The sequence below is a fragment of the Panthera onca genome, chromosome D3, assembly GCF_046562875.1.
Source record: "Panthera onca isolate mPanOnc1 chromosome D3, mPanOnc1 haplotype 2, whole genome shotgun sequence".
In the NCBI taxonomy this organism is placed as follows: domain Eukaryota; kingdom Metazoa; phylum Chordata; class Mammalia; order Carnivora; family Felidae; genus Panthera; species Panthera onca.
In genome coordinates, this window is record NC_138350.1 from 11,534,052 (window position 1) to 11,605,673 (window position 71,622).

Consider the following 71,622-nt stretch of genomic DNA (forward strand, 5'->3'; position numbering starts at 1 on the left):
GCACCCGCAAGCTCCAGTCCTTTCTGCAAAAGGAGGATTTGTTAATAGTTCCTAGTATTTTCGGCTCCTTCGTTGATTTCCTTCCTTTCCAGTATTTTTAGCTCCTGAGATAAAACCTCATTTATAATAAAGTCAAAATCCCTGGAAAACATTTCGTCAATGAAACATCCAGCCTTGCTGTGCATTATTTTATTGAATGAATGGGGTTGTTTCCTTGAAACCTGGAGACCCGGTCCTGATTATTTAAAGGCAGGCACAAAGGCAGAATTGGGTGGGTTTGTTTTGTTTTGTTTTTGATGTTTTAAGACATAAAGATTTTATTTAAGATGTTTGCTCTTTGTGGTAAAATAAATAGCCTTTCCAAAGGCACAAGTTTGCTAGGACCAAATCATTCACTTAAGGAACCGGGATATGTCAGCACCCGATTCAGTTCTGCCAGATCCTAATTAAATGTATGTCTGAGCCTCTCTTTTTATCAATGCATATTATTCATGGTCCCTGGTCTAACATGTTGAAATTTTGAGGCATGATCAAATAACATTTCTAATTGAAACTAGTCAAATAAGAAGTTCTCTTTCTTTTCTCTTTGGAAAGTGGAACTTCTTTAGAGGGTTCTTTCATTATCCCCCCACCCCCACCCCCAGAAATTTGGGAAGGTTTTTGCAATCATCGTACATTTGAAATACCAGCTGCTAACTTCAACACAATTTTCTGCCCTGTTTGAAAAGGATTTTTTGTTTGGATTCCGTGGGGTTAGGATTGAGAGAGAGCGCGCACGCACAGAAGATAGAGAAAAAGACAGAAAAGCACACAAACAGTTTTGCTTTGAAGTTGCTACATAATTACTGTTAAGATCTATCAAAATGTGCTGGGAGACGGTGCTCCTCAAATCTGACGAGTGAACAGGCACAGAGCCTCTAAGAAGACTTTTTAAAAGAACGCATCAAATTAAGAACACGAAGAGACGCAACCAAGGTAGATTGAAAGATGTTGTGGTTTCTGTTGTTGTGTGTTTATTTGTAGAGAAGCATTGGAAAGGAGGAGGAAAGCAGGAAGGTGAAGGAAGGGAAAATGAAAAAGAAGCAAGCAAACAGAGGGTGGGAAGGAAGGAAGGAAGGAAGGAAGGAAGGAAGGAAGGGAGGGAGGAAAGGGAAAGAGGAAGGAGAGAAAAAGAGAGAAAAACATTTACTGAGCTGTTTGATCTTTGTGTGTTTTCCTATTCAAAGCTATGTCCTTGGTGCAGAAATTAAACATTACGTATAAAACACAGAAACAAGGGGGAAAATAGTTTTCCTTTTTCATTTCCTTTGTTGGAATACTGGCTTGGTACATGTGAAGAGAAAACGGTTGCTGAGTTGGAGAATTTTTCTTTTTCAGCAGTGATCAAACCAGCAACCTCTTTCAGCAAAAGTTCTTAATGTCACAGTGCCCCCTGGAGTATTGCCTGCAAGGGACCCTAACTCCCAGCTTTAACTACCTTCCCCCGCTCTTTACTTGTTTTTCTTACAATTGGGGAGGGAAGGGGGGCAGAAGGGGCTTGGAAAATTTTTAAACAATATCAGAACCTTTTGAAGAGCTGCCTCTGACTGGGGGAAAGGAGGATTTCGAGAGATAACTTCCGATTTATTTCGGATAGTTAGGAGAAGGGGGCAGGAGGGAATAAAACCCTTCTCTGGTTTTTTTTTTTTTTTTTTTTTTCTTCCCCCTTACCCCCTTAATCCTATTTTAGTTGAGGTCTGACCTTGGAAATTTCCAAAAGACTTTAATCTCCTGTACTCCAAATTGCTAAAGGGAGCTGAAAGAGAGAGTGTAATGCATGTGGGTAAAGGTGGTTTAAAATTGTTTATTTATGAATGGGTTAGACTTTCCTGATACTAAGAATGTTAACTAGTTCATTAGGCTCTCTTCATAAATTTAAATCGTTTTTTTTTTTTTCCTTTTCTTTCCTTTTTTTTTTTTTTTCCTTCAGAAAAATACAATCATTAAAACTCAGCTGAGAAAAATGATCTTAAACTATGCCTTCTGCCTCTGGGCAGGTCTGACCCACGCAAACGTTCATATTCTCAGATAGCTAGGAAATGCTGTGTGGTATTTTCTAGAACTACACTGCTCTTCTCCAACCCTCCCCCCCACCCTCCACCCCCTCGAGAGAAAACAAATTACCTTCATGTCAAAAAAAGGGGAGGAGGGCAGAAAACAAGAGAAAAGAGTCATTTCCATAAATATTTTCAAGATATAAAAGAAATCCAAGCTCCATGCAGATCTCAAATTTGGGGAGGTACGAACTCATTGAAATCATTAGGTATTTCATTTTTCAGATGAAAGGCTCCCATTTTGCATTACTGGGTAGAGATCTGATGTAATTTGAAGTGTCACTTTGGAGGGGTCTGGGTGATTAAGTCTTTTTCATTTCTTTCATTAAAGGGCCGATTTTCCTGATGTGGGTTATAACTTCGTTCCAATCTGAAATTTCACCCACCCCTTGCTCCCCCTCGAGAAAGGTCTATATGTATGACTGATTTTGAAAGAATAACCAATCCAGTTGTATACTTATTTTTTTGTAACTGCTTTTGATTTTATTGACCTACGAAATGCAAAACCACTTTACTATCATTCTCAAAGGTCCATTTTAAATCACAAGATACGTCAAGGTATAATTACTCACGTTTAAAACATTCTGTAATTATAGGAAGAAAGAATAGAAAAATGGCTTTAGAAAAAAAAGGATTATTGGAAGCAATTGACTTTCAAGAAATGTCTGTCTTTTATAAAGTTCATAATTTCCCAGTAAATTCTTTTAAGTTAACAAACATTTTCAACATGAAGAGCTTTATACAGCATCCCCCCCCCCCCCCCACCATCTGCCACCAGACGGACACACACAGGAAAGAAACCTAAAGTCTTTTAAAATATGCGTTTTGGTTTTTTTTAGGGACCTCAGAAACAGAAATATTTCTCAGGAAATGTCAAACACGAACGTCTACATAATATCTACATGAAATAATAAATCAAAATCAGCTTTTTTTATCTGACAAAACACAATAAACTAGTTTGAGACATTATTTTTGTGCATGTTTTTTAGCTCTGAAAATACCCAATAATAGATAATGCCCTATTGGGAAAGATAACGGGTGTTTTCTTGTACCTTGGTGGGAAAAATATTTTTTTGCCCTTTGTAAAGGAAATTAGATATATATTTGGGGGGGGAAAAGAATATAATGTTTCACTGTGATACGATCCAACAAAAACCCAGGAAATTCAAAGTCCGACCGATGCCCTGCTAAAAATTCACACCATTGTGCCCCTTTACTGACAACAGATTTAAGAGCCCAGAATGTCTGGGGGAACCTCTAATTTCCTGACTTCCAGCCTCTCATGTCTAAACACCAAACTTATTTAAACACCAGCGGGCCTTACAAGGGTTGCCATTTTTTCCCCTTCTTTTGTGTCTCCGTGTATATTTTTTATCTTTGCTGGGACTGGTTTCGCCTCACCTGAAACGCATGTACTACATTTTAACCCTGGTGAGCGACAGCTTTTGGGGGAAACTAAATTCCTTTTTCAGTGAGGAGGCAACTTAACGAGAGAGGAAAAGAATCACAGAATCATGGTTTCTCCAAGCTGAGAGACACCACCAAGGACATAGAGCAAATAAAAAGGAAAGGAGAGATGGAACGCAAAGGTGGAGAACTGGGGGTGGGGGCGTGGGGGGTCTCCCGTATTTGTCAATGCGCCCAGAAAAACCTTCACCAACAGGGAATCACACCTACATGAAAGGTGCAGTTACAGAATCAGATTCTAGAGGCCAACACGCCGTCGGGAGCTCTTTCCAAATATCTAAGCTCCCCAGATCCTCACCATTTGTGGATTCCAGATCATTAATTTACTACTGGATTGTTAATTACAGCGTAGTAATAGAAAGCCGGGCTTGTAGATTTTATGGACGCTGCTTCTGTACAAGTGACGGTTGCTACTTTCAGGGACTAAAAGTTTAAACTTTAACTGCATTTTTAAGTAGTTGGGACCGGGGCGAAGAAGGTTGCTCGTCGATGGTTTGAGCTGGTAAGTAGTTAGTTATTAAAATGGGCTTTGAAGCTCTCTCTTGGCGTATGTCTGCATTTTTTAAGGGTCCCAGCAAAAAAACAAAACAAAACAAAACACTTTTTTCTTTAATGCATCTAATTCAGATTTCATTGAATTTTCTGTACACACTGATGTTAGGATATTTTGGTGAATTTAATTCCCCCAACCCCTCCGTACGAAAGAAAAGAAACTCTTTCTTGAAGAGATTTAAAAGGGAAGAAAAATCCTTTTTAAAAGGCTTAAGGGAGAGGGGGGCTTAAGGGAGAGGGGGTGAAGGAAATAAGTGGTAAGAAGGCTTTATTTTCTAAAGCTCAAATTCCAAAGAAGAAGGACTGTCTACGTAAGAACTGAAACTAATTTACCTGAATTCCTTTGTCACTGTCTGGCTCTTAACTATTAAATGATTCTTTTCACTAGCCAATAAAGGCAAATCAAAAGCATGTTTGAAATGGATGGGGTGGTGCCAGGCAGTCCCCCCAAACGGAAAGCCCACTTGCCACACTGTGGCTGTTTGGGTGCCCCCAGGAGGACTTCCAAGAGGGTGCTGGGATTTGGGCCACCCTAACCCCGATGGGGAGAACAGGGGACGCACTGGCTGTTACCCGTGGACGGAACTGCCTCTTCGGGATTACCCAGGAAGGAAAGAGAAAGTTCCTGCCTCTGAGCCAGGTCGACAAACCGGGAGACGTTTAGTCTCTGCTTCCCTGTCAAACACTGGTTTAGGATCTCTACCAACACGAGGGCTCGCTCAGACTTCGTGCCCCTTAATCTCTCTACCTTTGTGAAACAACGGGAATACTCACTGCCTTCCCTCCTGGAAACTGTCAAAGACAAGGATCTTAAAAGCAAGTCGCCATATAAAAACCCCATGATTTAAACACAACAGGAGGACAGCCCCTTCCATTCCTGACATCTCGTTGGTCTGGATGACAAAGAATATAGAAGACAACTGCGGAAAAAGTGCCCGATAATTACGAATAAGCAAAAAGTACCTAAGTCACTGGAGGCATTCAACAGTGAATATTTAATCTTGATAGAGGCAGGAGACTTTCAAGCTCGCTCTTTCCATCTTTCAACTGGAATTGTAGGAAATCAAGTACAGGAAGAAATGAAGATAACACTTCTCAAAATTCGCCATCCCTGGATTTCCCACGCGCGGGGGAGGTTTTGAGGCCCTGCTCCCAGACGATGACATACGCCCGAGTGAAAAATGGGTGAATTGAAGCTTCTTGCTGTTCTCCCGTCCGAATTGGATTGGTTACCCAATTTGACCGAGTGCTTAGAAATTAGTCAATAAGGCAACTAATTAATAATTTGACAAGGAGGGAAAAAGTCAATGTCTCAGCTGCACCCAGAAGTTAAGTCAGCATCACGAGGCACCTCGAAACACAATCCCAGCGATACCTCGTTGCATTGAAAATCTGCGGGCTGAGTTAAAACAAGAATTCTGGGTTCAGTTCACTCTGTATTAGTCTGTTTCTTCCCAGCTGGATGGTATCTTGGAGAAAAACAATGGGCAGGGGGCAAAAAGGCCGCGAGATGTGGTTAATTTGATATGAGATCTAGTAACAATGCATTCTATAAGATACATATTTATAAACTACGTCGCACTGTAATAATATAACCGTTGTAATCATGGCACAGTAAGTGTTTCCTTTGTCCTAGGGACTCTGTTAAGTAAGTACCTTGAACACATTATCTTATTCAGTGCTTAGAGTCCCATAGTGAGGTAGGCACCTATGATGTCCATTTTGCAGGTAAGGAAACTGAGGCCCACAGAGCTCAGCCACAGTAGTAAAGAAAATAGCAAGATTTTGAACCCAGACTCATGATTCCAAACCCTGCTTTCTAGTTCCTTGCCTCTGTGAGCATGGGGAAAACTAGCCAGGGGATTTGTTGCCAATTTTCTTCCTGCCTGGGGAAAACCTGAATTGCTTTTAAGACTGACCCTAGGGGCACCTGGGCAGCTCCGTGGGTTAAGCGTCTGACTTCGGCTCAGGTCGTGATCTCACAGGTCGTGGGTTTGAGCCCCACGTCGGGCTCTGTGCTGACAGCTTGGAGCCCGGAGGCTGTTTCAGATTCTGTGTCTCCCTCTCTCTCTCTGCCCCTCCCCTGCTCATGCTCTGTCTCTCAAAAATAAATAAATGTTCAAAAAATTTAAGGAAAAAAAAGACTGACCGTAATTTGCTGCGTGGCAGTGGACAAGGTGTTTCTCTCTGGGCCTCAGTTTCCCCTGGACTAAGTCAGGGAAACCCTCCAACAATGACTCCATAAAATAACTTTATCATCCAATGCTCCTGACTCGACCAACAAACATGTTCTTAAGAAATCATCAGATGTTCGGTCTGGACCCAGAGATGCCAAAACTTAAAAAGGCACTAGGATTTTTTTTTTTTTTTAATGTTTATTTTTGAGAAAGAGACAGAGACAGCACGAGCAGGGGAAGGGCAGAGACAGAGAGAGAGGCACACAGATTTCAAAGCAGGCCGTAGGCTCTGAGCCATCAGCAGAGAGCCCGACGCGGGGCTCGAACTCACGAACCACGAGATCATGATCTGAGCCCAAGTCGGGCGCTTAACCGACTGAGCCACCCGGGCGCCCCAAGACACTAGGATTTTTTAAATCTGGATGCACCTTGAGAGATCATTTAGAGAAGTTTCATGAAGCCTGGATTTGACTCAGGCTTCACCACTCACTGGGCAACCGGGGCTTCACCTCTCTGAGCCTCAGTTTCCGCGCCTGTGAAACTGGAATAACTAGCAAAGGCAGGCATCCGCGATGTTGCGGGTCTGGCTGCAGATGGCCGTGATAAAGCAAATATGGCGATAAAGCGCGTCAAACGTCCTGTTTTGCTTTTCCGGTACATACGAAAGTTAGGGTTCCACTACCCTGTGGCCTAATAACTGTGCAATGAATAGCATGACGCCTCAAAAAATGTACATATCTTAACTGGAAAAAAAAAAAACAACCACTTTATCGCTAAGACATGCTAACCATCACCCGAGCTTTTGCCAAATCACCATCCCTGATCACAGCTCACCAGGGCAAAAGCGAGAATAACGCAGAAGGGCGAGCTCCTGCGAGAATTACCCACATGTGACGCGGAGACGCGAAGCGAGCGGTGGGAGCAGACTTGCTCGAGGCAGGGTGGCCACAAACCCTGTCCTTTGCAGAAAACACTGTAGCTGCCAAGGGCAACAAGAAAATGAGCCACGCGTTACCCTATTACTAACACGGGCGTAAGTACGAGCCTCGCAGGGTTGCTGGGAGGGCTCCGCGAGGCAATGCTTTACCCAGAGAGCCTGGACCGGAGAGGGGGCTCCGTGAGTGTCACCGAGGACAAGGATGTGGGACCGCGGCGGCGGGGTTGATGGGGACGGTGGTGGCGATGACCGGGGCGGGGATGCGTCTAACAGCGAAGGGCGTGAGGGGGATGGTGTCAACGGGACCCCATTTACAGCTGAGGAAACTGAGGCCCCAAAGTCAGGTGCTGATAACGGGCCTCGCCGACACCAGGAATTCAGGTCCCCAGTGCTGGCCCATCGCCTCTCCTACGCCCTGTGCTGAAGATAAGCGGAGTAGGATTCTGCTGAAGGGAGCTGGGAGCTGTAGGTCACATCGGCCTCCCCTCCCCCCCTGGCTCATTTTACAATGGCAGGGAACTGTCCTCACCAGACCTCGATCCCTGCCTTTTAGGGGTGATGCCCCTTCCTGATGCTTCACGGAGAGAAAAGGGAAGGAGGTGAGTTCCAGAAAGCTGCTTTTTAAAACCACCTGCCGCCAGAGCCCAAAGCTATAACCACCAAGAAGCACAGACGATGCAGTTTCCCCTGAGGTACCCTGGCAGGCATTGCTAACAGATCCTGGAGCTCTCCGCGGGGCCCAAATTGGCCTCCCAAGGCTCCCCCCACCACCCCCCCCCCCACACACACACAGCTCTAGCTAGGCAGGCATGAGCAATCGATCAGAGGGACCCGGTGACGAAAATGATTTTCCACCTGACACGGAGCAGGACCGGCAATGGATTCATAAGGTCCTGCACCTGCTGAAAAAAGCCATCAAGCCCCGAGGCCAGAGAGGGGTTACCCTGCAACACCCAGGTGGCATCTCGATTGAGGCCGCCTTGTCTCGTCTCAGTCCCAACACCGTGGCTGGCACTTCAGTCGTCCGTCCGCCCCTCCATCCACCCGTTCGCTCGTGTATTCACTCGCTTTCTCGTTCATTCTCCCGTCCATTCGCTTCCCCCGCGCCTCCCTCCCCTCCTCACTCATCCGTCCGCTCCTTCCCTCTACCCTTCGTTTTTTAATTCAACCAGGATTTACTTCTTGCGCGTTCCATGCCCCAGGAAGAGTCCTGGACGCTGGAGGCCTAAAAATGAACAAGACCTGACCTGAAATGAGCTGACCATCTCACACAAAAAGCTCAATTTAACAACGCCACGATCAATTATTCCTTCTCTGTTGTGGTCACTGCCACAAAGGAGAATACTAGATGCTTCGAGTGACACAGGTGAGCCTAGCAGGGGAACAGGTGGGGGTAGGGATCGGTCCCCCTCCCAAACATGAGTCAGCGTGTGACCCTCAGCTGCTAAAAACCCATCAGTGGCCGTCCCCTGCCCTCACAATGAGTGCCAAGCCCCTCACGGTGCTCGGGCCCTGCCCGCCTCTGCACTTGGCCCCAGCCAGCCCTTCCCACTGAGGACACCCAACCCAGACTAAATGTACAGTTTCGAGAATGAGAAATAGTAGCCTGTGCATCCCATACATGCAGAAATGAAGCGTGTTTTGTTTCCTGCCGCATCCCAAGTGCCCGGGGTCCTTGGCACAATGCCAAGCACACGAGATGAACTTGAGAAATGTTATAAATGGGCCAAGGAGCGCTTCTTTGACCCCGCCCTTGGCACAGGGCCTACCACAGCGCACTGAATGTTTCAGTGTTGGAAGAGGGGAAGGAGGGAAGGAGGGAAGGAGGGAAGGAAGGAAGGAAGGAAGGAAGGAAGGAAAACATCTTATGAGTAGTGGGGAAAGGTCGTGCCATAAATCCAAGGCTTTCAAAGCTCTAATTCCCATACAAAAAAAAGATACGGTCATACTAAATCATTTCAAGAACGAATTATTTTTTAAAACAGAGAGAGAGAGAGAGAGAGAGATTCATACTCACCAGCCTGGGAACTCAGGGCCCGGTGGTGAGAAGAAGGAGGCCTCTGACTCCAAGCAAGATGGGTGGGGCCCATCTGGATACTTCCAGCCAAAAAGCATTTTTGTGGCCTTGTAATTTCTGAAAGCTCGTGGCCGGGCTAACTGGCTCCAGACACAACCTCCTAAAAGGTCTCCTCTTTGCAGCTCCTCAGCTCAGCCTCATGTCACTAACCCAAGCTCGGCCACCTGTGGGGCCTCAGTTTCCCCATCTGTGAAATGCAGTGATCGGGTTAGACCGTCTCCAACCCAACACGAACACCGTGAGTCTGTCTGAAGCTCTCTTCTTGGAATCCCTTCCTGACCATCCATCTCAACTCCCAAAACATGAATAATAATTATTATGACAGCAGTCATCGCCATTTATTGAACTCCTGTGATTCCAACCGCACCACTGCCACAAAGGGTGGATTTCTGATCCTCGTTTTACACACAAGGACACTGGAGTTCAGAGAGGGTGTGGAACCTGCCCAAAGCAACACAGCCAGGAAGAGCCGGAATTTGAGCTTAGACCTGTCGAAACCCAAACCCTCCCTCCCCCACCCCTGTCCACAGATCCGCAGTCCTGGCAGGGCTGGTGTTTACGGAACACAAACACAGATTCCTGGTCGGCCAGCAAGGCGGGCAGACGAGAGGCAAGGAGACGTGTGACGCGGTAACAGCGCTATTTTCGCCGCAGCCTGCCTTGTTCCTTTTCTTCCTGGTGAAGGTGTCTCTCACACACACACGAAGTGTCGACGGAGGCTCTGACCCCTCCGCGCAGTCCTGATGGAACCAGGGATCGCAGGATCCTCGCAAGGGCAGTAGTCACGTGCGGCCTAGGTCACATGACCTGAGCCCGCGCTGTCCCGGAACAGCATTCCATTCCCCGCCCCCCCCACCCCCCCACCCCCCCACCCCCCCGGCCACGGTGATGGGTGATTGGCTCAAGTAGTAAACATGTGACCCAAGACAGCCAATCGGAGGGTTCCCCGGCTCGGAAGTCAAGAGAAAGAGGCTTTCCCTTTCCTCCAGAGCTGTTAGGTGGAGGTGATAGATGCCTCGAGTCTCCTGTGACCTTGACCCGCCACCGCCGGCGAAAGAGAAGGTGAGACGCGAGGTGGGGAGGGGAGGCCTCACCCCACGGATGGGCTGCGGAGACCGGCCCCACGCCTGTCCTTCCCTGAGCCCCTAAGGGCCTGAGTTGCGATTCTGCCCCTTGCAAACAATAGAATCCTAAGAATTCCTGGACCGGCTTTGCATAGTTGTGACCCTATTCCAACACACGCACACACACACACACACACACACTCACACACCATCTCCTGCTTAGAATTTTGAACCATATCTGGGAAAAGGGCCTTAGGGAGGAAAAGGAGGAGAGGTATTGAGAAAAAAAGAGACCCCCCCCCCCCCCCGCCCCCAAATTGCCAGTTCCTTCCCACCCAGTCCTAGCTCGGTCTTTGACCTGTATCCTCGCTCGTGCATCGACGTCGTCTGGGTTGAGTTCCCCTAGATCGTGGCTCCTTTACCAAACAGCTATCGCCATTTCTGCTTCAGCTCACTTAATCCTCCTAATGGCCACACAAAATAGCCAAGCTATGTCCATTTCACAGGGGAGAATTGACGGCATGGGGCAGTTCGATCGCCACCCAGTAAGTGCCAGAGCCTGGAGATTTGAACCCCATTTGGGTAACTTTAAAATATCTTTTTCTTTCTTTAACTACACCACGCTGTGTGCCCCCATCGATGACACGTAGGTTTGGGTGGGTGTGGGTACTTTCAGCGGTGTTTTCTCCCCTCTTCCTCCCCTGGTTGGTCCAGGGGGTTGCCGGAGGCTAGAAGTTCTGGAATGAGCCCCAGGCACTTCCTGTTCCGTGGGGAAGGTTTCCTTTCTGCAGCTCAGAGCTTGTAGGTAGCTGGATCCTAAGGGGAGCTCTTCCCAGGCCAGATGCCAGCCGCATCCAGCAGGCTCCCTTCACCTCCCCAAATCGGTACCCCTGTGGGCAGAGGGCGGGTAGGTCAGTCAAAGGTGAAGACAGGAAAATAAATGAGGGTGTCCGGTGCCTAGAGAATAAAGCAGGACAGAGACCTTTGAAAGCAGAGAGGATAAGGAAATTGACATACTATTCTTGACACTTATCACTGCTTTGAACCCCAATCCAGAAGCATTTCCACACCTATGCTCAGTGTTGCTTCGCATCCTAGAGGACAGAGACAGAGGTTCTGACCCTGACTGCCCGGTGGGTTCCAGGTTTTTCACTGAGTCAAGAAAGAGAGCAAAACAGAGATCGGGCCTCTGTCAGTCCTCACTATGTTTCTCATAGCAACCTGTACTCAAGCTATTCATTCAGTGGTCATGTATTCAGTACCTACTATGTGCCAGCCATTGTTCTAGGCCCTTGGGACACAGCGGTGAACAAGACAGCTTTCGCCAAACCGTCTTTCTGAACCGGAGATCTGCTCCTGGCATGCTCCCTAAACCCTAAACCCTTCAGTGGCTCCCCATTGTCTGTAGCTCTAGTCCCAGATCCTCACTCTGGGGTACAGAGCATTTCATCATCTGGCTTCTTTGGGTCTGTTTCTTTCACCCGCTTCTTTCTAATCCGTGCTGCGGCCGAACCCAAGACCACAACGCCCCCAGGCCCGAGGCAGCTACGTCTGCTGCCCTTTAACTTGGAGCGGGCCTCACCCCAGTGCCCTCCGCCCATGCGCTGGCTGCCTCACTCATCTTTCACCTTCAGCACAGAGGTTACCTCTTGGCGAAGCTTCCCTGATCCCCCTGCCCCGACAGCGTTAAACACCTGCATATGATATTCTGCTGGTCCTTCTATCTCTTTCTCTCTTCTCTGGTAACGGAGAATCCTTCCTCCTTTGGACAATGCATTCGGTGGAGTTCAGGTAAGGCGCTTCTGGGCCCCTGTTCCAGCCACAGGTGACAAGCCCGAACCGTCACACAGCTGAGTGTCACTGAGACTCTACTGATCTCTAAGTGCCACGGGAGAAGGACGGGCCTGTTCGCTTCACTCTTCTGACTTCAGCGCCTAACATAAACACATGCCATAGCGACGAAGAGACCTGAAACTTGCTTTCAGAGTTGATCAAGCTAAACACAGCGGTGGGGTCTCCCACCGAACACTCTAGGTTCAGCCCTCAGAGGACCAACGCGCACTGACGGTGAAGATTCGAAAAGGACAAAATACTGAATATGTGAAAATTTGGTTACCATTGTGCTGACAGCGATCCCAACCGAGAATCTTAGTATTTCACTCTTCGCAGCTACGTGAGTCGAATTGGCTTCTGGATCACCGGTGAGTGAGCCAGGGTGGGTTTACCGCTAACCACCAGCCGCTGTGTCGAAGTAACTTGCAGCGAAAGTGTTATCAACTGCTCCTATCATGGCCAACTCTGGTGGCGGGTTGAGGGGACCCTGCTCCCAATCGCCGTTCAGAGACCGAGACTCCTTGATCTTGGCCGTGCCACCGTCTCCCACACTTGGCCCCCCGAGGTCTCCGTGAAAGGTGGAGGGAAAGACTAGAACAGGGTCAGCCAACTCGAGCCTGTGGGCCAAATCCAGCCCACCACCTCTTTTTGTAAATAAAGTTTTATTGGAACACAGCCCTGCTCATGCCTTTACAGACCGACTCTGTCTTCTTCCGTGTCACACTGGCCGGACTGAGTCGTTGTGCCAGAGCTTGCGTAGTCCAAAAAGCCCAAAATATTTGCAGTCTCCGAAGGAAAAGTTTGCTGACCCTCGAACGAGGAGACCTCACGTGGGTTTTATGGCCCAGTCCGGAAAGGAGCATGGTCTCTTTTGTCCACACCCCATTGGCCAGAACTCAGTGGCACGGCCCCCGTTGCAAAGAAGGCTGGGAAATGTAGCTTCCTTGCGTGTTGAGGCGGATGACGCAAACTTGGGTGGTCGGGGGGTCCTGTCTCTGCCACCGCCCGTTCTTGTATTCAGCACCTAGGATGTGCGAGGTGCTTTTTGAGGCCCTGGGAGGGTGGGGGGGATAAAAGATGAATGAGACAGGTGTGCATTAGGAGCAGCTCACTCTGACCGAGAGAGGCTCACAGGGAAGTCGTTTACCTCTAGACGGGAGTAACGACAGCAGTCACTTGCTAAGTTTCCCGCGTGCCGTCTCACTTAACCGACACAGCAACGCTAAGACGTCAGATCCGTCCTTCCCGTTTTTCAAACGAGGAAGTCGAATGTCAACGGGTGTCCCTTTCCCAAAGTCACACGGTGGGTAATTGGCGCAGTCAGGATGCCACTGTGGGGTCAAAGCTTGAACCCGGCACCAAAGCCCTTTGCGGAACAGCTCCTTCAGTTACGGCTGTGAAGGGGATTACTAGCAAGTCACCTACAGAGGATGCCCTGGGAAGGGCCCCTGTGTCAGTCAGGATCCCAGCAGGGAACAGGTGGCACCCTCAAAAGAATTCACCTAAGGAGAGTTGGAGGAGGGGACTCTCCGCAGAGGTGTGGGCGGGGTTAAGAGAACCCGCAAGCTTGGGTGGTGGGCCCACGGACCAGCCATAGGGGACGGCTGCCATCGTTTGCAGGCCCAATAGGGCAAGGCTTGGGATGGCGCTACGGGAGCCTGGTGAATAAATGCTGGACCCGTGGCAGTGGGGCCACCTGACAGGAAGCCATTGCAAGAATCATGGTAAGGCGGAGTGAGGAGGGGGAACCGATGCCTTGGCCTGTCTCCTCACCCTCCAGTCTCCTTGCTGGCACCTCCGAGGGGCCAGGCCCAACAGAAAGTGGGAACCGAGCAGGGCAGAGAAGGGCGGAGAATGGGCGGCGGGAGGAGAACAAATAAGGAACAATCAGCATACTTGAGAAGGTCTCAAGGAAGGCCGAGAGAACTGATCCGTGCCTTTGGATGTTTACGCACGAGCACAAAAACCACTCGCGGACTGGCGAGACGATCTTCACCAATGTCACCGACCCACAAGACGTTCTCCTTTGTGTTACGGGTGAGACACCTGTTGAGGTGGAAGGCAGGGGCAGGTGACCGCTTGCCACATCTCCCCTGCCTGCCTTCTTTCACCCACTGGCTTTTACAGTCAGCTGGAAAGACAGGGATATGAGTAGGTTCGGGGAATGGTCTGTCTCCTGCTTGGGGGGTGGGGGCGTGTAACTCACCCTGAGAAACTGGCAAGCATCCAACTTCAGCCTCAGACCAGGCAACCCTTCGCAGGGCCATTCTCCCTGGATTTTGGATTCAGGTCCTGCCGGTTGCCTCCCATCTCCAAGGGTCTGTGCAACCGGAAGGAATTTTAGGTCATGGCTCTTTTAGTCCACACTCCTAAGGTCCCTCTTCCTTTCCAGAAGAGTTGCAAACGGGCAGCTACTGACCATGCAAAAGAGGATCCGGCCATGCTGGCCTCTGACCAAGCGGGCTTGCAATGGGGACTGAATAGTCAATAAAAGGCCCACTTTTCAGCGTCCACTCAGCAAGCCAGGAATTTCCCATGATACCTTAAGGACCATCCTTTTGCCACATCCTGTACCCTTCCGAACCTACGGATTGAAGCTGCTATAATAAAAGACAGAGAGATACCTGCCAATTGTTTCCATCTTGTGGGCTTTCAAATGCTTATCTTTACCATATTCTTCTCACGGGATTTGATTTAATGGGGGTGCTTTACTTACCTAGAAACTCTGAAGCATTGGTGGTGTTTCCCCGGGTGAACGTGGTTGTTCCTGAAGGGGATGACCGAAAAGAAGGCTATTTTTAGCACGGAAAACTGGATCTCTTCCTCTCTGTCAAACCCAATTAGCTTCTTTCACCGACCAAAGTGTAGCACTGAATGTACCAGAACACGATTGCTCGGTGCCCGTCTGTGATCTAAAGTCCCGTTGGTAGAGCAATACTGCCTGATGGGTGAGACCATGAACTTCAGAATCAGAAAAACCAGCTGGGTGACCTTGGGGAAATCACCTGAATGCTTGAGTTGGTTTTCTGATAGATAAAATGGAGACCCGTGGTTGACCTAGTTGATGTCTTAATTGTTCTAGCTATCCCGGAATGTTCTCCTGAAAAGCAGGGCCTAAGTTATGAACTTGCGGGCGTACATTTTTTTGGAACGTAATCCCAAGGAGTAGGAGTGAGCAGATGAGGAAGGGGAAAAAAAAAAAGCCTTAAAGTTTTTTTTTTTTTTCAATGTTCCTTTATTTTTGAGAGACAGAGCATGAGAGAGGAAAGAGCAGAGAGAGAGGGAGACACAGAGTCCAAAGCAGGCTCCAGGCTCCGAGCTGTGAACAGAGCCCAGCGCGGGGCTCGAACCCGTGAACCATGAGATCATGACCTGAGCTGAAGTGGGACGCTTCACCGACTGAGCCACCCAGGTGCCCCAAAAGCCTTTTTAAGGAGTGTATTATCAAGGTCTCTGCCATAGGCACCAGGGTCTTGATTTTACAGGGACCTCCTGAGAACGGTACAGAATGTGTCCCAGAACTAGTCCCCCAGGGGACAGGAGGCTGGGGTATTTGTTCAGTGGCTCTCATCATCTGTTGGTTAAATCCCTGCACTTCTCAACAGAGCCTGGGTGCCACCCAGCAGGCTCTCGGGACGTCAGAGGAGGCCCTGGGACGAACGTACCGGGAGTGGCTCCTTGAGACTGCCCATGCGAGCTGTGTCTGTGCTCACAGGGAACTGTCCACCGGGTCCCCCGGGGCTGAGGCGGAGATCAAGGAGACAAGCCTGGCTCCTGGTTGATAATAAGCACTAAAGTAACAGCTGCAAGTGGGGGTGTCAAGTAGCCGGGTGAACCCACAAGTAGTGCCTGGTCAACTCAACACGGCAGAAGTGTCTCCCCTCGGGCGCTAGCCCTGACCGGTTGGGAGCGGCCGCCTCGAGCCCTGTTGCCGCAAGGATTCTGAGACCCCTCTGAGCTCAGCGGGAAAGAGTGCGGTGATGGATTGTTGATGTCTGCCGGGAGGACGGCGCGGGACGCAGGGGCACGGACGCGTATTCGTAGCACGACTACTAAGCTTCTAGGTCCAATATTGAAAAACCACGGCTTCTGTCTTCACGGCTTCCCGTTCCACACCTAGAAATCAAGTGTCCGCACCTGTAAGAACGAGGACGATGCTGTGCTTGACCTTCTCGCCTGGCGGGAAGGCCTCGAGGTCATAAATCTGAAAGTGTGTCGGAAAGATATAGGATCTGCATAAATGAGATCATTTCCCAGCCCACTGCGTGCTCCCCATGAAGTGAGGGTGGGGGGGGGGGCCCTGGGAATAAGGCAGTTCTCTAAGCCCACAAACCTGGTTCCTTTCTTAAGTGCCCTGAAAGAGATCAAGTGACAGCTTGGAGACCCTTATTCGGCTACGATCCTTGTAGCCAAAAAGTTGCTTTGTTCTGCCTTTTCTTGTCGTAAAACAGCACCCTGAATTTCCTTTGCGCACTCTTCGCACACTTGGGCTATCTGGTTTGTCTCCATCCGATTGCAGGGATGGGATTTTGAATTGGTCTAAACCAGGAGTCAGCAAACCGAAGCCGGTCGGTCCCCCGCTTTTGTAAATAAAGTTTTATTGACACAGCTGTGCCATTCATTTACATACGGCTTATGACTTTTTTCATGCTATGACAGCAGAGGTGATAGTTGCAATGGAGACTATATGGCTTACAGCCTAAAATATTTACTATCTGGCTCTCTAAGAAAAATTTTGCCAGTCATTAGTCTAAGCTAATCACGCTGTGCATGCCCTGGGCACTAGGATCGGCTCACAGATAAAATTTGACCCCAGTCAGGTCAATGAAGCTCAAAGCTCTGTGAAGCCGAGAGGATGTGAGGTCTGGAGCCCCTGCAGCCATTTTGCAGCTATGAGGAAAGACTCATCTTTCCGACCTAGGCGCGCATTTAGAGGCTTCAGGAAGGTTGTGTGATTGAAGCAAGTCCGAAAGGCTAGTGGAATTTGGACCGACGGAGAAGGAAAGGGTGTTTCGGGCGGAGGCAACACAGCACAAGGTCAGGGATTGGAGTGAGCAGAGAACACTTCTGAGGCTACAAGGAGAGCTTTCCCAGGAAGGAAACTCTCTTCTACACCAGCAGGATATGATGCCACATTCCAACCGCTATGGAGATTCTTCTTTCATTGATCAAAGCTTTAAAGATATTCTCTGAAACGTAGCTGATAGAAATGGAAATGGTGCTTACAGATAAATATTAACAGCAACACCGGGAAGACGACATCAGCCAACCACAGCCTGGCATTCGTGGTTTTTTCTTGGAAGGCGAACTGCATCCCCCGGCTGGGGGAGAACTGGGCACACGCTGAGCACCAGACATCGTGCTGAACGCGTATTTCATCTCAGTTAACTTCCTAGAAGTCCCTTGTTCTTATACCCATTTTACAGAGGTAGTAACCGAGGCTTAGACAAGTTCAATGACTTGTCTGGTACATGGCAAGGATTTCAGTGGAGCTCACTGTCCCTGCTTCTCTACGATGTCCTTTCCTTTCCCACGCTGGCACCCTTGTCTGTGGTTTGGCCTTTCCTTGGCATGTGAAGCTGTGGAAATCCCCGCCATTCTCGGTCGTTTCTCCCGCCTCTGCTCCCCTCTCTGTGACTCTGTGGCTCCTGTTATCCAAGGGGGGCTGGGTGATGATCTGGCCACATCCTGGGCCTTACGTGGGAATTCCCATGCCTGGACGTTTCTCTGATAAGCCCCAGGTGGGAGAGGGGCCGGGGCATTCCAGAATTCTCAGGGCTTCTGAAGGCACCCCAGGGCCCATTCAGGCCCCATCCCCAGAAAAAAGTCCAGATTCCTCACCGCGGCCAACAGTGGTCTTGCTCCTGGCCACCTCTCTGGTCCCATCCACCCTGCACTGTCCTTTGTCCTTGGACTCCAGCTACATTATTGCCCTTCCTTCCTTTTCTCTAACATTGCATGCTCCTGTCTACCCCAGGATCTTTGCACGAGCCATTCCTTCTGCCTAGAAAGTCCTCCCCTCATTTAACTCCTATGCATCTTCCAGACACATCTAACCTCCCTTCCTCAGGGAACCCTCCACTGACCACCCCCTTCCCAGAGTAGATGAAGGGCCCCCTTTTATACACTTCAATGGTCCCTGTGCCTGTACTTCTTGGAACTTATCGCAATTGTATTTAAATAATTGCTTGGGGGGCTCCTGGGGGGGCTCAGTTTTAAGCACCCGACTCTCGATTTCAGCTCAGGTCATGATCTCACCATCCGTGAGTTTGAGCCCCACATTGGACTCTGAGCTGCCTGTGCAGAACCTGCTTGGGATTCTCTCTCTCTCCCTCTCTCTGCCCCTCCCCTGCTCTCTCTCTCTCTCTCTCTAAATGAATAAACTTAAAAAAATAAAAATAAATAATAAATAATTGCTTAGGTCCTTACTTTAATACCAGCCTTTTCCCCTAGAATATAATCTCCATGCGGCCAGGTTGTGTACCCCCAAATCCTTAGAACCCCATATTCAATAAATAGTTCAATTCCTCACTAAATGAGGAAATAAGGAGTCTGTGGCAGGCCCCCCAGGCAGGCTGCTGGAGAATTTTTTCTAGGGAAGGAAGACACTTTTTGGATTTGCTTCGGTAAATATTTATCGGCCCTGATCATCACGCAGCAGTGACTGAGGGTAAGAGACCTGTTGTCAGAGGCCCACAGTGAGGGAGAGAGATATGTCAACCCGTTGATGGTGGCTGTTTCTAATGCCCAGGCTGGTGCTTTATGCCAAGCCCGGCACCCAATGCTCCACACGAGGCACCTCTCTACAAAGTGTGTTCTGTTTAAGGAGGAGAGTGATGCTCAGAGGAGTCAAGCAACCAGCCTGAAGTCACACAGCAAATACGAGAGCCGGCGTGGGACTCCACATGCATCTGACTCCGAGGCCCGAGCTCCTAACCAGCGCACTCTGCCATTTTCATACACGACAGAATGAACTTTAAGCGCTAGATACATTTCGGGTTCAGAAGGGATGGGGAGACAGGGGAACAGCAAGTTAGTTCTACCTGGGAAATCAGAGAATTAGAGGCATCACAAAGGAGGTGGCCTTTATGTTAAAGGTGGGGACAGATTTGAATACAAAGCAGAACATGGCCTTTCCGGGCAGGGGGCACAGCCTGAGCTAAGATGTGGGGTCTTTGTTGGCTTCCCTGGAGAATTAGCATCAGGCTGGGCCCCGCACTCAAGCTGCTATGTTTCCCCGTCACCGAGGGTCACTGTTTCCTGCCTGAGCGAGTTCTCCAGCTCTCATTCTGAGATCTGGGGTGGAGGAGGTGGGGAAAGGTGTCAGGGCAGAGGGAAGGGAGCGAAGGAAGGAGAGACAGAGCCGGGGGGAGAAGGCATCAGTGTGGAAAAAGCAAAGCCCGGGAGGGACCATTGATTTCCGCTCACGGCCCACAGGCGAGTCCGGGGCAAGTTCCCCTGCTTAGGTCTTCATCTCCCATCTGCCTGGGACGCTTCACCTGCCCACCCCACCCTCACCTTCTCCAGGAAGCAGCTTGTCAGCCCAGAGATCACTCCAGGAAGCCCCCCTCCCACCATCAGGTTGGACGCCCCTCCCCCTACTCTCCAGCCCCCCCTCCCCCCCCCCCCTGCACTGACCACCCTGCACTGTCATTGCCTCCTTGCGCGCCCCATCTCCCTACTTGGCCATGGGCTCTATGCAGCCAGAAGCCTTTAATGCTGCCTTCTCTCCTGTGTGCTCAGCACCCAGCCAGGCAGACAGACTTTCCACAGGGCCTTTCAAGTGGACAAGTGATCCCAGAAAAACAGGGAAGGCGGGGAGAAGGACCAAAACCACTCTTCGGTCATTTTTATCCATTCATCAGTGAATCGACAAACATCCAGACTATATACAGAGGTGACTTCTCTTCGTGTGCCTTTCATTCGTGGGCCTACTTTGCATGACACAGTTGTATAGGGACACACGCACCCCCTCGTGCTTCTGGCAAGGCCCTAGCAATTTTGCATTCCTAGTTTTGTGTTCAAATTATTAACAAGCGCCCATCAAATTATATACACTGTGAATGCCCAGAAAACCACACTGCCCTTACCCTTAAGGGATTGTTCTGGGGAGAAATTTAAGAAACTTTCATATTTTGAGGGAGGCGGTAGTTAAAGTTTATTTTGAGAGACAGAGACAGGGCGAGTGGGGAGGGGCAGAGAGCAAGGAGAGAGAGAGAATCCCAATCAGGCTCCAGGTTGCCAGCGCAGAACCCGATGCAGGGCTCAAACCCGTGAAGACATGAGATCATGACCTGAGCTGAAACCAAGAGTCAGATGCTTAACCGACTAAACCACCCAGGGGGCCCCGAAGAAACTCAAATTTTAAGAAGGCAGTCTTTTCCAGCTTGGAAGTCAAACCTAGAACACCCCACCTAGAAAGGCCCAGAAACTGACATATTCCAACCAATTTATCGAATTATTACTGGTCACCTTCTTTCTCTACACTCATCGCCGTATTTGGTATTTAAAATGCAATATTGAGTCTCAAGTCACAGAGTCGTAGTTCCAAGTCACTGTCTCCCCGTGGACAGTAAGAGGGGGGGTGGTCCTTCCCCGGAGACTGCGTCCTTCCCTACCCTCTGAATGCCCTCCTCCTTCCCCACTCTGGTTCTGGAGTCCCCACTGGGGGCTCTGTGAGAAGCTCCCCAGGGAAGTTCTCGAACTTTCAGGAGCCCCCCCCCCCAAGGGGGCCAGACCACTTCCCAGATTACCCAGACAGACCCACGCCTTAACCTTCGCTCTGAGTTCACGGTCAGCAGAAGGCACCTGCAATTCTGCAACTTTTCTAGCAGGCTTATTACCTGTCATTGGCCGGGCTCGTGACCATAGCTGATGGAGACAGATGAGGGCTTGATAAGTCTGGAATCACACATGGGAAGCCCCGCTGGTGCGGGGAGCAAAGGGAAGGATTGGCCTCATTTATTCCCACTAGTTTTCCGTGTCTCCACTGCTCAGAAATGCATATCTCCATTTTTCCCATAATACATAGTACGTATATGATATATACATAAAATCTGATACATTATAATATTATATATCTGATGACTGTTAAAATCCAAATACAGAGAAAATAAAACTGTCCCCTTAATCTCACTTCTCACAAAAATCTGTAATTGCCAGTTTGCTATACACTTCCAGCCTTTTTATGGCTTTTTTTTTTTTAGATAAGTGAGATTATGCTACATATATTATTTTGTTACCTACATTTTTCACTTAAACAGATCGGCCTCTCTCCCTGGCCATATAAACATACCTACCTCAGTTTTCCGAGTAGCTGCCCAATATTTCATTGTTCGGATTTGCTGTAATTTATTTATCTCATTCCCAGTACTGACGGTGAAGGCTGTTTCCGATTGTTCAATATTTATAAACAACACAGCAGTGAACATCTTCGTTCATGCTTTGCACCCTTGCCCTCTTCTTTGTTTGGTTTTGTCGGGTTTTTCTTTTTTTGAGTCACTTCCTAAAAATGTGATTGCTGGGCCGAAGGGGCTCACATGTTTAAGGCTTTTGATACATATTGTTCACTCTCTTGGATCTGCTTCTCAATCTGTCACCCCACCGGCAGTGTGTGAAAATGCCAGCTTTCCACATTCTTGGCCTATAAATAAATAAAGATGTGGCATCAGGGTTTTTGGTTTGTTTTTTACTTTTTATTTTTAAATAGCTTCAGACTCACAGAAAAATTGTGAGAATAGTACAGAGGGTTCCCACGTACCCTTCACCGGGCTTCAAATGTTAAATCTTACACAACCAAGGTCCGGTGATCAAAACCAGGAAATTAACATTCGTACGATACTACCAACGAATCTACAGGTTTTATTTGGATTTCTCCAGGTTTTCACTTTTTTGTTGTTTCTGTTCCAGGATGCAACCAGGGATCATGACATCTGTTAACATGCCTCTTTAATGCTCTTCAATATGCGACAATCCCACTGTCTGTTTTGATCTTTCGTGACATTTTTAAAGAGAACTGGCTGGGGTTTTTTGGTAGACTACCCCCCCCCCCCCCATTTGGCTTTATTGACTCTTCTCATGATTGGATGGAGGTTTTGCATCTGGGGCAAGAATGCCACAGAAATCACACGGCACCCTTTTCGGGGCATCATGACAAGAAGTGTGACAGGTTGGGATGTCTCATTACTAGTGATGTTCCCTTTGTTCACTGCCAGTTGTCTCCAGGATTCTCCACTGTAAAGTTACTGTGTACTGTTGTTAGTTAATAAATGTCTCGGGGAAGATGCACGAGTTGAGATCGCACAAATATCCTGCTTCTCAAACTCTGGCCCGCTTGTCTTAGCATCCATCCATGGATCTCCTAGGAGGAGGCATCGTTTAAAAACTGGACCAACAATATAAAGCATATGGACACAATACACCTGATTTAAATAAGCAGTAGCTGGTGAAATGGGCAGGTTAGCCTATAGCTTATGCTACCCAACTAGGTACAAGCACATGCACCAGCCCTAAAGGATGCCATTTCTTTAGTGGTGAGTACTGAAGTGTGACCTAGCCCAAGTGGCAGGTCACCTGTTCCAGGGTCAGCAATTTGCTACCAAGTCAAAGACGTACCCTCGTCCCTCTTCAAATTGGGACTAAACCTTGTAAGCTAGTCTAACAAATGTGGCTTGGGTCACATGCCCGCCTGTGACCCAATCGCTGAGGCCAGAGGGGTGGAGTGCTCTGATTGGTCACGCCCTTGCTGTGGAACCAATCGCTGAGGCCAGAGGGGTGGGGTGCTCTGATTGGCCATGCACTTGCTGTGGAACCAATCGCTGAGGCCAGAGGGGTGGGGTGCTCTGATTGGCCATGCACTTGCTGTGGAACCAATCGCTGAGGCCAGAGGGGTGGGGTGCTCTGATTGACCATGCACTTGCTGAGGAACCTATCGCTGAGGCCAGAGGGATGCAGTGCCCTGACTGATGACATACCAGCCTCTGGACTAGAGAGATGTAATCTATCTTGCCTGAACTGCTAGACCCAAGAGTGGGGTTTTCCCCAAAGGAAAATAAGGTGCTGGGTGCTGGAACAACAAAAAAGGGCAGATGCAGTGTTCCATCTCTGCTAATGGAACCAATTATCGAGAGCATTCCTGTCTCCAATTCCATACCCAGGGAGCCAAGTTCGCTCTCTCCCCAAAATCACAGTGATTTTATGTTCCTCATTAAATCTGTCACCATTACCGAGTCTTAGCTCGTGGGAACGTGCAACCAGGTTGTTCGGAAACCAACCTGCCAGCCAGCCATCTCTGGCGCTCAGCTCTAGAAGACTGAGGCCAGCTATGCTGATGCAGGCCAAGGAGGTTCTGATCGGTTGGTGATGGGCTATCGTGCTGTACCCAAGTCTGAGCTCATTGTAAGAGAATGTGATAATTGATTAGCGATGCCTGCCCAGGGCACAGGTATGGAGGAGAGGAGGGTATTTGCAATGTGTTTCTTCCCATTGACTGTCTCAATGACACCTTCCCGCTCTAATATGCAAAATCCAGGTTGAGGCAATAAATGTTGGACCACATGTTGTGCCTCCTCGGGGGCTGGAGACTGAAGCTTTGAACACAAGCTTTGCTCTATCAAGGCACTTACTTTTCACTGGGAAGACCAGATATTTAGGAAAACATCTGGATGTAGGACTCTCCAGCTCACACACTCCCAACCACTCCCTCCCCACTTCCTCCGGATTTAATTGTCTTCGGTTGCCAGAAACATTTTTAGCTTTGCCTTGGGCAGCTATCTCTGCTATTGTCTGCAGATTCAGGCGCCTTTTACAAGGTGTTAAGGACATAGAGGCTCCAAATAGAGTCTCCCCTCTTGATGTACTCAGAAATAACATGAAAAACTTAAAAGAGTAGTGACAAAGAGAGAACATGTGTATCCAGAACAGCGTCCCCTTTGTGCCTAAACCTTTACGACTCTACTCAGTAAGAGTTTCCTGGATGTTACACACCCACAGTGAAAAAGCGTCTGTTGGGCAGCACCGATGACCTTACCATGCACAAGAGTCACCTGGAGACCAAAATGCAGCATCTGATTCAGTAGATCTGGGCCAGGCCAGGGATTCTTCATGTCTAACAAGCTTCCAGCTGTTTCCAGTGGTCCTGGTCCATGGACCACACTTTGGGGGAGCAAGGGCCTGGGTGATGGAGGACAAGAATGCCTGGTACAGATTGGTGGGAAGACGGAGAAGGGGACAAGGGAGTGGGCTCCACTGCAGGGGGAAGGGTGGGAAGGGAAATGCGTAAGTTCTGAGCATCTCCATGAAAGCACCAGTCCCAAGCCTGACCCGCCATATACAAAATAAATAAAAATGAACATTGGCGGTCTTCCTTCTCTCCTTAATCCTCATGACTTCAGAAGTAGGTCAATTGCTGTTTCCACCTCCCACACCCCCCGACATCCGCACACACGTTTCACATGGGGAAACTGAGGCTGGGGAGGGTGAGTAACCAGTCACAGGTTGCTTTACTTTGGGTAAAGACTCCAGCCGAAAGCCAGCTCACGCCTCTTTCCCACTCCTCTGCGTTGTGACATGGGACCTACAAAAGGCCTCGAGGGGATCTGGGGGCCTGTGCAGAACCAGCTTAAGGGCCCTTATCCAGAGGCCTCCAGTTTCTCCAATAATGAGGCCAGTTGGAAACTGTTAACACAGATGAGAACCAGCCAGCAACAGGTGAAAGGCCGCTCAACCTATCAGCACTGCTTTAAGCTATAGCACGCTCCTGGTTTCCTCTCCCCAATTTCCAGGGGCCCAAACCCCAAATGCACCTGCCAGCAAATGAGCAGCAGCCAGAGGAAAGACTTGGGTCTCCCCCACTCGGAACTGGCTTGCACGTCCCCCCATTTCCTGGAGCCCCTTGGGAGAACGGTTTCTGTAGGTTAATAGAGAGTGCTAATGAGGGGTAGCCGGCGGGAAAAGGCAAGGTCTACTTGAGCCAGCACTTGGACTGAAGCCAAGGTCTCTCTGGCCATAGATTCTCTCTCCCCTTCCAGGTTAGTGTGCCGTGTGGAGAGATTAAGATGTACAGTCTGCAAATGGACTAACCTTTTCCAGGCCTCTTTAATGAGGCTTCCCATAATAGGGCCATTTCTCTTTCTTATGTATACATACACATTCACACACACACACACACACACAGCCCTTAACATAATCCATATGGAAATAAAAATCTCTCCCTTGCTCTATTTTTTTAAGTGGACTCTATAATGGGCAACACTTTTGTTCTTCAAATGAAAATCCATGGTTCAACAACATGCGTTTCCAGTGAATTAAGAACGTAGTTTCGGCCAGTGGGCTAGGCTCCCTCTTGAAACTCAGCTTTATGGGTAGCAAATAATCAGTTGGACCAAAAGTTCTTCTAGGAGGTAGTGGGAACCGAGCACAAGGTATGGTAAAACCCCCAAGAAATGTACTCAGTTCTGGAACGCTCTCTGGATGAAGCAGCATAAGCAATGAGGGGACATTATGTTCTGTATCATTCAGACTTTGCCTAAAGGGAGAGAATTCTAGCCTCTGATATCATCAGGTAACTTCCCTATTTAAAATATATATGAGGGGTGGGTAAGAAAAGCAGATTCTAAAGCTGTCCTCCTAACTCTTCTCTATCTAACTATCTATCTAAGCCATCACTATAACCCATATCAGGGCTACAAACAGGAACCCTCTGGCAATTGTGGCTGTTTCAACTGCATCCTGGGTCAGAGGCCTTTCTGACTTCAAGCTTCCCAAAGAGCAGAGACATTCTCGGACCTGTGTTAGATACGTGAGTATCTGTACTCAAGATGTCAAGCATCAAACAGTTGCTCAGAACTGAATTGTCCGATCAAAAGGTAATACAACTAGAGATTGCTGTGAGTGTTTTTTAAAAACTTTGACCACTTGGAAATTTAAAACCATGCTCCCAAGGAACTTGGGACAAAGAGGAAATCAAAACCAACCATTACGACAAGGAAAATGATAATGAGAACACTGTGTGTTTTTTAAATCACATGGGATGTGCCCAAAGCTGTAATCAGAAGTGCGAGTCATAGTATTAAATGTTACCATTGTTGTATTTAACAGAATACAAAATGGGGCGCCTGGGTGGCTCTGTCAGTTGAGCGTCCGACTTGGGCTCAGGTCACGATCTCGCGGTTCGCGGGTTCGAGCCCTGCATCGGGCTCTGTGCTGACAGCTTGGAGCCTGGATCCTGCTTCAGATTCTGTGTCATCCTCTCTCTGCCCCTTCCCTGCTCATGCTCTGTCTCTCAAAGATGAATAAACGTTAAAAAAATTTTTTTAATAAATAAATAAAATAAAAGGATACAAATAAGTGAGTTGAGTATCAACCCCCTAAAGTTAGAAAAGAATAACAAACCACAGGAAAAATACAAAGAACATTAACAAAGGGGGGGGGGAGAAATTTGGATTTTAAAAGTCCATAACAAGGATACAAGACCCCAAAGGGTCTAATCAAGAAAAAAATAAGCAAAACACACAAAATTAGGAGAAAGACAGTTGGTGGAATAATCACCTAGACAGAAAAGATTAAAACTAAGAAAGCATCTTGATCATGTGTAAAAAAATGATGCTGAAACGTTTGCAGCATCCAGGAAGCTGACACTTTAACCATAAAAATAGTGATCATATTCCTATGTAAAGCATCCTTGCAAATGAATAAGAAAAATAAAAATCCCATCATAGGAGAACAAACAAAAAACATGAATATGCAACTCAAAACAGAATAAGTATCTATAGGCAATTAACATCTCAGAAAATGCCTAACCACACTGTAAGTCAAAGAAGTAAGAATGGAAACAGCCCTGATGTCATTTCTCCCGTACTGAATTAGGAAGACTTTGTGTCCGTGGTTTGCTTTTCGTGTGGATGGCTACATCCGGTAAGAATGGAGAGGAGGTGAACCAGATGTTCTTCTTCATAGGTGAGAGGGATATAAATTAGGGAATTGGTTCATCCGTTCTGAAAAACCACGTGGAAGCATTTCAGGTGAATGGCACTTACCTTTAGGTTGGAGAGGTTCCAAGTGTAACTCTTCTTTACAAACGCTAATGAAGTGGGACCCGATTTGTACACATCTGAAACTTGCAAGATACCTAACAGGCCAGATTTGGGGTGCCCCCAAATGAGATCAAGCCAAGGATCAAGATGCCTGGCTCCTGGCCCGCCCTCGGCCACCGGCAACTTGTCTGACCTCGACAAATCACTGAATTTCTCGCAAGCTCCATTTTACCATCTGAGTAACGAGGGCACTAAATTTGATCGCTAGGACCTTCCCCTGATGCTGACATGTTGTCTCACTCTTCCCAGTGCCAGGGTCTCCCTGGTGTCTCTAAGATAGCAACATTTCTGGACAAGAGAGGAAGAGAAAGATTAATGGAAAGGGAGTCAAGAAAAATGGACTAACCATCAAATACAAGAGAGAGGTCCTAACCTTTCCTCTGCCTCATTTCCTGCACTTCTTAAATGGGCTATAATGCTTTGCACATTAAGCTCTCAATAAATATTTGTTGAATTAATGAAAATAAGAAAGGAAGTAAGGAATTAATGATACAGAAGGCTAGGCCTACAAGTTTTTTTTCTTGCTCGTCCCCAAATCCCTGCAAGGATGTAATAAAAACCCTGATGAATTAGGGTTTCTCAAAAAGAAACTGTAAGCCAGGGAAGGTTGTCTATTCTATTTCCTTGACCTGAAGCAGACCTCACTTACCAATGCGGCAGCAGAATGAACATCGGGCCCTGGGGCCAAATGATCTCAAAACAGTGGATCCTTTCAGTCAAGCCAATGGCAGGTGATTCTTCTGAGCTGAGAGGTACCGGGCCAGGAATGTCAGCCTCATGGACCCAACCACGTCCATCATTATCACCTTGGTGGTCAGAATGGGAGTGAACTATTTGTGGGCAAAGTCCCATTTCCGGGCATGCCTACCACATGGCCTCGCTCTCTGTGATGCGATGGGCTAAGACCACATCACAAATCAGCTCAAGTTGGGTTCAGGCAAAAGGACAACCCGCCGTGTATGTGTCAACGCTCCCTCGGTCTCCACCTACAGAAGACATCATCTTGGTCTTTCCCACTGTGCCCAGATGGGATCTCAGAATCTTTCGAGACACCGACCCTTCCAGGCTGCCAATACCAGCTGATCAGTCATCACACCGGCAAAATGTACTTGTGATCCCTGTGTATTTGTGATTAACGACCCAATGATGGGTATTGTGAGCCGGGTGGTATCATCCCCAAATTCATATACTGAATTCCTAAGCTTCAGTATCTGAGAATGTGACAGTAGGGACAAGGTCTTTGTAGAGGTGATTAAGTTACAACGAGGTCATTAGGGTGGGTCCTAATCTAATATGACTGGTGTCCTTAGAAGAAGAGATTACGGGGCTCCTGGGGGACTCAGTCGGTTAGGCGTCTGACTTCAGGTCAGGTCATGATCTCACCACTTGTGAGTTTGAGCCCCATGTAGGGCTCTGTGCTGACAGCTCAGAGCCTGGAGCCTGCTTCGGATTCTGTGTCTCCCTCTCTCTCTGCACCCCCTCCTCTCTCTCCCTCTCTCTCCCCCTCTCTCTCTCTCTCAAAAGTAAACGTTAAAAACTGTTTTAAGTGGAGGAACTGAGTTATAAAGGAGTGCATGAGCTGTAAGTTTTATATAATTACAACATATATTTAATGTGAATGTGGGGGTACGTGTGGGCGTGCAAAAGAGAGAGTGTGCAAAGGAACGCTGTCCACAAAGGAAAATGTTTGGAGTGCTGCACACCAAAATGTTCACAGTGGCTTCTTCTAGATGGTGAGGTTCCAGATGACTGAGGGAGCAAAGGTGTGGTTTCCTGTTCTCGTTGCAGCGACCATGTGTTAATTGCATAATTCTAAAAGATCTTAAATAGTGCGCACAAACCTAAGAAGGAAACCAGCCAGCCCAGGGGTCATACTAACTGTGCACAGGTGCCTTCTGTTTTACCTGTTCGAACTCACACAATCCCCCAATCGTCCCACGAGGTAGGGACTGTTGCTATCATCATTTTCTAGACGAGGAAACCGAGGCACGGAGAGGTTAAGCGACTTGCCCAAGATTACACACGGCAGAGCCAGGGCTCCAAACCGGGCAGTCTGGCTTCATGTCCACGGCCTTAGTCCTAAAGCTATCCTACTTCTGCACAGGCGCCCGGGCAATTCATTGCTTTCCGAAGAGCTGCTCTGACCACATTTTGGGTTAGTGTGTGATCTGAACACCCAGCGCACCCAGGCGCACTGAGGCACGCCGAGCTGTGCTGTGTGGTTCCACAGATTACCCGGGCCCTTTCCATTTGAGGGTCACAATCGCACTGGACTCAAGCCCCCACACCTTGATAGCTCGACACCCCTCTCGTCAATACATGGAGAGAGCTGAGAAGCTTCACTTTCTTCAGGGGCGAGGGGATTGCTCTTGGACAAAGGGGCAGCAGTGAGCAACCCATTCATATTTTATAAGTTTGTTTAATGGAGCCTTATTTTTTGGGTTATGTATTTTTAAAGACTGCTAGCTCAGATTGATGGAGACACTATGCTGATCTTGCTGTTAAAGCCCGAGCCCTGGAGGAAGCCCAGCCCTTCTGGGGCCGAGGAGGGACAGGGCAGAGTGGCAAATGGACAAACACGCCCGTCAGCAGGGAACTGGTTAAATAAATTATGTTCATCCCCATAATGGAATCTAGGCAGCTGTTAAAAAGAAGCAATGAGAGCTATAGGTCCCGTCGAAGCGTTGCAGACCACTGGGGATAACGTGATCCTTATACAGCAATAGAAATTGTAGGGGGGGGGAGGGTGGGTTGGGCGCGTGCACCTGTGTTAATGACTAAGTACGTGGACCCTCGCGGAACCAACTGGAGTTCACACCCCAGCCCCGCTGGCTGCTCCCTCTGTGGCCCCGGGTTTTCTCAACGTCTCTGAACCCCAGTTGCTTCAATTGTAAAATAAGGTGATACCATAATACCCACACCATCCACAATGGTCGGGGGTGGGGGGTGAAGTGAGAGAATGCGTGGAAAGAATTTTCATTTGCTTGGCACACATTAAGCACTCAAAAAATGCTTGTTACTATTGTTGTTATTATATAAAAAAGACCCATATAGAAACCTGAAGAAGTTCTTAGTGTTCACTTATGGACAATGGTACCGATGAAAGGAAGGCTCTCCCTGTTTACCAAACATTTATCATATTTGAATTTCTGCAATGCGTACATTTGGTTCTTGTCATTAAAATGCAATAAAGTGTTGTTGTTGTTGTTGTTGTTGTTGTTGTTTTAATGAACAAAACTGACTGGTCTCCTGAAAGGAATCACATGAATTCGGAACTTTCCGACAGTCTCATTTCCGGTGAGTTCCATAGGCTATGGCCGCGCTCCCGGGGGCAGGTCGCCCCTGTAGGGTGAAAACAGGAAGTGAGTCTCCCCCATGGGGTGGAAAACAGGAAGTGAGTCTCCCTGATTCTCTCAGGTGGGAATCAGCAGGCCATTTGCGTGCGTACCTCGTCAGTAAGGTCCACCCTAATTTCCTAATTCCCACGTTCCCTTTTTTTTCAGTTCAGTTCCTGCAAGCGGAAAGGGTGAAGCTGAGCCAAGTGAGCAAACCAACAAAGTTCATGGGCTTTGAGAAGAAATATTGTTCGCAAACGGCAGAGATCATTGCCTGGGCCCTTACGAGCGTCAGGCACGATGCTGTATACTTCTGTACATCTCATTTCATCGTTCATAGAAATCCTTCCAGGAGAGCACCGATTGGTTCTCTTTTTTACGAAGGAGGCCACTGAAGCTCAGAGAGGCGAAGGCACTTGCTCGAGAGCACACAGCTCATGGCAGAACAGCCAGAATTTGAGTCTAACTGGCAACAAAATCTAAGCCTTCCGGAAACACACAGTAGTAGCCTGTGTACTCTGTCAGAGGGAAAGAGATAGATTTTACTCTGGTCAATTCAATACCTAGATACCCTCTGCTGTCTAAAGAACACCAAGAAAGAGTGTCAATCTTTCATATTTGTGACCTCCCTTGAAATTTTGGTAGCCCCAGTTCCGGGCTTCCCAAATTGTTTTGTTTTGTGTAATGGTAAGAAATGTTCTGTAAGAACAGACTTTCAAGGTATGGTAGTTTTTGAGGGAGTTCTAGGTTAACTTCATTATGATTAGCAGGTTCCCTTTGCTATGCCAAGTACATTGACCCCCCCCCCCCCCCCGCCAAGAGGGTGCAATTGAGTGTAGCATTGCCCAAATTTATTTGATCAAGGAATCATTTTCTTAGGAAGCATATCGCAGAACCGAGTTCACTTGGTGAAATGCTATCCTAAGACAAGCATGCCTTTTTTTTTTTTTTTCCTCGCTTGCTTTTCCAAGCACATGAAAAGCAGTGGGACAGTTTGAACACATATATATCTCAGACCACAAGAAAAATTATCCAGATCTCTCCCGAAACTACTCCTGTATACCAAGACCCTTTGGGTATACATCTGACTATAAGGCAACTCCAAATATAGAGGGCTCCACATCTAAGGCGAGCCGTGCTTTTCCCGACGGGAAGATCGAAAAATCATCTTTAAAAGGGACACAGACATTCCTTGAGTTCACCAACTTTAAGTCAAGTGTTTACTTAGCTTATATAATTTGTTAATTGAGCCTGATACACATTTTTATTTCACACATATTGTAAGACAATGTCTGGCGCGGGCAATCTCCTTTCTCTCACTCATGCAGGTCAGGAAACGCTTTAATTCAAATTCTTTGCCTGTATCTCTGTCTTAAGAAGGCCACTCTTTTCGACCTCCCACTTCACGTCACGCGCGCCTCTGAATAGGCTGTTTAGAAACGCAACCATTCTCAAGCCGCGTACCCTATCCATCCCTGGAAGTGTCGGCCCCGGGCCCCGAGCAACCGGTGCTCCCGATGAGGGGACGGTTGCGACAGCCGTGTTTTTTCCCTCGTTTATCCTGTAGGTGTCTGTTTGCATCCCGACGACATCCCTGCTTACAGGGCTGTTTGGAAAGTGAGCTTTAAGAAGGCTTGTTTACATGACACCAAGCACGGGCAGTTCTGAGGCCCAGCTCCTGGAATTACTCTCAAGCCTCTCTGGCTCTGACAGGTGGATGCTGGAACCTTCCCGAGAGCTAGCTTTGGTGTTCCAGTCATTCCCAAATAGGACTTGGCCGGTCTAAAGAAAATACTTGCGGGAGGGCCCCATGACAGGAGAGATGTTATAGGGACCCAAGTATTTGTAACGCCTTCCCTCCTGCGCGCTAATTACGGGGAGGGCCTCTCACGTTCGAGTTGGGCAGGTGAGGTATTTACAAAGGGGAGATCTCCCTCCTAAGAGGACGGGACGTCTGTGCTCAGGCAGCAAGGAGTGGGTTAAGCACCAGCCTTGCACTCCAGCTCAGGACGGAGGCAGACCTGATGTGGCAAGGGCCTCTTTCTGCCCAAGACCAGGAAGAGCGAGGGCAAGAAAGGAAAAATTATTGACCTGGGGAGAGCACTCAACTGCAACCTCATGAGTAAATAGGCCATTTATCCCCCGGCCCAGAGCTCCTTGAAAAGGTGACCGTCCATCACTCCCTCCTCCGAGCTGCTCCTTGATGAGCTGCCCTATCAATGGGCTAATTTAGCTGATTACAGAGGAATTTGAGAGGAATGGACCGCCAGAGCCTGGGTCTGGGCCAGCAGTGCATTAAGTCCACCAGTGTCTCCATCATCCCCCAGCGGGACTGATAGGAGCGTCTTATTCCTGAAAACGTGTCCCATCTGATGAGCTTTTGTTAAATCAGCTCCGGCTTATCAGGTGCTGGGTGGAAAACGCGCCGCTACAGGGCATAGATTGTTCTGTCCTCCGAGTCCTCGATGGGGGTGGGCAGCCTCTGGGACCAGTGCCAGGCTATTCTCAGCTGCTGGTCAGCAGCATGTCCGTGCCCAGCCCCGCAGGATGGGAGTGCAGGAAGAAGATGTAAAAGGCCAGGATGGACTGCCATCGCTCCTTTACTCCCCTGACTTTTTGCAGGACACACGGCTTGGAAAATGCCCCCCCTCGCCTCCCACGCAGGAGGGGCTGAAGTCACAGAGGTGCAACACATGGGATTTCCCTGCTGGAGAGAGAATAACTCTTTCTTGAGAGCTCCCTCAAAAGTCCCAGAGCTGATTCTCATTGGACATATTTGTGTGTTATGCCCGCCCCCCAACCAATCACTGGGGCCCACGGATGGATCACCCTATGGGCCAGACCAAGTGTCATGCCCAGCTTTGGATCTGGTGGGGGTCAGCATGTGACCTGTGAGTGGCGGGGGGGGGGGGTCCCTCAAAGAAAAGTCAGGGAAGACAAAGGGCCCCTATAAAGTGCATCAACAGATAAGTGCGATAGAATGTTCTAGGTTCCTGCATGGAACATTCTAGATCTCAGTGGTGACAAGCACAGAGGTAGGACTAATTTCAATGATTCCCATGAGATGTTGTCAAGACAGGTTCATCTCCCCTAGAGTTTTACCCCCGCTTCCTGATTCTCTGAAAGACACTGATCCTTCTAGATTCCCAGCTCAGTTGGCTTCACCGTGGCTTACGCGGCATACCAAATACCAGCTGCTAATGAGAAGAGGCTTTTGGGCCGATAGGAAATATGTGGGGTTGGGTTCCAGAAAGATGAATTCTTTCTTCATCTCAAGGAGTAACTGTAAGCCAGTTGAACGACCTCCCCGTGCCCCTCGCTCGATTCAACCCAACAAAGAGTGGTAGGCAAGGGCTTCTTCGGAATCAGAGCTATGCTCAAATCAACAGCTCTCCTGTGTGACCTGGGGCTAATGAACTAACCTCTCTGAACCTCAGTTCCCTCCTCCATAAAAGGAGATGAAATAACCTCTACCTTGTAGAATTGCTCTGAGGGTTAGATTAATCATACATTCAACAATAACTGAACATATCTGCACCTGCCAGGAACATTGCTAGCCACTGGGGACGAGAAAAAGAAACAAAACCAATAAAAATAGCCACCATTATGGAACTTACAGTCTTCATGAGCTCATATTCCCATAAGGCAAAAGAGATCATAAACATTAAGAAATAAGTAAATTGTTTTGAGTGTTAAAAGGTAATTCTGGGCAGGTGGGTGGGGAAGAGTAGAGAACAGTAGCAGAATTAGGAGTGTGGGGCAAAGAAAAGGGTTCATTATTAAATAGAATATAAGTCAGGATGAGTCTCCCTGAGAAGGCAACGTTTTAAAATATTTTTTAACATTTTTATTTATTTTTGAGAGACAGAGACAGAGTGCGAGAGGGGGAGGGGCAGAGAGAGAGGGAGGGAGGGAGACACAGAATCTGAAGCAGGCTCCGGGCTCTGAGCTGTCAGCACAGAGCCCGACGCGGGGTTCCAACCTACCAACTGTGAGCTTATGACCTGAGCCAAAGTCGGACACTTAGCCAACTGAGCTACCCAGGTGCACCCCCCCCCCCCCCGCCCCCCGCAAGAAGGCAATTTTGAGCAGGGACTTGAAGAGGGTGAACGAGGGGGTAAGCAGGTGGGGAGGCCGGACAGAGCAGCCTGTGCAAAAGTCCTGAGGTGACAGCATGTCTGCTATAACGAAACGCAGCCAAGAAATCACTGTGGCTGGAGAGAGAACGAGGAGATAGGCAGAGGAGACTCAAGGGGCCAGATCCTGCAGGGGCCTTGTGGCCGCTGTACGTTACACAGGCACGAGAAGGGCTATCAGCACAGCCTGGCCGGTAGAAGGTTCCACGGAGCAGAGGCGAAGGCAGCCAAGATGACGGTGAAGATGTTGATGCTGATGTCGATGGCAGTGACGACAGCGACGTGCCACGCTGCGGCAGCCAGACGTCCAGCAACAGCGTCCAGCCTATCTCACACACACACACACACACACACACACACACACGCTCCCACCTCTCGGAGCCCTTCCGAGGCTTTCCGCATTAACACCAGTGCTTTGCACTTTGAACCCACGCCGAGAAAATCGCTCTGTGAACACGGGGGGGGGGGTTCCTGCCATCGCGTCTTTATCACGTGCCTGACAGCATTACCACCCGAAGGTCAACAGGCGGCCCCCATTAGCACAGCTCACACTTGCTCGGCCCGCAGGCCCCTGTTCTTTGCTCCCTCCTGATACCAGCCAAAAGCTCCTTGGGCACCACCCAAGGGCGCTCGTGGGTTCCTCCCTCGCGGCCTTTTGCCCAACCCCAGCGGGCCGCCGCCGGCGAACGCGCCGATATGGGCCGGACTATCCGGAGGTCATTAACACTACCTGGCGAGGCTCTGGGCTCTCGGCATCTGCCCCCAGCGAACCAGCGGCGTCCGCCTCCCCCTGCCCCCGGGCCCCTGCAGGCGATTCTAAAGTGCAACGAACTTTGATCCCGGCTGCGAGCTACCGTGGCGCTCTCTCCTCCAGGAGGGGTTTCCCGAACATTCCCCGCTGGCGACGGACGCGTGCGTGCGTCCGGTTGTGGAGACCGCCTCCGATGAACAGCACAGGCAGCCGCGCGCTGAGTCCTCTGCCATCGTCGCCCCGAGGCGGGTGCAGACGCGGTCCACGGCGTTCTGGTCCCGCTCTCTGCTCTATTTCCGATCAGCACCGGCCTTGGGTTTCAGCTGACTCTCCTGGTTCTTGATTTCCTGTCTCTAAGAGGCGGGTGGCAGTCACCACTGCTTAGAGCCTTCCCGGGGGTTAAATAAGACCTTCGAGTGCGTAGGCAATGAGTGTTAATAACCACTATCATTATATTCTCCACAATTAAGTGGTCACCCTACCCGCGAAGCTAGGGGTGCTCGTCTAGCGGGTCGCTCATGCACCCCAGGCACCTGCTACATTGCCCGGCACCCACGAGGTGCTCGACACACGTTTGTTGAATGAACACACAAGCTGGCTTTACTTAACGGGCAAAGAGGATCCCCGTATCCCTAGAATCTTGATCTCAAGATAACCGTTTTCCCATTCCCAGAAGTTCTGATTCGGCAGGGCTTGGGTGGGGACCCAGAAACCTGCATTTGAATGCCCCCCCCCACCCTGATCCCTCGGGTCTCCATTAGTTCAGAGACCTCAGCACGGGATGAGTCAAGGTTCTCTTAGCCTCCCCCTCTTTTTTAGCTCATCTCCCCCGTCCCTTTTTTAATCGAAGGATCTAGAAGTCCAGTCTCAGGATCCGTAGTGATCACTGCGCCAGGGCTGAGTATTATTGTTGTGAGGCACGGAGACCCAGTAGAGGCTTTTAAGCGAATTCTTACTAATAGAACAATCAAGTTAAGAGATCATTGTGACGCAGAGCATGAAATAGGAAAGTCTCGTGGCCAATTGATTTGGAGTTTGTGAAATGAATTTCATTTTCTGGACTGCATGGAAGCCCGCCTTATAAATCACTGCCGCTCCTGGAGATTAATAAAGGAAACAGACTCGATTAAGAATTCAGAGCATCGGCCCCATTGCAGATTTATAGACGCAAAGGTCTTGCCGCAGGGATTTCAAGACATCCCACCTGTTAATTGTCATTTGGGAAGATTAATCCCAGGGCTTCTGGCTAAGACTGGAGGGCAGGGCCTGAGCCCTTCTCAGGAAGCAAGGTGGATTTCCTTCTGCCAACCCTCCCCGGAAACAAACGAGTCATGTGGCCTTTGCCGTAACACTGGGAGGAATTTTCCCCAGAGAGGTGGGGGGGGGGGGGGGGGGGTGGGATTTGATTTGAACATCTTTCTGCAAACCTGGCAAAACAGGTTTGAGTTGAAATTTTATTTTATTTTATTTTATTTTATTTTATTTTATTTTTCCATTTATTTATTTTTGAGAGACAGAGAGACAGAGCACGAGTGGGGGAGGGGCAGAGAGAGAGGGAGACACAGAAGCCGAAGCAGGCTCCAGGCTCTGAGCTGTCAGCACAGAGCCTGACGCGGGGCTCGAACTCACGAACCGTGAGATCGTGACCTGAGCTGAAGTCGGACGCCCGACCGACTGAGCCACCCAGGCGCCCCAGAGTTGAAATTTTAAAATGAAAACAAAACAAAAGCAAAGGGGGGTTGGAGGGTTGGGGGGGGGAGATGTTCGATGAAATCAACCAAATGTAAAATATCTCCACCGGCTCTCTGATGCTCGCACAGCCTGCATGCGGAAAGGTTTGCTCTGAGTGCTGAGCCATTTGGTTTCCGGGAGTATCTCTGGAATTCCTAATCTGTCAAAGGCTGTCCGCTCGAACTAGAAAGAGGGAGTATACTTGATGAAGCCGGTGTTAGGAGAGGGGACAGACCCCACTAACAAGTTTGCCGGGACAGAACGGACACCTGTTATTCGGCGGCATGTCCCGGGTGGTGATCCTGCGTATTGGCGAAAGCGTGCCCCGCGTATTAAAATCACTCTATTTAGCATTCCACTCTATAATATCTTCGACCCCAACGGTTGAAACCCCCAGCAAATGCTGCAGGTCAGAATGGTGTTCATAGTTTCGAGAAATGACCACAAAGAAAGTTTTTGAAGTGCCAATAACGTTCTGCTTCCTGATCTGGACTCTGTGTGTTCAGCTTGGGAGATTTTTATCAAGCTTCGTACTTGGGATTTTCACTTTGGCTGACGGTGATACTCCAATAAAAGCTAGATACTTAAAACGCGGCACAAGGCTGTGGGACCATAAGGAGGGTGTCTGCAGGAAACCGATAGATTGCTTAAATGAAAACGCCAGTTAGGAAGCCTTGGGTCTACTAGGAATTTACCCAAGGGACACAGGAGTGCTGATGCATAGGGGGCACATGTACCCCAATGTTCAAGCAGTGCTTTCAACAATAGCCAAATTATGGAAAGAGCCTAAATGTCCATCAACTCATGAATGGATGAAGATGTGGTTTATATATACAATGGAATACTACTTGGCAATGAGAAAGAATGAAATCTGGCCATTTGCAGCAACGTGGATGGAACTGGAGGGTATTATGCTGAGTGAAATAAGTCAGAGAAGGACAGATACCGTATGTTTTCACTCATGTGGAACTTGAGAAACTTAACAGAAGACCATGGGGGTAGGGAAGGGGAAGAAATAGTTACAAACAGAGAGGGAGGGAGGCAAACCATAAAAGACTCTTTTTTTTATATAATTTTATTTATTTTTGAGACAGAGAGAGTATGAGCAGGGGAGGGCCAGAGAGAGAGGGAGACACAGAATCCAAAGCAGGTTCCAGGCTCTGAGCTGTCAGCACAGAGCCCGACGCGGGGCTCGAACTCACAGACTGTGAGATCACGACCTGAGCTGAAGTCGGACGCTCAACCGACTGGGCCGCCCAGGCACCCCAAAAGACTCAAGTACAGAGAACAAACTGAGGGTTGATCGGAGGGCCGGGGAGAGGGGAAAATGGGTGATGGGCATGGAGGAGGGCACTTGTTGAGCCCTGGGCGTTGTATGTGAGCCAATTTGACAATAAGTTATCTTCATTAAAAACCAGGGAAGCCTTGCGTCTAATTTGTATTCATCCACTCACTCACTCACTCACTCCCCTAATAAACTATGCGCCCCCTCTCTTCTGCATGGTTCTCTTGGATCTTCTTGAGGGAGCTCGTCACTCTCTAAAATTCTCTTGTAACTTACTCGTTCTGCTGACTGGTGTCTCGTCTGTATCCCCCCCAGTAGAAGGCCACCGCATGAGGGCAGGGGCTTTGTCTCTCCTGTCCCTGCGGCGTCCCCAGAGCCTAGCAAGTGGCCAGCCCATGGTAAACACGCGACGGGTATTTGTCGGTTCCCCAAATGAAAGGAATCAGGTAGCCTCCCAGGCTCTGGGGTGCCCGCGTGCACACCGCTGTTGCAGCCCCCGGATCCCGTGACCACGTGCAGCCGGCAAAATTTACTGGGCACCGTGAGATTCTGGAATCGAGACAGTGAAGCGGCGTGGAAAGTGTCCCGGGCAAACTCCCTGCCCCTGGGAGCTTAGAACCATTAAGGTAACAAACAGGTGATAAGACGGTGAAGGGGGGGGGGGGGGGTGGGCGCGGAAACCCTCCTGCTGGAGGTGAGGAAGAACCTGATTGGAAGGGAGACCAGGCACAGCCCCCCCAAAGGAAAAGTTGCCACAGGAAACGAGAAAGCTCCCGCACAGCAGAGAAGATCGTCAGCCACGTGAAAGGCACCCCAGAGAATGGCAGGAAATGTTTGCAGATCATGGCTCTGATCAAGGGTTAGTATCCAAAATCCGTAAGGAACTCCCACGAGCCAGGAGCAAAGGGCAAACAGCCCAACCAGGAGGGGTCCCCCCACACCTGTTAGCCTGCCTCTCACCAAAAAGACGAGAGGGAAGTGCGGGCAAGGATGTGGAGGAAAGAGAACCCCCGCGCACTGTTGGGGGGAGTGGATATCGGCACAGCCACTCTGGAAAGCAGAAGGGAGGTTTCTCAGACATTAAAAATACAGGGGCGCCTGGGTGGCTCAGTCGGTTGAGCGCCCGACTTGGGGTCAGGTCACGAGCTCAGGATTGGAGAGTTCGAGCCCCGCGTCAGGCTCTGTGCTGATGGCTCAGGGCCTGGAGCCTGCTTCCGATGCTGTGTCTCCCTCTCTCTCTGCCCCTCCCTCGCTCACGCTCTTTTCTCTCTCAAAAACAGATAAACATTAAAAAAAATTTGCTTTAAAAATACAAACACCACAATCCAGCAATCCCATTCCTGGATATTGATCCAAACGAAAGGAAATCAGGATCTCAAAGAGACCTCTTCACCGCAGCGCTAACCACAACAGCCAAGGCAGAAGAACAGAAAAGCCCCCGCTGACAGCTGCACGGATAAAGAGAACGTGCCATATGCTTACATACGATGGATATTATTCGGCCTCAAAAATGAAGGAAATCCTGCCATTTGCAAAAACACGGATGACCCTGCAGGACATGATGCCAAGTGAAACTAGCCAGACTCAGAAGAGCAGATCCTACATGATCTCGCTTCTACCAGGAATCTGAAATAGTCAAACTCTTGGAAGCCGAGCGCCCAGTGATGGTTACCAGGAGCTTGGGGAGGGGGAAACAGAGAGGCGACGGTCAGAGCGCACGGTTGTGGTTATACGAGATGATTGTGTCCGAGAGGTTCGCTGTGCAGCCCAGTGATTACAGTTCGCGGTGTACTGATACCTCACATTTTGTTATGAGGGTTAGATCTTAAACTGAGGGTTCTTACCGTAAAAAAATAAATAAATGAAATGCAATAAAAAGGAAGAAGGTAGGAGGAGACTGTTGGAGGTGGTGGATATTTCTGTGGCATGAATTGTGCTGACCCTTTCACGGGTGCGTACGTAACTCCCAACTCATCATGTTGTCATGAGGACAGCTCCGTGTCTGTCAATCGTACCCCAAGAAAATGGCCTCAGTAAAAACGAAAAAGAAGACAGAAAGAAGTGGGTGCTTCCCGTAGATGCTAAATAAAGAGCTAAGTCACCTCGATGGTGAAACGTAGAATATAAATCCCACACTAGCTTCTGAGGACCCAGGGCCGCTTCCACCAGGAAGTTCTCCTGAATTTCCCTTATATTTTTATCATAAGCCCATTTACCTGGAGTTTGCCTGAGTCAAGATTGCTTAAGGCCAAGCGTTATGGACCGAATCGCGTCCCCTTTCCCAAGTCCTATATTCCTCGGTGCGGCCGCGTTTGGAGATGAGCCCCTAAAGAAAGTAATTAAAGCTAAATGAGGTCTTAAGTGTTGGGCCCTAACCCTCTGGGGCTGGGGTCCTTATACGAAAAGGAAGAGACACACTCTGCGTGCGTCTCTCTCTCTCTGTGTCTCTGTCCGTCTGTCCGTCTCTCTCTCTGCACACACACAGGGAAAGCACCTCCTGATGACGCAGCTAACAGCAGGTGGCCGTCTGGAAACCAAAGAGAGAGACCTCACAGGAAACCAACCCTACCGGCACTTTGACCTTGGACTTCGGGCCTCCAGAATTGTGAGGAAATAAATTTCTGTTGTTTAATCCACCCCGTCTGTGGTATTTTGACACGGCACCAAATGTATCTGGTGCTGTGGCTTTTGATGATACGTACCAGCTGGGACTCTGCTAACGCTGACGTACCACAAAGATCTTAGCGGGAGCAGCTTTTATTGGTCAAGGAAGAGTAATCCTTCATCAATAGGCGGGTAGAGGTTTTATAAACCCTGCTGGGTACGGGTGGTCGGACGGATTGCTGAAGTACTTCAGACATTATCCCTGTGAACCCGTCTAGTGCTATCTTTCTTCTGGGTCAGTCATTCATTCAACAAACATCTACTGAGTGCCAGCCAGGTACCCGGTACTGTGCCCAGGAAAGAAGGCATAGGAAGCCCTGCTCTCAAGGGGCTGATGTTCTAGAGGGGAGAGACAGAAGATAAACAAATGGACAAGACGGTTGCCAAGAGTGACAAAGGCTCAGAAGGAAACTTAATAGGGTGACATGATGGAAAGCCATGGCGGCGGGTACTCTCGATTGCACGGTCAGGGAAGGGTCTCCAGGAGCCGGTGACATTTGATCTGAGACCTAAAAGGCCCTCGGGGGCCACACAACGAGAGCGTTTTGGGGGCGCCTGGGTGGCTCAGTCGGTTAAGCCTCCGACTTTGGCTCAGGTCATGATGTCACGGTTCGTGAGCTCGAGCCCCACGTCGGGGTCTGTGCTGGCAGCTCGGAGCCTGGAGCCTGCTTTGGATTCTGTGTCTCCCTCTATCACTGTGTTTGAAAGGGGAAGTAGGTGCCCAGTGAACAGAAGAACCACCCACCTGTTCAGCCGAATGCCATCCTCAATAATGTAAGGGCACGGGGAGTCCCAAGAACACTGCCCCAGGCTGGTCCAGCAGACATGGCTTCGGATCCCTGTCTCACATCTTGTCACCAGCAGGGAGGGGCTGCTACTGAGGGTCTGGTGTGCTTGTAAGTGGGGGCCAACATCCAGCCAGTCAGATACCATTTATTCAAGCCTCGTTTCGTGACCCCACCTTGTTCCTCAAAGCGTGATCCTCAGGCCAGCAGGATCAGCCTCCCCCGGGAGCTTCTCAGAAATGCAGAATCCCTAGGGCAGCCGGGTGGCTCAGTCGGTTGAGCATCTAGGTCACGGGCTTGTGGTCTCAAGAGTTCGAGCCCCGGGTTGGGATCTGTGCTGGCAGCGCGGAGCCTGCTTGGGATTCTTTCTTTCTTTCTCTTTTTTTTTTTGTTTTTTTAACTTGTTTCAATGTTTATTTTATTTTTGAGAGAGAGAGAGACAGACATGAGCAGGGGAGGGGCAGAGAGAGAGTGGGAGACGCAGAATCCGAAGCAACTCCAGGCTCTGAGCCATCAGCACAGAGCCTGATGCGGGGCTCGAACTCATGAACGGTGAGATCATGACCTGAGCTGAAGTCGGACCCTTAACGGACTGAGACTCCCAGGCGCCCCAACCAACTTCCCTTAATAGCAGCAGAGAACTGTGGTGGCCATGACTCCACAGAGGCACGGTTCGGGAGAAAGATTTGGATCTGGAAAAAGGCTCATAGGTCAGAAGGGCTCAGAAGGGCGGAAACTCGGAAATGTTTGGACTTCGTTTTGTCTTCAGCTCATCCCAGAAATCAGAGTCAAATGGGGACAGATTCCCCGCAGGTAACAAGACCTCAGGGCACTGAGGCATGGCGTTGTGTTTCAGGGAGAGGTGGATAAGTTCTTTGTCATAAGCTCTTGTGATGTTCCGGGAAGGGGGTCAGTTACCAGCGTCGGTAACACCTGCTTCACGGTCTCTGGGCCTTCAGAACCAGAGGTGTGTTTCCCCCGAGGAATCGGACTGTGGATACTTCGGAATCGATGCTATCCTTCGTGGGGAGAAAGCCCTGGAATTTGATGGGACACAGCTGGGCAGCAGGGGGTCATCTGCCTGGAAAATGAGAACTGTCTTACCTGCAAAGCCCTTAGGGGCCGCTCGAAATGGTTTCCACATCCATGGACCAAATCAAAAGGCAAAGAAAAGAATATAATTTATAATTCAGGAGGCCAACAAGAACAGCAGCACTCCATCAGGGGGCAAAACACACACACATGCAGAATGGGTTTTGTCCCCCCAAACATCTTCGGGAAAATGACAGTGATGATTTTGCACGGGAAGGAAAAAATGTTTCCAAGGATCGATGAAGGACACTGTTCAGAAACGTCCACATACTGGCCTAAGAGAAGGACAGGAAGGACCTATTTTATAGATCGTTTAAAGATGCCAACTGGATGAATTACTCAGGTGGTTTTCTAACAGGAGGAGCATCTCCACCCCTCAAATTCCTCCTCCCAGATGAATCAACTCTGCCCTCCCACTAGCAGCAGTCAGGAGAGTAAGGAGATGAGTCCCTGCACCAGGGTGGCTCACACAAGTTCAAAGGCTGTCCGGGACCACCCTCCTTCCCCATCACCGGGCTGAGATGGGCATCATTTAGGAAGGAAAATAAAAACCCTAGGCTCCAGGGAGAACAAACTCCAGGCAATACAGATTCCCGTGCAGACTCAGTTGAGAGTCTTCTAAACCAGGGGTCAGCAATCTTCTGTCAGGGGCCGAATAGTAGTTTAGACTCGGCAACTACTCAGCTCTGCCAGGGTAGCATGAAAGCAGCCATAGACAATATGTAAAGCTATGACCATGGATTGTTCCAATAAAACTTCATTGATAAAAACAAGTAGTGGGCCGGATTTGGCCCACGGATCAGAGTTTGCCAACCCCTCACCTAGAACAGTTTAGTCCTGTCTTCTCGTTTTATACATGGGAACCACCAAAGCTCAAGGGGGAAATGGCTTGCCCAAGGCCACATACCTTGGTCAAGACAGAGCTCAGGTTGAAAGCCTAAAACGTTCACGCCGTCTTCAAATCTCTCTCCACTGCACCACATGGCCCCTTCCTCCCCTCCTCGCCTGCCTTCTTTATTACAAGCTAAATACTGGCGACATTGTACACAGTCACACGCGATCTCTGCATTCATGCAGCTCCCATCTGGTGCTGGACTCAGAAGCCATTCTTTAAATAACCTTGCTCGAGAAACCATCATTTGTGTTGGTTTGTAAATATTAACTCTAAAACCACTGCAGTTAAGTTATTGAAATAGTGCTGGCCTGAGACATGCAATACCTTTGAAAATATATTTTTTTTCTTTTCATAGGAAGGTGACTCTTTGTTGATTAATGATACAGCTAATCATGCTCGCTGAAGATAAAGGCTTTTTTTTTTTAATTTTTTTTTTTTTTTTTTTTTGAGGCAGGGAGAGACAGAGCATGAACGGGGGAGGGTCAGAGAGAGAGGAAGACACAGAATCTGAAACAGGCTCCAGGCTCTGAGCCATCAGCACAGAGCCCGATGCGGGGCTCAAACCCACAAACCACGAGATCATGACCTGAGCTGAAGTCGGACGCTCAACCGACTTAGCCACCCAGGCGCCCCGAGTGTTTCATTTTTTAATAGGTTTGCCTGACGGTCTTGGTTTCGAAGATGATTCTGATGGTCCAGAAAGAAGCCTGTTTACTAGTAGGCGTCAACGTTCGCCATGTGTCCAGACAGAATATCATCCAAAGATAAATAATCCACAGCAGGGGAATATTTGCCCTGAGTCTCCAGGGAATAGACCGAGTCTTTTTTACCTTCTTGATCTCAGATTTACGAATCTGACAAGCAAGTAAAACATGAGACCCTCCTAAGCCGGGGGACTCGGGGACTGTGACATCTAAAACCCCATGAGCTCAGTGGCTCCCTCCTCTTTGAATGGCGCCTTGTGTCACATAAACCATCCATTGTCCTGATCGAAGTCCAACATGACCATTTTCTGAGGCCAGTACGGAGTGTGCTTCACGACTCGTACTGATCGATTCCATTCATCCACCCTTAGCGCTGATGACACAAGAGTATTCCTGTAGGATTTTCTCCATTGGAAGCAACAAATGCCAACTCTGGATGACGTAAGCAAAACAGGACACTTTTGGAAGATTCCTGGGTAGCTCACAAGCACTGAAGAAAGGACTCCAGAAAGACGAGAAGCCGGGCACTGTGGCCAGGAGCAGGGTGGCACTCTTCAAGGCACTGTGGTCTGGACAAATCAGCTCCAAACCCATTTATTCTTTGCGTCATCCCGCTCAAGGCTTCGGTTTTCTGGAGAGCCCCGCTCATCTTCCTGGCTATCACGCTCAGCCCACGACTAGGGAAGGAGGGCACTCTGATTGGCAATCAACCCTTGGGAGAGGGGTGCTTCTCCAAAGCAACATAGGAGTAATGTTACTGGAGAAGGGGAACGGATGCTACACGGGTGGAAATCACGGGTTTCTGCCACTGCAGGGGACGTGCTAGGGCTCAGAGCTGAGGCGGACACAGTCAGGGGAGCTCACAGTGCACAGAATACATGGTCAGTTGCCCTCCTTAGCTATGGCTCTCAACTTCCTCAGACCGAGGTGTGACCACGTAATTAAGTTTTGAGTTCTGGCCAAAGGGATATAAGGCAAAACACCTTCGCTTTTAAGCTGGCTGGAACGAGGGGATGATGGCTTGACCCAAGGCAGCCATGTTGGGCCAAGAGGTCGCTTTGGGAGTGGAAGCATCCATGGCAGAACATCAAGCTCAGTCTTGACTGCTCACCTCTGAACTTCTGAAAGAGAGAAATCGATACCTGCCGTGTTTATGCAAGCACAACCCGGGCTTTCTGTTCCCATCAATTGATCCCTAAGTAACGCAGAGTTCATGTGCTCTAACCACCAATCTAGAACTCAAAGCAAGGGCAATGGGAGATTCAGGAAGCCAACATCCTGAACGGCTCGGAGATGGAGAATCAAGGAAGGCTTCCTGGAGTACAGGGCTTTTGAGCCAAGGCTTGTGGAGTGGGAAAGGGACAGGGGTGAGAAGGGGGTCCCTCTGTCCAGCCGAGGGGAAGAGCCTAAGGAAGACAAAGAACAGAAAAGTTTCGCCGAATGCACGTGACGGGAGCAGATTTGTCACACACAGGAGACTGATGAAGAAAGATAACACTGACAAGCAGGTTGGGGTGGGTCCGATTCTGGAAAGTTCTGCACTCTAAGATAAAGAGTTCAGACTCTGTCCTCTTAGATCTGGGGTCAGCACACTTTTCCTGTCAAGGTCCAGATGGTAAATAGTTTAAGCTTTGTGGGCCACATATGTTCTCTGCTGTGAGTACTTGACTCTGCCATTGCCAAAGACAAAAGCGGCCACAGACAATATGTACATGAATAGGCATGACTGTGTTCCAATAAAACTTGATTTATAAAAATAGGAGTCCAGCCCACAGATCTTGGCTTGCTGATCCCTGCTCCAGGCTTAAAGTCCCCAAAGTGGGTGGCCTGGACCACCGGTCCCTACATAGGGTTCGACAGAAACGTAGTCCCGTCAGCCAACAAGATGGAAAGTGCTGCATTCTCTAGCCATCTCCTAGAGCCACACTGCAGAGCAGTAAAGGCTCTGATAAGTCGTGCAGCAAGGAAACGTGTTGTTCTCTGTTCAACTGCCAGCACTTCCTTAATTTATTTTATAAGACATCTTTCATTCCAAAGAGGAGACTTTGGAAAGCCTGCGTAAGTGACGAGGAGCCAGTGGACAGGCCCCACTAAGCCAGATGCTTCCAACTGCCAGACTGTGGTAGTTGTTACCAGCCCTCCGGGAAACGATTAAAGTAACATCGGTCTGTAAGTTCTTCAAAATGCAACATTTATTCAATCCGCAGAACTCTCCTTAGTCTGCAGATGATGTCCTTGCTACTTTGGCGTCTAATTCTTTTCCTTTCGCAAAGTGCTGGTTTTACAGGAAGGTAACCATTGTTCTTCTAAATCCACTCAGTAGGCAAAATAAACGGGCGCCTGGGTGGCTCAGTCGGTTGAGCGTCCGACTTCGGCTCAGGTCATGATCTCACGGTTTGTGAGTTTGAGCCCCGCGTCGGGCTCTGTGCGGACAGCTCGGAGCCTGGAGCCTGCTTCGGATTCTGTGCCTCCCTCTCTCTCTGCCCCTCCCCTACTCACTCTCTGTCTCTCTGTCTCTCTCTAATATAAAAAATAAAACATTAAAAATTTTTTTAAAAAGTAGGCGAAACAAAAAGCTATGACAAGGCTCAGAAAATATTTTTGCTTTGATTTTTAATTGTGCCACATAGCACACACCAAACGAGGCTCTACCCCAAATTGTCATAAAACGAACATCTGTGTAACCGCCATCCAGGTCAAAACACTCCAATATCACCAGCATCCCGGGAGCTCTCCTGCTGTCCCTTGTTTATCGTCGCCACCTCCCTCCTCTCCAGAGGAAACCACCACCCTGATTTCTGGCGCAATACTCCGTTTCCCGTTTTCCGACTGGAATTATGTCACCTATTCCTTCGTCCCTGGGGTTGATTTTTGTCCAACGTGTTCCTGACATCCATCCACGTTGTCGGGTCCGGCACAGGCTCATCAATTTGGGGGGATACGATCATCCCACTGCATGATGGGTAATTCCAGTTTTTGCCACTTTGGACCTATTACCAATAGCACCGCTCGGAACCTGTCGTGCACGCATTTTGTGACTCGGGCTTACACGTCTGCTGGCACGCACACACATACACACACACGCCCCAAGCTGTGGCATTGCCGGATCACAGGTAGGAATACATCCGACTTTGCTGAGGTCTCCAAAGACACTGCGCCCGTCACGCCCTTTACATCCTCGCCAATACTCTGTATCGAGTGTCTTTTTAATTTGAGCCGCTCTGATGGGTGTGAGTAGTATCTTATTGCGGCTTTAACCGCCCCTCCTCTGATTGCTAAGAAGATTGAGCACCGGTTCATAGACGCATTGACTGGGCGCTCTCCTTTGGAAAGTGCCTGTTCGAGTCTTGTTGTGATTTGGGGGGCGTTCTGTGCGTCTCCCGCCCAGAGCCCTTCGTCAGTCACGTGCATCGCCAGTAACTTCTCCAGCTCTTTCCACTCTTTGCACGTAGTTTGTAAGGTTCTTACTGGTCCGTGAGATTCCCATACCTGGGACTTGGCCCCCGGAACTGAAAGCCAAGTAGAGACCTGTTCACCTGCTTCCCCGGGCCGCTGCTGGCCGCTAGGACTTTCCGCAGTGACATATCCAGGACACTTTTGATCTCGCAGAGACGGAGCAGCCAAACCTTCCGTTTTACTTCGTTTGAATCTCGAAAGCCACATGCGGCTACCATATCGGGCAGGGCAGTTTCGGAGCCCGGCAGGCTGTACAGAAAGGACAACTTCACGAATGCATCAACGCTGCGGAGGGAGGACGTGATGGGAAACCGGCCTTTCGGGGGCGATCGGGCTGAAGAATTTAGCCGAACCTCCCGGGCATGACCGCAGGAGGGGTCAAGTTCTTCCACGCCCACTCTTGCCCACCTGCACACGACGGTCGGGGCGGCTTCTAACACTCACGCCCAGTCCCGTCCACCCCCCCTGTCCAACCCATAACGCTACCTTCAAGTCTGTTAGACAAACAACAGGAACACAGGACAGTCCTCCCTGACCGCCCAGACCCAGCCCGCCGTGCCCCACCCTGCAAGGCCACATCCGTTACGCCTGTGCTTTTCCTCCCTCACGCTTCTCACAGCTCAAACCATCCATTGGTCTGATGTGTGTCTTCCACCCCCACATCACGTCCCCTGGGGGGGGAACAATACCTCCTCCTTTCCGCAGTATCCCCAGTGGCCGGCACATAGCAAAATCTCCACCCATACCTGTTCGGCGAATGAACGAGTCACACACCGGCCACAAGCCGTGCCCCGTGAGGTCTTACAGGCTCAGGCTTTAGAGGCAGACGAACGGGGTTGGAAGCCCCACCTCACGCCTTCCTGTCCCAAAGCGGAAGCCGACGTCTCCGTGACTCGGTTTCCCCCTCTGTAAAACAGGGATACTAACGATCACTCCTTCATCGAGGCGTCGGGTGAGTTAATACACGTCGCAAGTGTGGACATCACTGCCTGAGCGGGAGGAACGCAATGACGTGAGTCCCGGAGGCAGGGAAAGCCCCCCAAACACCATTAGTGACTTCACCGTGACATAAGACAGGCGGCCTTTTTGCTAACTTTCAAAAGACAAGTCTCTGCCATTCCACAAGGCCACGGTCCTCAGTCTCCGCCCCCCCCCAACCCCGCCCCATCCCTGCGTTTTGTATTTCTGGTTGCTTTGGCCCCCATCCTCACCGGAATACAATTTCATGGGGTTTGGGAAGAGATGACGTTCCTTGAAACTTTCGCCCCACGGCTCTCTCGAGATTTCTCAGAGATAGAAAACTCGACTTGGCTCAGCTCAGAACCTGTTTGAACATTCGTTACCCGTACTTCAAAACCCTTTGGACTTGTCACCCGTTTTTACTCTTGGCAAAGAAGCAGCTTCCTGCTTCTGCGAAGTTAAGCTTTCAAGCTTTAGGGGGAAAAGGCTTTTTGGACAACAAACAGCCCTTTAAAAACAATATTTTGAGGAGCTAAGTGTAAATGAATCAGAAACACATGAATTAAGCCTCTCTTGATGTACACATGGGTTTAATAATTATCGGAGGTGGAGGAGAAGGGAAGTGGGGCTGGAAAAGCCGTGTCTTGGGTTTTATCAAATCTAAAATGTTTGAGGAGTAATTCGAGACATTCCACACCCCCCCAAATGTAGCCAGATTTTCCGATTCCACTTCCAAAGAGTCACACAGGATCTTTCTAGTAACGACTGAGTGCTCCAAAGCGCCAGGTTTTCATGGCTTCTGATTGGCTGGGCCTGACGCTATGATTTATGAGGCCATTCAAAGATTTATATATTGCCATTATAACAAATTCCTTCCAAACTGAACAGTACCCAAATGCAGCTTTATAAATATCTTTCCTGTTAGAAGCCTCTTTCTGATCACAAAACTCTCCTTCTTTGCCTTTTCCCCAGCCCCCCCTCAAGCCACAGATTCCCCCATGAGGTCCCAGACCAATGGCGAACGAGGGAATTAATTTTACCATGGCTGAAACGTGTTTCACTTTGGATTGAGTTTTAAATGACTTGGGTCTATATAAGCTGCGGGTCAAAAGGAGGTTAGAGCTAAAGGACTCATAAGTTAGGTGAAGGGTAGAAGGGGTGGAATTTTATAAATGCTTATGGCTTTCATAAAAAGAAAAGCTAAGTTGTGTTCGTGCCGAACACAGTCAAACACTCCATACATCAGGGCACGCCGTTTCCTAGAGGAAATGTCCCTTACTGGTTTGGCTTCTGCCTTTCTCCATTTCAATGACATCATCCGTGTTGGGTAAGTAACTTCTTCCACATGTCACCATCCACGTGTCCTTCTCCCAAATAAATTTTGAGTCACTCAAAGCTCTGAGGTATGCTAACTTCCATGGCTTAATGGGCAGCAGGAGAGGGGAGTGAAAAGTGGTAGGGGAAGGTCTTCCCGTTCTTTAAATTCATTGCCCCATAGGTCTTGTTTCCAATGACATGCTCACAAACCCCGTCTAACCACAGAGACCAGAAGTTCTCAGGAAAAGAAATAACAGAGTTAAGTCGGCATGGGGTTCACGGGCCGCCCCAATGACTGCATTAGAAACCCTCTCAGTGGGAGAGTTGCCTGTTTTGGCAGTTACACAAGGGGTGACGATTCAGTATCGCCACCTATGAGGCCGTTTATATTAGTCAGCGAGGCCGCAACAATGCCGCGTAACGAGCTAACCCCAAATTCGCTGGATTATGAGGACAGTCGGCTGTTCTCACGTTCACAGATCTGTGAGTCAACTACACTCAGCTGAGCTAGGATGGACCTCAGGCTCCGGATTGTGACTCTGAGCTCTGGGCTGGAAATTGAGTTCAGATCTGTTTCAAGTGCCTTTCCATCTGCCTTGCCCCAGCGGTCACCCAGATCATGTGGCTGCCTGTCACCCTCTGGAGCCCGGGTCTGCAATTCCTTCTTAGGTACAAACGTGGTCACTATGGCACACTGCTTTGTATTCTCTGCAACTCATGACTCAAGCCCTGAAATGCCTGACACACATATTCCTGAGGCTGAGAGGAAGACACACAGGTGGTTACCAGACCCAGGAAGAGGGAGTCACGTAGTGAGGGCTCCCTGGACAGACGTAGCGACCTCGAGTCCAAGGGCACAGCCAGACCAAGGCAACCCGGAAGGTGGGGGGCAAAGGAGCCCGTTGATTCTATCCAGGTAGGTAGGCTACCTGGGCAGAGGACAGAGAACGAGGGGGAGAGGAGCTGGAGGGAGGCAGAAAAGATCCAGCGTGAACACGGTGCTCAGAAAAGAAAGGACGAGAGGATGCTGGGTGTGCTCGTAGGTAAAAGGTAACAGACCTCAAAAGAGGTCAAGAGATCTGGATGCTCGACCCCGCTCTACCACGTGCCAGCTGGAGACCTCAGCAAATCACTCCGCTTCTCTAAGTCTCACCTTTCCTCTTCTGCCAAAGAGGGTAATCAGATGTCCCCCGTTCACTTGAGACAGTGGCCTGGCATTCAATAAGCAAACAGGTAGGAAGGAGTGCGTGTCAACTTCGTGAATGCAGATCTTCGTTCTCCGCTATATCTCTAACCCCTAGAACGGAGCCTAACGCGTGGCAGATGGTAATCCATCTGTGGGTAAAGAATAAGGCAATCGAAACCCAATCCGCGTCTCCTAGAATCCCCCCCCCGGGGGCGGACTCACAGCCTCGACCGCCCGGTACTAAGGCGGGCTGCACAAAACCTTCTCGAGGCGGTAGCCGTTGGATCCGCCTTTCAAACAGGCTGTGCCTTCAGCGTTGGCCATTCCGTTGGGGTCCCGAAGGTGGAAATGGGTGTCGGGGAGAGTGAGGATCGCGCCATCGGTTGGAAAGCACAGAAACAAGCCACACTGGCTTCACCCAAAGGGAAGATTTATAGGTCCACACAACCAAAATGCCCATGTCGGATCGGGCGAATCAGAAGAACAGGGTTCAAACCAGCCCCCCCGGCTGTCCTCCGTCTCCCCACTGTGTCTTAGAAAGTGTTAGCCTTAGAAGGTGTCAGCTCACCTTTGAACTTCTGTACAAGCCCTCTCATGTGCCCATTCCGAGGAAGGCAGAGGGCTTCCTCTGGTGGTTCCCTTGGAAAGGAAAAAAGAAGACAATCTTAGGAGCCCAAAGAAGCATCTTCTCACATGTCACGGGTTCTGATCGGCTAAATACTCATCCCTGAGCCAACGGCCGCCGTCTGGGGACAGGGTTCACTCATTGCTCGCACCGGTTGGGCACAGGGCATCGGGCCATCCCGCCCAAACCTCGTGTCTAGGAAGGACAAGCCAGTGCTAATGGAAACAGAGTGGATTGCATGTTGGCCTGTCCTCTGCCCGCCACCTCACATTTGGGTCACCTGCCTACAATGTCCAAAACTCTCTCCCCCACCTTCTCCCCATGGAGCCTGCTCCATGGGGGGCACGCGGAAATACTTCAGCCCTGATATTTTTCACTGTGTCCGCAAAGGGGCTACATAACCTCTTGCCAAGTCTGCCTCTGGTGACCTCACGCTGCTAGCTTGAAATCAGCCGCGGGGGGATTTATTTACACCGGGGGGAAAAGCTACAGATCAGGAAGTCAGGGTACGTGAACGTCATCGGAGACCGAAGGTCTTAGGTTCCGAGTGTTTCCACTGCGTCCTTCAGGAGCAGCGTCTGCTTGCCGTCTTCCCAGCCCAGCCTCCATCCGACCTCCACGGAGATCTTCAGAAAACACAAATCTGGGGGCGCCTGGGTGGCTCAGTCGGTTGAGCATCTGACTTCGGCTCAGGTCACGATCTCACCATCTGTGAGTTCGAGCCCCGCATCAGGCTCTGTGCGGACAGTTGGGAGCCTGGAGCCTGCTTCGGATTCTGTGTTTCCCTCTCTCTCTCTTTGCCCCTCCCCCATTCTTACTCTGTCTCTCTCTCTCTCCCTCAAAAATAAACATTAAAAAAATGTTTTTCTTTTAAAAAGAAAACACAAATCTGGCTAAGGGATTCCATGTAAATCCTTTTATTGTTACCTTTTGCCTTAAAATGATCTTTCCAGATTCATTCCCTCACCCAGTCTTTTGAGCTCAGGTCAGAACAAGCCATTTGCTGTTCCCTAAAACATCAGGTTCTACACGTCGCTCCCTCCGCTTGGAATATCTTCTCCATCTGATAGACTCCCACTCCTCCATCAAAACCCGGCTCCAACGCTTATCCTCCGCCAGCCCTCGGGGGAACACTGACCAGGGATTCAGCACGTCTCTGCTCCAGGATTTGCCGTTGTGAATTGAATTACTCATGTACACGTCCGTCACCCAAAGAAACAGACTGCCTGTTTCGTTCATTGTCGTCTTCCCAAAGTCGAGCACAGGGCCCCACATACAGTGGGAAGTTCAAAAGGAACTCTCAAATGAACAGGGAAAAAAAACAAATATGTGTTCATCACTCATTAAGTGCCACACACCGCATTAAGCCCTGGACCTTGGGACGACGCTCAGAACACGGTCCCTGCCCTCCAAAAGCTCGGATCGTGCAGATAAACAAACAGGAGGGAGACCGATCCGGCCCATCTCTGCCCGCCTCCCACCTAGCATTTATTACGTGCTAAACATCTGTTTGCGGTAAGAAAGATGGTTAAAACCCTCCCTTGGCTGATTCAGGCCAGTGCGAAGGCGTTCTTGACTCAGCTGTCATTTGTACTACACCATCGTCACCAAACACCATTGAGCATCCTTGTAGTATAAACAGAGCGAGTTGCAGAGACATAGAGCCCGCATTAAACTAATGACATCAACTCTCGGCAAACAGGAAAGAACAAACAAGCAGAGAAAGGGCTTTGTGCCCCGCGGTGAGGCGGGAACGGGAACGAGTAGCAATCTCATGCTGGGATCAGGGCACGGGGACACAGAGTACCAGGAAGTCGAGGCGGCTTGGGTGGGAGAAGGGTCATGAATCACGGCCTCGCTGCGCTCTAAGGAGAACTGAAGGAAAGATGGTGTGGGTGACCGGCAGACAAGGCAAAGGGGCAGTGACATTTTTCTGAGTGTTGTCTGTATGTCGGGCACTGGGCTGACCACTCTACCCCTACCAGACCATCGGACACCCACAGTAAGCCTAAGGTTAATATTCGCTTTGTACAGATGACAAAACCGAGGCTCAGCAGCGTAAAGACGCTTGCCTGAGACGGCACAGCCAGTGAAAAGGCTGGGTTTCCAATTCATCTCTGTCTGATTCCTGATCCTGATTTTTTTTTAAGTTTTTTTTTTTTTTTTTACTGTTTATTTATTTTTGAGGGAGAGAGAGACAGAGCGCGAGCGGGGGAGGGGCAGAGAGAGGGGGAGACACAGAATCCGAGCTGTCAGCACAGAGCCTGGTGTGGGGCTCGAACTTACAGACCGTGAGATCATGACCTGAGCTGAAGTCAGACGCTCAACAGAATGAGCCACCCAGGTGCCCCTCCTGATCCTGATTTTTTTTTCTAATTTTTTTTTTTACATTTTTTTTATTTTTGATATACACAGAGAGAGACAGAGCACAAGTGGGGGAGGAGCAGAGAGAGGGAGACACAGAATCTGAAGCAGGCTCCAGGCTCTGAGCTGTCTGCACAGAGCCCGATGTGGGGCTCGAACTCACAAACCGTGAGATCATGGTCTGAGCTGAAGTCGGACGCTCAACAGAATGAGCCACCCAGGTGCCCCTCCTGATCCTGATTTTTAATCATAGCACCTTACTACCACGGAGAAGTTAGAAAAGAACACAAGACAGGGCTTGACCCTCTTCTTCCGAGAGGGACCGAGTTTGGATCAAGTGTGCGTAAGAAGTTGACAATCAGCCATCCTTCGATTTATTCTGGACCCTGAAAACCCTGTTTGACCCCTCCCATACTCCTGCTGCTTTTTACCTGGCTGATTCGTTTTCCCTGCCTTCGTTGTGGACTGTGAGGAAGGTAGAGACAAGAAAAGACTGTCAGATCCTAAAGGGAGAAAAGCCCACAATATAAATCCATCACCTACACAGAATGCCAGGGGGGCAGATCTCACCTGCCTCCTTCTCGAAAACCTCGACCTCCCCCTAGCTCCTAAGTCAAATTTTTGTATCCCCAGCGAACCCCCCGCCCAGCAGGCACCCTCTGAATGTCTCTGGCACGGATCTCTCTTTCATTCTTTAGCTAACTTCCTCTCTTGTCAATTTCATTGAGGTGTAATTGACAGAAGTTGTGTATCCTTCAGGCACACAACTTGATGTCTTGATTACATGCATACATTGTAAAACAATCACCATCACCTCCCCTTTGTGTGCGTGTGTGTGTGTGTGTGTGTGTGTGTGTGTGTTGTGTGGTGTTGAGAACCCTTAAGACCTACTTTTCGCAAATTTCAAGCATACAACATGTTAACTACTGTCACAGTGAGACCTCCAGAGCCTGCTCATCTGTCACAATTGAAAATTTAATATGGGAGAAAAATAATGTGTAAACTATGTACCCGATAAGGGATTAGTATCCAAAAAGTATATAGATATATACACATACATATATACATATATATGCATATTATACATATATATTATATATTATATATTATTATATATTATATTATAATTATATTATTATATTATATTATATTATTATATTATTATATATTATATTATAATTATAAGTATAATATATTATAATATTATATAATAATATAATTATAATTATAATATATTATTATATAATATTATAATTACATTATTATATTATATTATATATACATATAATGTATATATACATTATTATATTATATTATTATAATATTATAATTACATTATAATAATGTATATATATTATAAAAATATTATATATATAATAAAAAATATTATAAAAATATAATATATATTATAAAAAATAATGTATATATATTATAAAAATATAATATTATAATTACATTATAATATTATAATAATATAATATATTATAATTATATTATATTATATATTATATAATAATATAATATAACAATATATATTATATATATATTGTTATATTATATTATTATATAATATTATATAATATATAATATACATATTATATGTATATGTATGCATAATACATATATATATGCATATATATGCATATATATAATATATAATATATATTGTTATATTATATATATTATATAATATTATATAATAATATAATATACATATTATATGTATATGTATGCATAATATACATATACATATACATATATATTATATATTAGTATGCAAAAAGTATGTATATGTATACACGCACATATATATATGTACGTGTATATATCTATATACACATATATATTTATTTATTTATGTAATTCATTCAACTCAACAGCCAAAAAACAAACCCACAAACAAAACACAGCCCGATTAAAATCTGGGCAATGGACCGGGAGAGACATTTGCCCAAAGAAGCACACGAAAGGCCGAGATGCCTGAAAGGATGCTCCTATCGCTAATGATCAGGGGAATGTGAATCAAAACCACACAGCCGTGTCGCCTCCCCCCTGGCAGGACGGCTACCAGCCAAAAGACCAGTGATGAGGTGAGGATGTGGAGAAAAGGGACCCTCGGGCACTGGTGGATGCAAACGGGTGCAGCCGCTGTGGAAACAGTTCGGAGGCTCTTCCGATCTCCTTCTGTGCTTCCGGCCAGTGACCGGCTTGTAAATGGCACATTGTCGTGAGAGGTAATCTCAGCATTTCCCTTGCCCTCCCATGTGCCCCGGCCTAAAATGTCACCACAACGGCTCCCATCTGGGCCACGGGGCAGCTGGAGGTGTGCAAAAAGCCAGGGTAGGGAGGCAGGGACAGCTCGCACGCACCTGGGGGCTGGACCAGAGGCGTATGGTGGGATGGGGGGGGAGGAGCATCTAAACACAAAGTCAAGTTTCTCCTCTTTATTTAAAAATCACAGGGGCGGGGCGCCTGGGTGGCTCCATCCGTTAAGCATCCGACTTTGGCTCAGGTCATGATCTCTCGGTTTGTGAGTTCGAGCCCCGCGTCGGGCTCTGTGCTGACAGCTCGGAGCCTGGAGCCTGCTTCCGATTCTGTGTCTCCCTCTCTCTCTCTCTCTGCTCCCACTCTCTCTCCCTCTCTCAAAAATAAATGAACATTAAAAATTTTTTAAAATTACAAACCTGTGTTTGGTGCAGACTCAACATGAGAAAAAGAGAAGCCGTAGTCAAGAGCCACGGGTCCCTAAGAAGCCAAAGGAAGCCCGCTATCTTTGTGAGTTTGCTAAGTATCATGCGTCCGTTAAACGCACGGGTTTTGGAGTGCGTCCAGTCTGGCGTTAATTCTCAGCTCCAGCCCTTGGCAGACCTGTGGTGGGTTGAGGAGTGACCTCCCAAGGGACATATCTACTTGGGACCTCAGAATGTGGCCTTGTTTGGAATAGGGGTCTTTGCAGAGGTGATGATTCATGTAAGGATCTCGAGGTGAGGTCATCCCGGAAGATGATCTCTAAATCCTATGACGTGTGTCACAAGAGACAGAAAAGAGAAGGCATAGGGAGAAACCCAGAGGAGGACAGGCAGAGGCCGAACAGAGGCTGAGTCTACCTTCCGAGGAACACCCGGAGCCCCCGGAAGCTGAAGACACGGGGTTGGATCCTCCCCCTAGAGACCCCGGAGGGCGCGGGGCCGTGCTGACCACCCTGACTCCAGACTGTTTGCCTCCAGGACTAAGAGAGTCAATTTCTGTTGTTTTAGGCCCCCCACGTTGGCAGTCCTTGAAACTAATGCCGATGTGAGGCCAGGCAAAGCCATTTCATGTCCCCTCTGGAAGCCTCGGCTTCTCATCTTTAAAATGGGTACAATAATAACATCTCCCTCTCAGGGAGGGCAGGGAGATCGGGGGGGAGGACGTACTCAGGGTAGAGCTCAGGCCACAGTAGCTGCTGTCATTGTCGTTGCGACAAGCCTGTCCACCTGATCCCCGAACTGGCTATCCCCACCCCCTGAAACAAAGGTCTGGGGTCCAAAGAGAAAGTGAAAGGGTGCGGTGTCTGTCACCCTCATAGACTCGCCCCGGGCGTCAGAGGCGGGCGCTGGGAAAAGCAAGGTACAAGCAAGAGAAGACACCAGATGACACGGGGAGGTCAGGGACCCCAGGGACAGGCTGCAGAAATGCAGAGAGAGACAGAGAGAGAGATCGTACTCCTTCTGATGCTGCCTACAGTTCCTGGAACACAGCCGTGCGTCTTTCTGACTTGTTTTTCCATAAAATGGGGTTGATAATAATAGAAGCCCGCCTCGCGAGATTGTTCTGGGGACAGAATGAAAGTCTGGGTGACATGTGCTTCACGGAACGCCCAGTATCTGTTCACTCGCTTCATTCACCGTTGGGCCCTCCTGTGGGCCAGGCACCGCGCTGGGCGCATAAAAACCGCTCAGCAGACGGGTCTCCAGGGTTTCTGTTCCTGTTACGATTATCGGGTCCGCTGGAAACGGCAGGACTGACCGCGGGCCCCTCTGCCTGCGGAAGAAGGACGCGAAGGGACCGGGCCTTCCTCTCCTCCCTCATTCCCAGTCAGCGCCCACACGTTCTCTCTGACGTCCCTGCTAGAAGCATCCACCCATCGTGCAAAGGTCTTTCTGGGCCACAACGGAGGAGGGTTCTGTGAGCAACTTCCTCCTACCCCGGCGCACCGTGGGAAAGTGCCCCGGGGACACAGCCGCCGCTTCCCAGAATTGCATCAGGGGTTGTGGGGCACTCATAAAACTCACCAGTGACCTCAAGCTAACCGGACTGCTCTGTTGAGAAACAGGATGCAGGGACTTCACAAGCTCCGCCGTGCCCTCAGACCCAAGGAGAAAGATCACTTATTCATTCTCTCAGTAAATAGGGATTGAGCATTTTATGTGTCGGGGGCGGCTCTGGGCTCTGGGGAGACACAGGGGGAGAACAAACGATGTCCCTTCCATCCCGCAGCTAACAGCTCTATTCGTTGTACAGATAAATCCATTATTTCAAATCAGAAATGAGATCTGGGGGACGTTACCCAACATGATGAGAGGGTTGAGGGCCCAGACATCTGACCGTGGAGTGGAGGAGAGGGGACAGACTGGGGAAGGCTAAGGGTAACAAGTAGGGGTTAACCAGGCCAGCGGGGGATTGGAGAGGGTTCCAGGCAGCTGTGCAAAGGCCCCGTGGTTACAGGGAGTTTTGCTGGAGGGCAGAGGGCAGTGGAGAATAGGGAATGTGAAAGAGCTGGGAGAGGGCAGGGGTGAGACTTAGGGTCCTCTAAGCCTCGGGAAACACCAACCTTTAGTAACAGCTGACATTTCTTGAGCACGGCCTCGGTGCCAGGCGCTGTGCGAGCGATCTCCATGGGTTTGACTCGGTCACTACCCCCCACAGGCTCGTGAGACTGGCGTGTGCCCTTCCCAGGTAGGAAACCCAGGTCAAGGAGACTGAGTCATCCGCTCAAGCGGCAGGGGAAGTCCTTGAGGTGCTTTACCTTGGAGCTGTGGGCTTTTGTTTCGTTTGCTTCCTTCCATCAAAGTAAAAGGACGACGAGGAGAGTTTTGGGAAAGGGAGTTGGCGTAAGGTGAGGCTGGGTCGGCGTGCCTGACGGGAGCACAGCTCCCAGGACAACCGGATGGGCCACCGTGATATTACCATTCTGCATCTAAACGGCACTTAGCTTTTCTCGGTGTGGTTCCCTTCCGCTTTCAAGGTAAGTGTTATAGGCTCCACTTTGCGGGAGGGAAACCGAGGCCGTGAAAAGCCAGACGACCCGCTCTGAGGCAGAGGGCTCGCAAGCGCTAAAGCCACAGCATTTGCACTCCCCTTCTCCGACTCCCAGACAGGTGCCACTTTCCCCTGCCACCCCCTGCCTCCCCGGGGCCATCAGGGGTCTCATCCCGACACCATGCCCTGCCAAGGCCATGTTCACAAACTCACGGGAAGAGGACATGCTCAGTAGGAGCTTTCCAGCACTCGCATCTGAGGTCTGCACTCTCGAGTGGCAAAGGAGGCAAGTGTCACGGTTGTCAGGAATTTCAGTCGTAGGGAGTCGCTCTCCGTAGGTCAGGATCCACACTGCCTTCTGGTCTCGGAGTCTGGAATCCCGGGCGTATTTTCCCGGACTCTTTGAGCCTGAATTCCTCATTCCGAAAAGGACTGTTAAAACCGTTGTGGGTTTGTGTTTTTTTTAATGTATATTTATTTTGATAGAGAGAGAGAGCGCGAGAGAGAGAGCAAGCCAGGGAGGGGCAGAGAGAGAATCCCAAGCAGGCTCTGCCTTGTCAGCTCGGAGCCCGGGACTCGATGCGGGGCTCGAACTCCTGAACCGCGAGATCATGAGCTGAGACGAAATCAAGAGTCGGACACTTAACCGACTGAGCCACACGGGCACCCCTAAAACCATCGTTTTGTAAAAGGACGCCCCAGACCGCGTGAGAAGTACGGGGGTGGGGGGTCCTGGTGAACCCCCCGGTGTGGCCCCCGCTGCCTGTAGAGTCTGTCGTGATCAGGATTCCAGGCATCAGCCTTAGTCTTCACCCTTCGCCGGGCAGGGTCCCCACCATTCGGGAAGACGAATGCCTTGTCCCCAAGAACTCCCCTCATGAAAACAAGAGCCCGAGGCACTCACAAGACAAGGCATCTGGTCAAAGACCCTTAACGAACGAGTTTTGGAACAACGACCGAAAAGACATGATCTGTGGTTGAGTCGTCGGCTCGTCGGGGGAAGAATACAGGGGAACTTGAATCTGTGAGCCAGTCTGCTCACCCAGGTTATAAGCTAGCTAGACGGGCAGACTTCCGCTGGGATATTCTGTGCGCCTCCCCGCCTCCCTGCAGGAACATCCCCAGGACATCATACCCCCCCCGTTGGACACCTCAGTTCCCACACCCAGCTGAGAAAGGAAAAACTGGGTTGACAGCTACATTTTATTGAGCACGTAATCTTGCCAGATGCCACGCTACCGTTGACATGAGCTGACAGACATTGCCAACCACTTAAACATCCCTGTTACGCCCATTTTACAGATGAGAACCCTGAGGTTCATGAAGCCACTTGCCCAAGAGACAGAGCCAGCTTTTGAAACCCGGGCTGCTTGACCCTACACTCTGAGAACGCGTTGTTCCAGAGCCCCGCTGGTGAATGCCCAAGCTCTTCTCGGTTCTCAAGACTGCACGGTTCTCAGGTGTAGACCGCACCCCACCCCACCCCCCGCCCCCCAACGATCCTTGGCTCTGCTTCCTGGAGATCTTCTTATAAACATTATTCTTCCATAGGTCAGTCTTGGCAGCCCCAGGCAGGGTCAAGGGACAGCCAGGCTAGGGAAGTTGAGTATCTAGGCCATAAATCCCCTGTCTCCGACGTGCCTCTTCACTGCTTATCTTTGGAAAACATGATCCGGGATAAGCCAGGGGAACGGCAGACCAAGTTGTAAAGCAGCTGTCCAGGGGACACGGGGCATCCCAGGTTGCGTTCCTGACGTCTCGACTGGGCGATGGCTGCAGACGGGTCCACTCTCCCCTGCCCCTGGGGAACAGCCTGACCCATTGAGACGACACAGGAGAGTCACCGTAGGTCTTTTCTCTCATCCATCCTCAAGACATGCATACTTGCCAGATCCCCTCTGAGCCATTACCCCGTGTCTGTCCTGCATCCTCTGATTTGTTTCAGATGTGTGAATATGATATGAAAGCTCCAGTTTCAAAGGCCCTGTGGATGAAGTTTCCAGCCTCTTGGGCCCTGAGCTCTGCATTAAGGTCCTTTCCCATGGATGGATGGATGGATGGACGGACGGACGGACGGATGGGAGCATCACACATCATGGCAGTGGCATCCTCTTCCCAGTGGTTTTGTCCTTCTGACAGAAAGGGCACCAGAAGCCCCTCGCGCCAGAGGGAGGCAAGCGGAAGAAAGCTGGGGACAAGATTATGCTCTTGCCAACCCAGGGGCGAGCAGTCAGAAACCTCAGATGACCGCGCGTTAGGATGGGGAAGCAGGGGAGAGCACTCAGTGAACCTAGAATCATTGGAGCCTGTTTTCCGACAGCAGCATCTGGGGCCGGGCTCCCCGGCCTCGGCTGTGCATCACCATCATAGCGGGACAGTTCCTTAAATACCATCGCTTGGACCAACCCCCGGAGACTCCAATTTAATTGGTCAGAAGCTGGCCTTGGATGTCGAACTGTAACTTTTCTTGTGTTTGTTCTCTTGTTAAGTTCCGGAGATGATTGTTTGTTCCCTACTGCTGTGTGACAAATCACCACAAACAAAGGGGCTCAAAACACCCCACATTTATTATCTCATGGTTCCTGTGGGTCAGGAATCTGGACAAGACTCGGCTGGAACCCCTGCATCAGCACCTCCCACAAGGCAACAGTCAAGGTGTTGGCTGGGGCGGGGGTCACATCTGAAGGCTCAACTGGGACGGGTCTGCTCCCCTTAGGCTTTGATATTGTTCCAGTTTCTTGCAGGCTATAGGACCTCGCTGGCTGTTGGTGAAAGGCCACTCTTGGTTTTCTGCCACAGGGGCCTCCCCAACCTGGCCTCTTGCATCATGGAAGCCAACAAGGGAGAGAGTCGGCTAGGCAGATAATAGTGACAATCTTATGTAATGCATCATAGACAGCCTATCTCCTTTGCCCTGTGCAAGTCACATGTCCTGCCCATGCCACGGCGTGAATACCAGGAGGCAGGGCTCAATGGGGAGCATCCTAGCGTCTGTCTTCCACAGGGTTACTTACAGGCAGCCAGGGTTGAGAACCGTTAATCGACGGCAAATCCCTCAAACCAAACTTGTACTTCTCGTGCTGTAAAAAGCATAGAGGGATGCCTGGGTGGTTCAGTTGGTGAAGCGTCCAACTTCGGCTCGGGACACGATCTCGCGGTCTGTGAGTTCGAGCCCCGTGTCGGGCTCTGTGCTGACAGCTCAGAGCCTGGAGCCTGCTTGAGATTCCGTGTGTGTGTGTGTGTGTGTGTGTGTGTGTGTGTGTGTCTCTGCCCCTCCCCCACTTACTCTCTGTCTCTCTCTCAAAAATAATAAACATTAAAAAAAACTTGAAGTGCCATATTTCTCCAATTCTCAGGAAAAGTTCTAACATCCAAATATCTAGTAAAACGGTTGCATACCATTGATACAGTGTGTTTATGTTTGTCTCCCTTGATCATTGTCAATATGTGACGTATATTATTATTGCAATCATCCTGTGAGTCCCCTCGTTCTTCCTTTGCTCCCTACAGTCCCGCCTCGGCACAGCCATCAGAGGTGGCCTCATAAAATCTAAGTCAGATCAGGTTCCCCCCCCCCGCAACTGTGCAAAACCCTCCCACAGCCCCCATCTCGCCCAGAGTAGAATCCAAAGTCCCTGCCACAGGATCAGGCCCCCTCGGCCTTTCTGGCTTCATTTTCTACCCCCTTTCCTTCACTCACTCTGCTTCGACCATGTCAGCCTTCCTGCTGTTCTCTGCGTATGCACAGCACAGCCCACCCCAGGGCCTTTGCACTTGCGTGCCCGGAACACCCTTGCTCTGATTATTTCTATGCCTCACTCCCTCACTTCCTCCCCATCTCTGCCCAAATGTCGCCTTCTCAGAGAGGCCTCCCAAGCCTATTGTGTTTACTAAAGAGTTTCCTTATTTCGCTTTAGTTGACTTATTTAAGTGGTACTTACCGCGTGTTTCCTGTCTGGCTCCCCAAACCAGAAGGTACATCCCCTGAGCCTTATTCACTGCTAGGTCCTCTGCACCTAACCGGTTCTGGGTCATAGCTGGCACGCAAATATTTTTTTAAGGAATCACACACGGATGGTGTCTAAGGATTAATAACGTATGAGAAAGACACCAATTTTTTTTTTTGACTCTTTAGTTAAGTAAAAAGTACTGTTGACCTCAAGGACCTGAGGGCCAGAAAAAACAGGTCATTGGTGGGGTCCCCAAGTGGCAGGAATGGCGGTGTTGGTATTTCACCCTTGTCCTTGCGGCTTCAAAGCCCGAGGCCTTCCCCTTGCCCTCTGCAGGGCCCCGTGTGAGGTCAGAGGGCAGCTGAGTCTGAGCGACAGCACATCGAGCCGTCTCCGGGGAACCCAGAGGGTTTGGAGCCCCTTGGGGTCCAGGCTGTGTCTCCAGGAGCCTCACACCCCCCCTTGAGCACTACAGGCAGGATATCAAATACCCAAACCAGCTACACAGATGGAGGTCAGTGCTGTTGCCCCGGAGAATCCTCAGGGACCCCGCCCGGAGAAAGGAGTGAGAGAATGGCCTTCCCCGGCTTTCGTAACCTTAGAGAACTTTCCTCCAAGGGTGTCGCCTACCACGATCACAGAGCCAGAGCGGGGATGAACGCTTCCTAAGTTATCTGTACAAAGGTTTGTCTAAACTGGATTATACCACCTGCCGCTCGAAAACCAGATCAAGACCGAACCTAGAGAAATGCATATTGCCTTCCGGCACCGGTCGACTCAGTTCCTCCCAAGAATACACCAGAAGGATTTATAGGAAGGCTGTACTTACCTGGGTCCAAATCCTGTCTCTGCCACTTACCGGCTGTGTGATCTTAGACCACTTACTTAACTTCTCTGTGTCTCAGCCATAAAATGCGGACAGGTCAAGTCTCCCAGGAACGGTGGAAGGACTGAACGAGATGGTCTGGGCAAAACACGCGGCACGTACTAAGTACTCCATAAACAGTACGAGGTCACTTTTTGTGTCAAGTCTGCGGGTTGGCATCGTCCTTTATTTCAAACCAACAGCCAGCTTTTGTGCACACGGCAGTGTGCATCTTCCACAGGGAGGACAAGCGGTTTCACTCCAACAGGCCATCAACCTCAAAAATATTCGATGTTTTACTATGTCCCTCCCCGTGTCTGTCCTCCTCACGGCGCAAGAAGCACAGACCAACGAAAACACACAACCGAGGGTAAATACGTAATAAACAGGCAAACTGGGGCGGGGGGACTGCGGCCCACGAGGAGCCACGCGCCCCGTCTGAAAGGGCCACCTTCCTCCCTTTCTGCCACCTCCTGCCAATTAGCGCATGAGCCCCGTGTGGCTACAGTAGCCCCGTGAGGCTAACTGAAAAGTTGAGATGGTTCTAGAAATGACCCTGATATACAGTGTTGCCCCAGTAGACTTTTTTTTTTCAACAGACTGTTTTTTAGAGCTATTTTAAGGTCACAGAAAGTTGAGCAGAAGTGACAGAAATGTCCTATTTACCCCTCACCCCCACAGGTGCACGGCCCCCCCCATTCCGAACACCCCCTCTGTCACCACCAGAGGGTACGATCTGTGACAGTGAGCCAGGCTGCATGGACACATCATCATCTGGGAGCCCACTTTCCACTCACCTTCAGTAGGTTCACTCTTGGTTGGTATGTGTTCTGAGTTTGGACAAACGTATAATGGCATATATTCGCCCTCACAGTATATCGTACCGAGCGGTTTCACTCACTTCCTCCTCCCAAGCCCCCAGTACCTGGCCACCACCGATCTTTCTATCGTCTCCATAGGTTTGCCCTTTCCAGAACGTCCCATAGCTGGAATCATACAGTATGTAGCCTTTTCAGACGGGCTTCTTTCACTTAGTAATACGCATTTAAGGGGCGCCGGGGTGGCTCCAGTCGGTCAAGCGTCCGACTTCAGCTCAGGTCATGATCTCGCGGTCCGCGAGTTCGAGCCCCGCGTCGGGCTCTGTGCGGACAGCTTGGAGCCTGGAGCCTGCTTCGGATTCTGTGTCTCCCCCTCTCTCTGGCCCTCCCCCGCTCATGCTCTGTCTGTCTCTCTCTCTGTCTCAAAAATAAATAAACATTAAAAATAAATAAACATTAAAAAAAATTTTTTTTAAGTAATACACACGTAAGTCTCCCCTGCATCTTTTCACGGTCTGATCGCTCATTTTACCGCTGAATATTATTCCATCGCGTGGATGGGCCACACTTTACATTTACCCATCCCCTACTGAAGGACATCTTGGTCACTTCCGAGTCTTGGCCATCGTGACCAAGCTGCTATAAACATCTGCGTTCAGGTTTTAGGGTGGGCGTCAGTTTTCAGCTCCTCCGCATAAATGCCAAGCAGTGCCGTTGCTGGATCGTACGGTAAGAACGCGTTTAGTTTTGTAAGGAACTGACACACTGCCTTCCGAAGCGGCTCTGACACCTGTCATCCCCCCCAGCAGCGAATGCGTTCCTGTCGCTTCACATCCTCACCAGCGTTTGGTGATGTCAGTATGCTGGTGTAGTTGGATCTCGTTGCTCCCTTCCAAGAGATTTTTTTTTTAATTTTTTTAATGTTTTTTTTTTTTTTTATTTTGGGAGAGAGAGAGGGAGAGAGAGAGATGGAGCGTCAGCAGGGGAGGGGCAGAGAGAGAGGGAGACACAGCATCCGAAGCAGGCTCCGGGCCCCGAGCTGTCCGCACAGAGCCTGACACGAGGCTCAAACCCACGAGCGAGATCAAGACCTGAACCGAAGCCAGACGCTTAACCGACTGAGCCCCCCCCAGAGGCCCCCTCAAGAGAGTATTTAAAACACCCCGTGAACCCCCCCCAAAAGGAAAAAAAAACTTCTGCTTAGCCAGCAACATCTGTTCTAGAACAGCAAAAGTGGACAGCGTTCTACAGAGCAGATCTATCTCCCAAGTGGGGTGGCCAAGCCCCGAGGGCTTACAAGCCAGGAACACAGTAACGCTTGGATTGACATTTGTCTTTTTATGTCATGCTTTTTAAAGCTCCGATTTTGCGCACGCGTGGCTTCGCGCCTGCCGTGTATTTGCAATGTGGCAGATTTGCTGTTTCCCTAGGGTGCCTGCCGTGGCTTGCCCAACTGCAGCGGCAACCGTGGTAAGCGGCTGTGTGTGTGTGTGTATGAGTGAGTCTCCAGAGCAGGATCCCACATCCCACTCACTCCCTGCAGCTTTCTGCCCCGTGCCCCAGGACCTTGGCCGTCTTCTGGAGAGCGTGCTGCCCCCCGTGCAGTATAGCCCAGAAGGGCACAGGTGTTGATGGTCCAGGATACTACTCTCGGTTGATGGGTCTCAGACGCAGACGGATAAACGTCCCAGCCCCCCCCCCCCCGACCTCTGGATGGACAATTCCCGGAGACAAACTCAAGCCCAGTTGTCCACACTGACAATCCACTCACGAGCACGTCGTGACGATGACTCTGCCTCCCATCCCGGCTCCCTCCCCTGACTCTGTCACTCTTGCCACCTGGGATCCCACCCAGCTAAACTACCTGCACACAGACCCTTCTCAGGTTCCGCTATCAGAGGAATGCAAACAGACAGTGCCTAATAAATGCACACTATTGTTCATATTTAGTCACGCCTAAATAGATATACAGCTTTGGGCAATCTTACCCAAAGCGGTATCGAATCAACACCTAGCGACTTTATAGACCACGACGCCAATGCATTCAGTACACGGACACGGGGCCGAGTCCCAGGCTGGAGGACGCGGCTGGTTGTTGGGTACTATTCTCTGTCACCAACCCCCAAACGGTCCTGCCTGAGACTGACAAACATTTCCAGAGAACACGGCTCCTGCATTTTTTTTTTTTTTTGGCGATAGTCTTTATTTCACAGGGCGACTTGAGATTTGTAGAAACATTGTCCAGAAAGGACAGAGAGTTCCCCGACCCCCCTCCTCGCCCCCCCCCCCACATCCCACCTCAGTTTACCCTACTATAAACAGCTTCCACTCGTGTGGTACGTTCGTCACAATTGATGAACCAATATTGAGATGTTCTTAGTAATGAAAGCGCATCGTTTACATTAGGGCTCACACTTGGCAGTGTATATTCTATGGGCTTTGACAAATGTATAATGAGGAATACCCAGCATTTACAGTGTCACACAGAATGGTTTCGCTGCCCTTAAAACCCTCTGTGCTCTGCTAATCCCTCCCTCTGCCCACCCTCCCTGCCCACCGCTGGTCTTTTCACTGTCCCTATAGCTTTGCCTTTTTAAAAATGTCATATGGTCATTTGGGGCGCCTGGGTGGCTCAGTCGGTTAAGCATCCGACTTCAGCTCAGGTCACGATCTCGCGGTCCGTGAGTTCGAGCCCCGCGTCGGGCTCTGGGCTGATGGCTCAGAGCCTGGAGCCTGTTTCTGATTCTGTGTCTCCCTCTCTCTCTGCCCCTCCCCCGTTCATGCTCTGTCTCTGTCCCAAAAATAAATAAGCGTTAAAAAAAAAAAATTTTTTTTTTAAATGTCATATGGTCAGAATCATACACTATTCAGCCTTTTCACATTGACTTGACCACTTAGCTATGTCCACTGACATTTTCTCCATATCTTTTCATGGTTTAATACCCCATCGCCACCCTCCATTTAAAAAAAAGAAAAGGAAAGGTAAGTCACACACACAGGGGCGCCTGGGTGGCTCAGTCGGTTAAGCATCCGACTTCAGCTCAGGTCACGATCTCGCAGTCCGTGAGTTCGAGCCCCGCGTCGGGCTCTGGGCTGACGGCTCGGAACCTGGAGCCTGCTTCCGATTCTGTGTCTCTCTCACTCTGCCCCTCCCCAGCTCATGCTCGCTCTCTCTTTCTCTCTCAAAAATAAATAAACATCAAAAACAATTTTGTAAATAAAAAAATGAGAAAATCACACACACAACAGACATGAACATGCGTTCATGTTCGCTAAAAACCATCAACCACCCTCCGGGTTGTTGCTGAGTTTCTCTTAACCCACTCGTGTAAGAAACACCCACCGAGTGTTTTCCATGGGAGTGGCTCTCCGTGTATAGTCGATTAGGGCAACGATTCAGCTCATGCCTTCAAGTGACCTACAGTGCGCGAGGTGAGCAAGGCTAGAAAAATCACGACGACGACATGGAGACCGCCTCAGCTTCGCGATGAGGGCATTAGCAAGACTCGGGAGTTAGGAGGTCTCCCCGGAGGAGGTGATATCCAAGGCGGGGGTGTGTGAAGGAAGGGTGTTCTGGGGGGAAGACACACACGTACAGAGTCCTGGAACTCAGAAGAGAGAGTGGGTAGGCCAGTGTAGGCCTGCACGAGGCAGGGAAACCGCTGCATTTGGCAAAAGGAGCTTCCCTCTCTTTTTTTGCGGGAGACTAACCCCAAGCGCGCCCAGCCCCCACCACGGGGAGTGCCAGACACATTTTGCCAGTGCTTAAACTGTCCCTGACACTTCCAAATGCTGGGGGCTCCTTCTGCTTTAATCCGTGGAATTAGCTTCTGGCCTCCCCAGCGCCATTCCCTAAAGTGCCGGATGTCAAAGGTCAATGCATTAAGCAGGGCAGATTAATACCCAGCCGTAAATCCCAGAGGCGGCACAGAAGCAACGGTAATATTTCACACGGGATCGCTCCAGCCATCGATCGGCCCATCTTTGGGAGGGTGTGTGTCGTGTCTTGGGCCTCCGTGTTTACGAGCCTCGCCGAGCCCTCCTGGGCAGTGCCCCCCACACGCTGCCCTTTGATCAGGGAAATCCAATACCTGAGGTCTGGGCTTTATGGAAAAGCAAGTCTAGATTAAGGGAATTAACCACAGTAGATCACAACTAATAAAACAGTGCCTGGGCCCCTCCGCAGCGTGGCCCTGGGGGACAGCTTGGTGTGTGTGTGTGTGTGTGTGCAGAATAGCTCCTGCCCAGGGTCCCCCTGGAGGCCACCACGCCTCCTTCCCCCACAGCACAGGGCCGTGCAGGGAGCGGGTTTGTGCCTTTCATAGACCAACATGCACCTGACATTTCCCACGCAAACGGGGACTCCCAGACAAGCCACGTTCCCGTGCCTCCCCACGCAGTCATTCCTTCATCAAATACGTACCGTGAGCAGGTGCGGCAGGCACTGTCGTGGGTTGAATTGGGTCCCCCAAAAGGCTAAGTCCCAATCCTAAGCCCGGGTCCCGGTGAACGCGGCCTTCTCTGGGAGTATATGTCTGCAGCTGCAGTCAAGTCAGGATGGGGTCGTACCGGGTTAGGGTGGCCCTAAATCTGGGACCGGCATCCTTCTAAGAAGAGGAGAGGACGGGCAGGGAAGAGGCCATGGGAGGACAGAAGCCAAAATTGGGGTGATGCAGCCAAGACATGCCGGAAGCTGGGGGTGGGGCGGGGAGGGTTGTGCATGGAACAGACCCTCCCTCTGAGCTGGCAAGAAGGAGCCAGCCCTTCTGACGCCGTGGTTTGAGACGTCTGGCCCCCCCTGAGCCGTGAGAGAATGCATTGCCGTTGTTTTAGGCCCCCCGGGTTTTGTGGCACTTTGTTACGACAGTCCCAGGAAACTAAGGTTACAACGGTGAATAAAAGAGACCCGGCCCCTACCTGCAGGAGTCACCTGGGTCCCCCCAGAGACAGACAAGGATGAGGCGGCTGTAACGCCCTGTGGTGAGCTCTGGGAAAAAGAGGGCTCAGGGCCATCTGGAGGGCAGAGGAGGAGCACCTAGCCTGGAGGTATCACGGAAGGCTTCCAGGAGGAGGTGACGTTTAGGTTGAAGCAAAAAATGATTGGAGTTGGCCACAGACCGGGGGGAGCACCGTGCTAAGGTCAGGGAGGGTCGGCCAGAGAGCGTCCGGAGGTGAGTGAGAAAATGGTGCATTCCGGGAAACTCAGACTTCTGGGAGACTGGTCGGGGAGGACCCTGCAAGTCACGGTGAACGAGCTTGGGTTGTCCTGTGGGCAGAGGGGAGCCACAGGGCAGGGGGACTGAGATGGCCGGGCTTGAGTTTAGAGGTTATTCTGGCAGCCAGGTACTAACCAAAGTAATGTTAAGTGTTCCTGGCAGTGCCTTAGGCGAAGTACCTACGGCTGTAGGAGTGTCCCTGTTACAGACCAAGGGGTCCAAAGCCCCGTTCGCATCGTCTCTCACTCCTAAAATGTGGAAGACATGCAAAAGGGACCTCAGATGAGCGGGGCCCACGAGCCATGCACACCGACCACGAACTCTGTCAGGGAATTTGCCCAACACCTGCCCACGCGAGTCCTAGACCTACATCAGCAGCCCTGGTCCCTGCTCTCTGGGAACACGCCGACTCAGAAATGTCCTCCAGCCTGCGATCTGAGCACAGACTGCTCTGGAACATCACAGAGCGAAGTCGGGGTCAGAACAGGGCTCCCGGAAAGAGTTCTTGATCGAGGAGGTGAATTTTAAGCTGGGCCGTGAAGCTGGTAATTTCAATAACGCAACAAGCATGAGAATTCATTGAACACCTACTATAAGCAGCACTCACCGGGCAGAGGGCTTAGCAAATGACTACCTCGTTCAATCCATGCGACAGACGGTGCCACACCCACGGTTACAGACAGACGACGAGGTGGGGCTGTAGGTGGGGGACCTGCTAAGTCCACACCGCTCTTGAGGGGGTGCAGCGGGGCTGGAAGCTCGGGTGTGTCTTAATCTGAAACCCACAGACTTCATTAACCCCCCCCCCCCCCACTGCACACCCTGACACGCCCTTCTTTCTCCTTTCTGCGTTTTTTTTTTTTTTAATATTTATTTTTGAGGGAGAGAGAGGAGGAGGGGCAGAGAGAGAGGGAGACACAGAATCGGAAGCAGGCTCCAGGCTCTAAGCTGTCC

General features: G+C 49.7%; 2 long non-coding RNA genes across 3 annotated transcripts; both read right to left on the minus strand.

Annotated features, from left to right (window-relative positions):
* Nucleotides 1–12,723: 12,723 nt before the first annotated feature.
* LOC132665407 (uncharacterized) lies at nt 12,724–21,124 on the minus strand. Its single transcript, XR_009604130.3, has 5 exons — nt 21,044–21,124; nt 14,917–14,967; nt 14,407–14,520; nt 14,097–14,246; nt 12,724–13,253 (listed from the first exon to the last, which is right to left on the minus strand). It is a non-coding gene; the product is annotated as an uncharacterized LOC132665407 (long non-coding RNA).
* Nucleotides 21,125–43,449: 22,325 nt separating this feature from the next.
* Nucleotides 43,450–52,230, minus strand: LOC132665402 (uncharacterized). Of its 2 annotated transcripts, none has more exons than XR_013551362.2 (4): nt 52,158–52,230; nt 51,557–51,738; nt 48,873–49,032; nt 43,450–45,791 (listed from the first exon to the last, which is right to left on the minus strand). It is a non-coding gene; the product is annotated as an uncharacterized LOC132665402 (long non-coding RNA). The 2 variants fall into 2 exon arrangements; XR_009604126.3 differs by lacking the exon at nt 43,450–45,791 and adding an exon at nt 47,005–48,375.
* Nucleotides 52,231–71,622: the final 19,392 nt, after the last annotated feature.